The sequence below is a fragment of the Nyctereutes procyonoides genome, unplaced genomic scaffold (assembly GCF_905146905.1).
Source record: "Nyctereutes procyonoides isolate TBG_1078 unplaced genomic scaffold, NYPRO_anot_genome, whole genome shotgun sequence".
Classification (NCBI taxonomy): domain Eukaryota; kingdom Metazoa; phylum Chordata; class Mammalia; order Carnivora; family Canidae; genus Nyctereutes; species Nyctereutes procyonoides.
In genome coordinates, this window is record NW_026575160.1 from 29,275,115 (window position 1) to 29,336,062 (window position 60,948).

The window sequence follows — 60,948 nt, forward strand, 5'->3', positions numbered from 1 at the left end:
ACAGGCATGAGATTCAAGCGTGGGGCACCAACACTGCCATCCATTTAATGACTAGGAATATTGAGTTTTGGTTCCAAAATAGTTTTCCTATTCAGATCCTGCTCTTTGTGTATAATTCTTATTGTTTCAAAAACAGCTTTTTTTTTTTAATTAGAAGTGATTCTTCAAATCCAGTTCACACACCAGGATTTGATACATGCAGCAAGTTCCCAATGCACTGATTTTCAGCAATACTTAACTGCATTGCTACTTCGTCTTGCAAGCAGCCGGCAACCCCACAAGGCTAAGACCCTTTTGCTTTTGGCAAATTTTCACTAAGTACTTTCCTCCCCAAAGAAGGATCTAAGTCCACCAGACTTTTAACCCTTGGAAACCTGCAACGCCTCCTTTCTGAAAGCTTTTGGGGGGCCACTCGGCAGTCTGGCTCCTCTCTTGCAGCCTGGCAGGGGCTTGTTCACAGGTAGTTGTGAATGCGGCTGCATCTTGGAGAGAAATGACTTCTTTCAGCAGCGCTCGATTCAAAGGCAAATTAAGAAGGGGGGCAGAGAGGGAGAGAGAGAGAGGGACCTCCTCTCTGCTCTGAGAGTGCGACACCCCGGGGACGGGGAGCTCACCGGAGCATCTCGTTCCTCGCCTCGCCTCCAGCGGGCTCACACACCTGTGGGCCCTGGGAGCTCGGCAGCTGCGGTGCTGGCTGGATGCTCCAGCACCTGTGCGACTGCCTAGCAATCAGGTGTGTCCTAGCTGTGTGTTCAGAGACCGTGTAGGTGTTGCAGGAATTTCACTCTCGAGCGACAACCGTGAAGCAGGAACACTTGCTCCCATTTTTAAAAATATATTTATGTATTTATCTGAGCGAGGGAGAGCGCGCACCTGCAGGAGCCGGGGGCGGGGGGGGAGGGGGCGTGCGGAGAAGCAGGCTCTCTACGGAGCAGGAGCCCCACGAGGGGCTGATCCCAGAACTCGGGCATCCTGACCTGGGCCACCCAGGCGCCCCGCGCCCACTTGCTCCCATCTTACAAGGAGGCAGCTGGGTCTCGGGCACACGGTGGTGGGTAGAGCCGCGAGGTGGAGACAAACCGGGGCTCCAGACCCGCGCTCCTAAGCACCTGGGCGCTTCCCTGCAGGGAGCGCCTCCGCCCTGGGCGTCGCGCAGCTGCTAAGGATCGCGGTTCCAGGCATCAGCCGGGACCCAGGGGCTCTGCAGCCCCGCGCAGGCGGGGACCCGGGGTCCCCGGGGGCCCGAATGTGCCCGTTGGACGCTTCCCAGCCGGAGGCGGGCTGCGACCCGGCTAAAAAGTGGCGGCGGGACTTGGGGCGGGAGCCACCTCCCGGGCGGGGCGGGGTTCGAGCCCCGCCAGGAGCCGGCGGGCGCGGAGGGGGCGTGGCGTGGCGTGGCGGGGGCGTGGCCTTGGCCGCTCCAGGAGCCGGCGGGCGGGGCGGGGCGGGGCGGGGGCGGGGCGGGGGCGGGGCTAGAGTCCGTCCCCCGCAACCCCCCCCCCCGGGAGCCTCAGCAGCCGGGCGGGAGGAAGGCGAGGCGGGGCGCGCGGCGCGGGGCTCGGGTCCCCCACCCAGGAGCCGCGGGGGCCGAGGTGGGCAAGGCGGGGCTCGGGTCCGTCCCCCCCCAGGAGCCGGCGGGCCCGGAGGAAGGCGGGGCGGGGCTGGGGGCGGGGCTGGGGGCGGGGCTCGGGTCCGTCCGCTCCCTCCCTGTCCCCCCTCCCCCCCAGGTCTCCCCGCCCCTGGAGCGGCGGGGCCCGCGGAAGGCGGGGCGGGCCGGGGCGGGGCGGCGGGAAGGGGGGCCCGGGCCGGGCTGCAGCGGCCGCCGCGCCCCGAGCGCCGCGATGGGGCTGGAGACCGAGAAGGCCGACGTCCAGCTCTGCATGGACGACGACGCCTACAGCCGCCACAGCGCCGTGGACTTCGGCGACCTGGAGCAGCTGGCGGACTCGGGCTCCGACCGCGACCCCCGCCGCCTCAACTCGCACCTCCAGGTGAGCCCGGGGCGGCCTGGGGCGCGGGGCCTCGCACCTCGCGGGGGGGGGGCCGGGGGGGCGCGGGGGGGGCGCTGGCGGCCCCGATGTGCCCCGCCCGCCCCGGAGATGGGGGCGCCGCGGCCCCTCCTGCCCCCCCTCCCCCCCGGGGTGCCCCCCCGGGGGCACCGCGGCCCCTCCTGCCCCCCTCCCCTCCCCCCCCAGGGCGCGGCGGCAGAGGTTCGCGACCCCTGGTCTCGCCCCTGCAGGTGGGCTTCGAGGACGTGATTGCCGAGCCCGTGTCCACGCACTCCTTTGACAAAGTGTGGATTTGCAGCCATGCCCTGTTTGAGGTCAGCAAGTACGTGATCTACAAGTTCCTGACGTTGCTCCTGGCGATGCCCATGGCCTTCGCGGCAGGGGTTCTCTTCGCCACCCTCAGCTGCCTGCACATCTGGTGAGAAGGGGCACCCCGGGGCGCCGGCTTGCTGAACCGTGGGGTCGTGCCTTGCCCCTGCCCCCTGCCCCCTGCCCGCCCCCCCCCCTCCCCCCGTCCTCCCCAGGCCTGCTGCGAGAAGAGCGGGCGCTGGGCGGGAACGGGGGCCAGGTAGGGCCTTCCTTAGGGGCCTAGGTTGGCTGAGGAGCTTAAACAGAAGTGACCTTCCTTCGGGTGTTCCTAAGGCCCAGCTGCCGGTGCAGGTGGCGACCTGGGGGCCCTGCTCCCCGCCGCACAGGCTGCGGGTTAGGACTTGTGCCCGTGGTTCCGGGCAAGGCACTCAGGTCTTCCATCAGCTTCTATTCGGTCACCACCTGTGCTTGGGCGAAAACGAACGTGATCCCCTAGCAGAACGCCAGTGACAGGATAATTGAGCAGGGATGTCAGGCCTGGTTAGGCGTGCGATGGATGGAGGGGCAGCTCCAGCCCTGCCACTAGCAAGTGGCAAGGCTGACAGCAGAGGAGAGGTCCTGTGTGTGCCACTAAGGTGAGGAATCCCCCACAGAAACGAATGAACGCCCAAGCTGCAGGATAAGCAAATGAGAAGGGCTCCAAATTACTTTTTTTCACCCATGACACAACATGGGGAGTGGCCTCAACTTAAAGGGAAAACAAGTATAGAAACCTACTGGGCATTAATAGGATATTTTGAGTGACCTTACTTACACTCAAAATGCATCATAAAACTTTGGAGAACCTTTCAAGCATTAAAAATATTTTAAAGGAACATGTTACATCTACCAAGAAGTTGTGCTGCTATTGTTGTAAAAGGTATTCACTTGGTCCTGAGAGATGGAACATTCTGATCATCCCCCAGTATTGCAACAGTTGTCAAGCTTGTGCTTAGGGCAGTCCTGGCAAAATGTATAATCAATCCTAAATGCCTCCTTGTCTTTCCTAATCACTTTACATGGTATTGCCGCACCCTCACACCCTAACAGGTATTGTGTTCATTGCTAGAAGCTACAAAATTATTCTCAGTTCCCTTTACCTTGTAAATCGATTTGCTTTAGTTACTTAGCTGGCTAGTTAGGTCGACCAGATAAATGTACTGAGTGCTTAGTTTGTGCTGGGCGCTGGGCCAAGGATGAGTAAGATGTAGGGTCTGCTTCAGTTCCCTCAGCATACCAGGGCAGCTGGCTACGTAACAGAAGTAGATGCTGAGGAAAACTCTGTCAAACCCATTGAGGAAGATGGAGAGGGGCACTGGGAAGTCCTCATAGAGAAAAAGGAGTCTAAAAAGTCTTTTAAATTAAAAAAAAAAATTCTGGGCACTTGGGTGGCTCAGTTGGTTAAGCCACTGACTTGATTTCACCTCAGGTCATGATCTCAGGGTCAGGAAATGGAATCCTGATCAGGCTCAGCATGGTCAGCTTAAGGATTCTTTCTCTCCCTCTCCCTCTAGCCCTCCCCCTACTCACACACTGTCTCCCTCTCCCTCTCCCTCTCTCTCTCTCTCTCTCTCTCACACACACACACATAAATAAATAAATCTTTATAAAAAGTGGATAAATAAAAATTCACCAAATAAGGACAAAGAACATCAATTTAATTTGATCACTAAAGATGGAAAACAACTAAAATATGTTGAAAGTGCCAAAAGACTGCCAGAGGAATGAAAATCTTTGCCTTCATACACAAGCAAATTCACTAAGGCCAGATGTATGGTTAGCTCGTATTCTGACATTGGACACATGGATTTTTTTAAAAGACACCTAAGCCAGCACATAAAGTTTTGGATTCCTAATTAACCAAAACCAGTCATCTAACCTCTTTCAAAAATGTGAAAAACTGAGTGACCACATGGTATATTGTAAACTGTTGGCTATTAAGCTGTTTAGAAATACAGAGTGCGGGATCCCTGGGTGGCGCAGTGGTTTGGCGCCTGCCTTTGGCCCAGGGCGCGATCCTGGAGATCTGGGATCGAATCCCACATCGGGCTCCCGGTGCACGGAGCCTGCTTCTCCCTCTGCCTGCATCTCTGCCTCTCTCTCTCTCTCTCTCTGTGACTATCATAAATAAATTTAAAAAAAAAAAAGAAATACAGAGTGCCATGTGTATGATCAACAAAGCTGGGCGTTCCTAGAGTACCCATTGAGGAATTGAAAACAAATGGTTTTCGTGTTCTAAATAGTGGAAGGCCTAAGTAAAGCTACAATTACCAAATGATGCTTCTCTTCACCTGGCCCTCCTGAAAACGGAAGGTGTTTTTGTGTGCGCGGTGCTTCCAGTGGTGAATCATCAAACCATTTCTTTTTTCAGCTACATGAAATGTATTATTTAACCTCAGCTTGTTTTTCAAATTACATTCATGCGGGACATTAATATTTAACAATCATCCATTCATCATCAGGCCGCTGTGATTGTAAGTAGATAAGTAACTTCGAACAAAAAAAAATGCTTAAAAGTCAGTTTATATCTTGATAAAATAGATTTATCATTAATGGATTACATTCCCATGACATGATAAGACCAGATCAAGGAAAGAAAGGCCTTATAAAAGAACCAACCTATTTGAATAAGCCTTTCTCCTGCATTGTTTCACTCCCCTTCTTTCTTTTTTCTTTTGGCAGGGGGCAGGGGTTGTTTAGTACCAAGACGTTGGTAACGAAAGCTATGAAAGTATTCAGTAATAGGTATTCAAGCCACATGACATTATCCCAATGGATCTGACTTAAGATTGCTTCAACAAACAAATAACAACAACAACAAACACCCAGAACTCAATCTGGTGATGTTGGATCCTAGGTCAGAAGTACAGGCCATGAGGGACCAGTGGATCGGTTTGACACCAGACCACATTCAGAAGGAGATAGCCACCATTTGGCAACAGCAGATCATTGATCCGAAGGGAATCATATCAAAGAAATGTGGTTGGAGCTCCCTTAACCCTTTATTTTTGCTGGGATGCGATTCAAATAGATGGTCCAACTTGCAGAAATATGATAGTAGCAACTTCTCTTCAAGAAGAGATTTTTACTTTTTTAAAAAAAAGCTTATTTAAATTCAATTTGCCAACATAGAGTGTAACATCCAGTGCTTTTTAACATAGCAAATTGCTGTGACCATGCAACCTACGTGACACTATACTTAATGCAAAGCTAAGTAAAAGTCTCTGTTCCAAAGGCTTTGTTATCCAATGGAGGAGTGTGTCATTCTATAAATTAAAAGGTTTCTTTAAGAAGTGCTTGAAGAGCATCGGATCCTCTGACCCACAGTGAGAGAACAACAACTTAAAGAAAATAAAACTAAAATGAGTTTACCATATCCTATCAACTGAAGTCTCAGATGTAAGCAGCTGCACTTTGCTGAACTGGAAAGTCCGCTTTTGTCCTGTGCTTAAATTCCCTTTTAGAACATGGAGATCTAAGAAGCTAAGCGATAGAAAATGTCTTAGCCTAAGGAAGAGGAGAAAGTGTATTATATTCTTAATGAAGTAGATTTGGTTAGGAAGCCTTCTGATTTAAACTTTAGTTGTATAGTACATGCAATTTGAGATTATTTTCTTTTCACTATTTATTCTGATTTCACATTGTTCTACTTACGCGTGACGGCCTCATATGTACATTATAATGACAGCATCATATAGACGTTTCAGGGGTGCACAGAAAGTGTTAATCCTTATAGCCAATCTGTCAGAGCTCCTGTTCTGCCTTCATTTGTAGTGATACACCCAAGGCCATACATCAAGTGAGAAACAATGGGATAAGAAGTCAAAAGTTGTCATCATTCAGCATTCCATTCAACTGTTTAGCTCTGAAACACCCCGTAATTAATTTTCTTTAAAAATTTCTTTTAGTCTTTAGCACTTGGAACAAGATATGAGATAAATATAAATGTGTATACAGTCGATATGAATAATTCAGTATTCTAAAAATATCTCAATCAATCGGACAGATCTTCCCTTCCCTTTCGGCTAAGCACAGCAGACCTTAAGTCCCATTTTAATAGTAAACCAGGAAAATCAACCTTACCTCCTTGTGCCCATCCAGATAATAATAAAAATTCCATTGAGGCTACCAACAATTCCTGAGAATTCAAAGATACTTTTGTGCTCGAATATCACTTCCACAACAGAGAGCATTATTCAGAAGATTATAGAGAAAATTAATCAGCCTCAGGAATATGAACATTTGCAAATTATCCTGAGAAAAGACATAAGGAAAAAATAATTTCAGTATAGTCTAGGTTTTTTTGTTTTGTTTTGCCTAAGAGTTCTGACATAATTGCAGGGCTCTTTTAATCCTACCACACAGCTCTACCACACAGTATATATAATAACTATGAAAAATTAGTAATATTAAGCATGACGGAATGCTAAATTCGGTTCAGCTCAAATCTTTGATGAAGGTCAAGGGTGTCCTCACTCAAAGAGCCTCCATTCTAGTAGGAAAGACAGAAATGTAGCCCTCTATTTATGATCCCCTTTGGTAAATTTGAGGATTAGGAAATTTTGTACTTTAGAAGCCAAAGAAAAGGAGTATCCAAGCCAGCCTCGCCCAAGGGATAGGGTAGTGGAATGAGGCAACTGGAAGTAGAACCTCAGGAAAATATGAAGAATTAAGCAGGTTTAATGTTTAGGGGCAGATACATTTACTGTTTTATTTCTTGTTTGCTTTACTCTTTTAGGTAGCATGCCACCTACCGAGAGACTACTAGTGTTTAGCATCTACATGCTTGTTTATTTTTTTAAGCAACATGTCTCTGCACATCTCATCACTCGGAGGGTCACTGTTTATTTACTTGTTTCAAATGTACAGCCAAATTTAGGTAAATTCGGCCGTTATTATATCTTTCCATGCACGTGCAAGAGTCAGTGGCCTTATTTGGTAAAACCAATAATGCCTACACAAATCTCTTCCTCCATTCCAGGATTATAATGCCTTTCGTGAAGACCTGCCTCATGGTCCTGCCTTTGGTGCAGACCATCTGGAAGAGTGTAACAGATGCTGTCATTGCCCCGTTGTGTTCAAGTGTAGGACGCAGCTTCTCTTCCGTCAGCTTGCAAGTGAGTCACGACTGAACACTTGGACCCCAGGGCTGGAGAGCTGGATACTGTAATACTTCTTTGTTGTTATAATGCAAAAGCACTACTGTTCTGTTCTAAGCATTCCCAACTGTTCTAATTAAGAAAACATTTTTAAGATGGGCAACCGCATTTGGAAATGTTGATTGGCAGATCTTCTCAAATAATGCTCTTCTAATTAATAGTCAAGGATTTCGTATCTGACTTTAGAGCCAGAATAATACAGTAGGTTGGCAACACTTAATTTTAAAGGCAAGTCTTTACTTTAGTACAAAAGTACATATTTTATAACGATGAATTTATAAAGATCGAGGGACGTTTCCCAAACACTATAATAGTTTTGTGCACAACTGCTTGTAAAAAATATGGAATTTCTTATTTTTTTTTTTTACTCTGAAAGCAATGCTTTTTAAATTACCTTTGCAGATAAAGTCATGGGAATACTTACAGGAAAAATATACAAAGATCCTAGAAATTACAGTGACAAAAGCATGCAGTGGTAATAGGAGCTATCAAATATAGGACAAATAAATGTGAAAATAGAGTCATGAACATGTGTACCTTTAAGTAAGGTATTGTTAACCTACAGGTCTATTTAATAAGATGTTTCATTTTACTGTATATTTTGTACTTAATGTAAATGTTGCTCTAATCAGATTGCTTTTAAGTACTTTTATTATATTTGTTATCTTGTTGAACTAATATATAAAATGAGTAAATGTATCTTTCATGGGGAACTTCATTGGTGAGACTGCACTGTCTTGATTATGTAAGCATATATCTCTTCTTTGGGAATAGAATGTAAAAGAGCGATATACAGGGCTTTTCTCTAACTTTTCCAAGCAAAATCCTGAAATGTTTCATGAGTGATGCTTTCCTGGCTGTGACCTTAAAAATAATCCAAATCTAACTGGTATTTCATCTGGGAGATGCTTTCTCTCTTGTAGTTAGAAATTAAACTTGTATTCTGCGTTCCTGTTAATGTCTCACTTTACCTTCAAGTAATACTGGTGCTATTTAATAACATTTTACATAAAAGCTATTTCTGACACTTAAGCACTATTTCAACTGCAGTGATTCATGGAGAGAGACTTACAGGAAAGTTGTCAATTTGTTGGGCCCATGCTATTGAGCTATACACACAGACACACACACACACACACACACACACGTAAAAACTAACAGATATACTTCATTCAATGAAGATTAGTTTTACTTTTCCAAATTTCCAGGACTGGTAAATATAAAGGATGTCTGAACTGGAATACTATTGGGGGCCAAAGTAAATGAATGATTAAACTATGATACTCCTATCCTTTTGAAAATAGCTACAAAAGAGACTTCAAAAGTGCCTCTGTAGCATCCTTGAGAGTCCCATGATCATTACCTTAAAACATTACCACTCATTTGACTACGTAGATTTTATTATGTTAAAAAAGTCAATCAGTCTTGTGATTTTATAGTTATATGATAAACTGTACAACTATATAGTTGTATTTAAAGTTTTTTATAAAATATTTGGATATGTTGATTGGCCAAAAGTATTTGCTTACTAAAATATGCTTTTAAATAAATCATAAGCTTAAATCATATCTTTTCCAATAGCTATTGATAAGTTTTAAAGCAAAATATATACACACAGGCATATAACAAAACCCATTAAGTTTTAACAAGTAAGACATATGATTTCCTTATTTCTGAATAGCATTGATTATTGTCAAAATGAATTTTTATTGAGATTTGCCATTAACTATTTTATTTCAAAGATTGAAATTTTTTATCAAGTGGATCCAGGTTTCATGTGCAAATATGTTGGTTTTTTTATTGGGGGGTGGGGCAAATAGATGATAAGTATCAGTAATAAACTTTCTAAAAACTCATAAAATGTGTTCACTGTTTTTATTACATTAGATATAAAACTGATCAGTAAAGAACCTTTTTCTAAGCCATTAAAAACCCATAACAGGAAAAAAAATACATGAGTTGCTGCTTATTCAGGAATGTATTTGTGAAAAATTATGGAATTAGTAATTTAATTATTTGTTTTCCCACACTTAAACAGGTTCCCTATAAATTTTTCTATCACTTGATGAATAGTATACACAATGAATTGTTCACAAAGTCATCATACTTCATCTTCCTCATGAAATGGAAGTTTCTTGCTAATCCTAAATAAACTGATATTTCTGTTTTCAATTTTTTAAATAAGAAAGTAAAACAATATAAATCACATGTACTTGGATAGTGGTACCACGAAGCCAGACTAGAGTACAAGATTATTTTTGGAAAGTGAGTATGTTAAGAGTAGTTGCTGATATTGGCACGGATTTTCTCGTCAGTTAATCTGGAAAAATGACCAACCTCTAATAATAAAGCAGGTGTTTGGCTTTCTACAACGTTTTTTATATTTTTGAAGAACCTAAAAATCTCTTTTCAACAGTCATCCACTTCCCATTAATTTATTTAGATGCCTTTCTTGGGAAGCTATTAGAGTGAAAAGGGCCCACCCTCCAGATTAGGCATCCGGACTCCAGTCTCAGCACTGCCGTTACCGAGGTGTGTCACCTGCAAGGGGTTTAATCTCAGGGTCTCAGTTTTTTTATCTCTAATGAAAGAAACTAAAGGATCTCAGGAGCTTCCCTTCTCATTGCTTTCTGTGACTTTAGCAGGATGAAGACTTGTCTTTGTATATGCAAAAACAATCCAGCTGTTCAGACCAGGAATTTTTTAAAAATCACAAATTTGTATCAATTAGAAGGCTGATGTGCTATAAATACAATAATGAATACATTCACTTTTTTTTAAGATTTTATTTATTTACTTATGAGAGACACAGAGAGAGAGGCAGAGACACAGGCAGAGGAAGAGGCAGGCTCCCTGTGGGGAGCCCAATGTGGGACTCAATCCCGGGACCCCGGGGTCCCACCCTGAGCCAAGGGCAAACACTCAACCACTGAGCCACCCAGGCACCCCCACATTGACTTTTCAATCTTCAGTCAATTGCGAAGATGAGTATGTGGCTTTGATTCTCCATGACAGGGATTCCTAGATCTTTAACAATTCTGAGTCTTTATTGTTGTTACATTTTTCTCTGAAAATAATGCGGTATTTTCAGAGAAAATTAGCAAAATTATTTTGCTAATTTCTATTCTCTAATTAAAATGTATTTTATTTGGACATGTTTCTACCAAAATCACTGCTCTGTCACCATAATCATTGCCACCTTCATCTTTTGCCTAGCCCGTTGCCACAGCCTCCTAATGGGCCTCACTTCCAGCCTTCGATATGATCTTCTCCAATCCATCTTCCTTTTCGAAAAATAAAGTGATCTTATCAAAACTCCCATGACGCTCTCCTGCATAAAACTATCAAATGTATGTGATTGCTCTTAGACCAAAATCCAAGCTCTTACGCTATGTACACAAGGCCTTCACTATCACCCCACTGCTATCTTCGGCCCCGCCTACTGTAGCCCTTACTGAAGTGCCAAGCAGCTCTTGTGTGCCCGACTCTCTCCTCTGTCCCCGTGCCAACATCACTCCTCTCCTCAAGGCCTGTCCCACCCCCGCTTCTAAAACTCCTCCACATCAAGTGCCTCTTCTGTGTCTTCAGATAAAATCTTGTGCAGACCCTATTCTCACTTCCCACATGGAAAACTCACCCCATGAAGCCCCTCTAGACTGCTAGATAGATCTTTGAAAACCAAAAACATGACTTGGTCTCTGTTTCCTGAGGTGGCCCAGCACTTGGTGAGCTCAGTCAATATTTTCTGGATGAATGACTATGAGAATAAATAACTGAAGAAAACCAGGAATGATTGCAGAGCTGGGATGGGAATCCCATTTCAACTTCGTAATTTTCTTTATTTGCAAGAGAGGTTTGAAACATACTGATTCTAATAAGATTCCCTTTCTCGCCATTTTCTCACTCATGAACCATCAAGTTGGGAAAACAAAAATGTATATTAAAACATATTAGGTGTATTTCATCCTTTGGGGAAATGCTTTACTCTCAATTCTCTTATCTGAAATGTATTTTCACATCTCAGGGGTAGGAAATACTAGCACTTAGAAGCTCATTGAGAAACACAGTTTCTGGTATTTTAAAAATATTGCTATTTTGGGAGGCCTGGGTGGCTCAGCCGTTGAGCGTCTGCCTTTGGCTCAGGGCTTGATCCCCAGGGTACAGGATTGAGTCCCGCATCGGGCTCCTTGCCTATGTCTCCACCTCTCTCTGCGTCTCTTGTGAATAAATAAATTAGATCTTTAAAAAAAATAAAACAAAAATTGCTATTTATTTCACTATCCTATTCCCCATTTTGAAACGTATAATACAAAAAGATTCTTTAATGGGGTTTTACATTTTAGAAAACCCAGTCCTGTGCATCGTCTCATTTGAATCCCAGGACAAATTAAATAGCACAGTAGAGAAATCATATAAATAATGGCTCAGTTTATTTAGCTCGCAACATTGTCATTTTAGAATGTTTATTTAAGATAACAAGACCTTAAAGAATGTTAAGAAGGCTGCACATTAAGAAACTAAAAAAAAAAAAATGTAGGTAGTACTGCAGTGAAAAATTACCACCATTGACATAATTTATCATAAACCAGGATTTGATATATTTATTTCCTTCAAGGTATTTATATATATACATATGTGGGGGGGGAGGACAAAAGAAAAGTATTAAAGGAGGAAGGTGAGGATAAAGATATACTAAATATTCAGGCAACAATTTTTAGGAGTAAAAACAAGTCAGGCTTCCATAATTTAATCATCCCCGTTTCCTCTCCCTGTTCAACCCCAAATGGCAAAATGAACAAAAGGGACCCTTTGCTATATTTTTCAGACATTTTTTTTTAATTTTTTAAAAATTTTTATTTATTTATGATAGTCACAGAGAGAGAGAGAGAGAGAGAGAGAGAGAGAGAGGCAGAGACACAGGCAGAGGGAGAAGCAGGCTCCATGCACCAGGAGCCCGACGTGGGATTCTATCCCGGGTCTCCAGGATCGCGCCCTGGGCCAAAGGCAGGCGCCAAACCGCTGCGCCACCCAGGGATCCCTTTTTCAGACATTTTTGTATCTGCTCCTCAGCCTTTTGCTTTGCACTATGTCTGAACTGCCACCAACGGCACCTTACCCCCTGATGCTTGTGTTAAGTAAAAGATGCCCCTGCGTAGGGTAACGCTTCCATCTATCAGCTGAGCAGTCATCCGTTACTTTATGTGAATGAAGGATCTGAGAAGGGGATACTGGAAACTACATAAGGGACCTGCGAGAGGGCTTTGAGCTGAGCTCCACGTGAGAGTACCAAGGAGGAAGTTGGGACAGAAAAAGGGAAAATAGGAGGCTCCAAAGACACAATCCTCAGCCATCATGGCTTTGCTTTTGGACATTCCTGCCCCAAACCTCTAGTGAAGGGGACAATGGAAAATGAACGAGCATAGAGAAACTTGATGTCACCTAAAGACTTTTCTTTTTTCCATAAAGAAATGTTACTTATGTCTGATTGAATGTAAAGGACCCTGGAAGGGGACGTGAGGGCTCTGCTACTACCCTGTACCCTAAAGATAATGCTGAAAAGCAAAAGGTAAAGTAAAAACTGAATTACAACCTCTGACCATCGGTCTCTCTCTCACCTTGCCTCTCTGTGCTGTTGACTGTTGCCACATTATCTGTGGCAAAGAAAGAAGACCACAGAGCAGTCAGAGAAATCAGAGGACACCACTTCAACAATTATCCAAAAATAGGACAGAGACACCTATCTGCCTGCACTTGGACGTGTTAGGGCACTCAGCTTGGCTGCACGTTTGGAGAAGTGGTTTTTGCCATTATAGGAAAAGGTAGGGGTGGAAAATGATGAGAGAAAGGAAGAGACATGACTCAGAGTGGGAAACAGCACGTAAGCAAGGGCAAATATTTCTCCCAGACATAAACACATCAGGAAGAGATCAGAGCAAAAGGTCATCTTTGGAGCATTCTTTTCTTTCCCTGCCTCCAAGTAGCTTGTCATCAAGCACCTGCCAGTAACAAAAGGGGAGGGAAGGGCAGTAAGCAGGACCTGCTTCTCTAGCTGAATGGCATACCAGTTCCAGCCAACTGCTGGCTCAGCTAACTGGGACAAGTGAAACAAGAAGTCTTTTGGAAAGTTGAGGGATAAACACACAATTTCCCAGGGAGGCAAGTAGCAAGGATTAACGTGCTTCTTTAACGGAGGGGGAAACTGGTTGGAATCCTTCATGCCTTGTATCAGCAGGACAATTCTGATCTCTGGTACAGACACTAACATTTATATTTGTTAAGCATTTATTACCTGCCAGGCATTTATTTAATCTGCCCTTTAATCCCATGATATGGATTTTATCATCATCCCCATTTTTCAGAAGAGTAAATTGATGCCCTGCAGTTGAGGGATTTTCCCAAGATCACAGTGGGAGTGAGGATTTGAGCCAAGAGAATCTGACACCAGAGTCTAGGCTCTTAATCACTACAGAGATGATTTGCTATTTCTAGCATGTGTGCATAGCTGTTCTAATGATTTGCTCTCCCTTCTAGCCAAATTCTTCCTTTTCATTCATCACTTAGTCATGTCACCTTTCCTGCCCTGAGAAGCACCCGTTTTTTTTTTTCCCCTTTCTCTGATCAATGGAGTCAGTTCCAAGTCCTCAGTGATAAGAGTTCCCCCCAAGCTGGTAACTGAGTGCCCTGTACCCTCCTCACTCTGTCCCTTTCTGACCCCTGAGCCCTCCCCCAGCCTTATACCCTGCTCTCCTGAGCAGACTCTTTCTTTCCCTTTACGGTCTGTGCTCTAGGCTCTACACTCTAGCTTAAATGAGAAAGAATATTTTTCAAATATCAGTTATTATTCCTATCTTCTGTAAATTTCATAAAATTTCACTATCTCTAACAAGTCCTCACATGGATCAAAAGCACAACGGTGACATTTCTCCTCAATACTTGACAGCTTGACACGTAAAATATTAATAATTACAGTGATGATTTCTATATAGACTAAGCATGCTTTTTTCTAAACAGAAGCCACATTTTGTATCTTTTCTCACTTGGTTGGAAATTTCTTGTCAGTTTGTACATCTTTTAATATGTTATCCAGTCTTATTAGCAGGTGTTTAGTCTCGGAAATCCCAGGGAAAGCCATATATAAATGTTTTTCCTCTTATAAGGTAATTTGCTCATGATAAATTTTTGAAAGCAGAAAATACTAGATTGAAGTATACAATCATATTAATGGTAGGGTTGTATATTGTCATACTGCTTTTCAATAGGTTTGTACAACTTAAAAATTGCAATAGCAGTGTGTGATAGCGTTTGTATGTCTGTATGTATATTAGTAAAAAGTTATAAATATATTTGTAATTTTTACTACAGTATTAGATGCTATTGTAGAATGACATTATAGTATTCCATCGTACACACGTAAAAATATAATAAACATTTTTCTATAGTGATAACAAGTATCGTGATCCCCATGCTCATTTCTCCTCCAGATTCTTCACTCACATGTAAAAATAGTAATTGGGACGCCTGGGTAGCTCAGCAGTTGAGCGTCTGCCTTGGCCCAGGGCATGATCCCAGGGTCCTGGGATCGAATCCCACATCAGGGTCCCTGTAGGGAGCCTGCTTCTCCCTCTGCCTGTGTCTCTGCCTCTCTCTGTGTCTCTCATGAATAAATAATAAATCTTTAAAAAAATTAAAAAATAAAACTATTTTTTTTTTGGAGAGAAAGCCTAAGTGGAATTCTCTTATAATTAGCATAGATACACACCATAAGATTGTGATCATAAATATATTCAAACAAAGGGAAACAGTAAAGAGAAGGTTGTGAAATATTTTTCCTGGAAGAACTTTGGGAATGATGAACGTTCATCTATCTGGGACAGATTAAATGCAGACAGGTTCAATGCTAGGGATTCATTTTAAGATTTTCACGATTTTATGATGCTTAGAGTTGAAAAAATATTCAGAGTTTGAAGGGAATATTTCTCCAGCCTTAAAATCTGCAGTGAGGTCTGCCCAGCATGAAACACTTCATGGTGCAAGATGGGTTTGGGTGACTTTCAAGCAGTCCCTAAGAAACCCCTTTATTTTCTTATAAAGTTAACAGGAGAGTGGTGCTTCAACTCTTCCTACCCTCCAATACTACTTGGGTGTGGCTAATGGGGTAGTTTAATATAGCTCAGGACCTTTCATACCAAAAAAAAAAAAAAAAAAAAAATCTTGGCTGCTACCCATTTTGTAATTCTTGATTTCACATTCCAAGAAGACTTCAGTTTATAGAAATGAAAAGAACTGCCAGTTCCCTGCAAGCAACTTGGCCAACTTAGCCTGGAGGGTTCCCCCTTAAATGACGGTTCCTTCCATTTGTTTACAAATATTTCTTTAATAGTATGTTTGTTACTTCCTCTTGTGGAGTTGGGATTCCCTGTTAAGTCATCCAGGCTTCAGTTCCTACTGTTCTTCCCATCGTGTAAAGACTTTTGGCAAGTAATTGTGTGTGTGCGCGCAGGCGCGTGGGGGTGGGGAGGGACGGAGGGGGAGTTCTCATTTATAGTTCTTACATTGGAAAGTAGTATTTGATGGCATAACTCCTGCCCCTTAAAATGCTTTTAGAGAATGTGCATTTTCAAGGTTCTCCTAGGTCCCAGCTTCTCAAAGTGTAGATGTGCACGCGAATAACCTGGAGATCTTGTTAAAGTCCAGATTTGGGTTCAGTCAATCAGGAACTGGGCCTGAAATTCTGAATTCTAACAAGCTCTCAGGAGATGCTGATGCCGTGGCTCCCTGGACTGCACTTAGAGTAATAAGGCCCTAGTAGAGCTTGAGTAAGACATGGAAAGAAATGACAATGAAGCTGCTGCAGACAGAGAAAAGAAGTAACTGACAGAGGTATTTGGCCCTCTGGAAGGATTCTGTGACCTGTGTCACAGCTATAATCCCCCAGACCTACTTTTAAAACTTTCACATTTCCTCTGAAGTGAGCTGAATTGAAGGCACAACCAGTAGTGCTGAATGAAGCCCATCCTCTAGTGCGTACGAAAGCTAATGTTGCAATCACAGATTTTCTCCGAAATTAGTGAAAAAAAAACAAACTCATCATATGATTATAAGAAAGTAGAGTTCTCTGTAAAGACCAAACCACTGAATGAATGGTTAATATGAACTTAGATACACCTTTTAAAGAGTGAAATGCTCTAGGATTGAGCATCATCGCCTCAAAGGGAGTAGTTGTGGAGATAAATCTCCCCCAGGTAAAAGCAGCTCCTGGTAAATAGTTTATTTACTAGGGAAAGGGCCAAAAGGAAAGAGAGTTTCCGTTGTTATATAATGGAGCTCTGACTTAAAGCCAGGCGGGTTGGTTACAAAACAAAGAGCTTTTGTGGAGGGCTCCTCCCAAATATTTACATTAACTTAGGAAAAATATGGAAGTCTGTATCTCCTTATAACTTTTGCTGGTGTTCAGGGGATAATGTTATTTTATCCTTTATCATTCCATTATCATTGAAATGGAATTTGTAAATTATTTGTTAAAATAAAAGATGTGATGCTCTAATACACTGTTTATTTTTATTCTAATATGCTATTAAAACACTCCTAGTAAAAAAATCACTCTACTAGTATATTATAAAATGGTAAATATTGCAGATATGCTACATGACATTATATCATATCGTATTATATTTTGTCCTATTAGGTTTTCTAAGTTATACTTTGTTTTGTTTTGTTTTGTTTTCTAAGTTTTACTTTGAATGACTATGAAGTTTCCATACTTCTAAAGGGTGGCCATAATTTTGTTTTGCTTGAATAGGCGGAAATGTAGTCATTATCCGCATATCTAAACATTCTACTTCTCTCAATTAGATGAAATGTAGTAATCTGGTTCATCACTTGATCCCAATTTTTCTAAAAATTGCTATGCCCAATTCTCACATTTAATATTTTCAATGTTGGATTAGGTAAAACTGTGATTATTATTTTTATTATTGATATAAATCTATCTAGATGACAAGATGAGCCAAACATTTCTTTTTTTTTTTTTTTTTTTTTTTTTTTTTAGCCAAACATTTCTTTACCGTTCAGTTCGTGCTTTCTGAATGCGTTATCCCTAGGTTATGTTACTATTTGGCTCTAAGTTTGGACTAAGATTTTTCTCTTTTTAAAGAATGCTAGGCCAGGGGCACCTGGGTGATCCAGTCGGTTAAGCATCCAACTCTTGATTTCATCTCAGGGTCAGGAGATCATCAGATTAAGCCCCCCCAAATCCGTGTGGGATTTTCTCTCCCTCTGCCCCTCCCCTCCCCTATCTCTCTCAAATAAAGAAATCTTTGAAAGAAAGAATGCTACACCAAATCTTTAAATAAATAAATAATGCTGGATCAGTTATTTTGTTAAGGCTATTATAATCCAGTTATTAAAATAGTCAAAATAGGTAGATAACCTAATTTCATAGCAGATAGTTTGATTTCTTATGTCATTATAATGAGATGATAAATTGAACCTGGAAATCTTCGTGGATCCAAGCACAAATTAAAAAAGAACTCAATGTGATTTGTATTTGCTTATCATTTAGCATTTTCTCAATATTTAAATTTACTTTTAAGATGACAAACCAGACTGTTTTGTGATTTTGCTTTTATATATATTTTTTAAGATTTTATTTATTTATTCATGAGAGACACAGAGAGAGAGAGAGAGAGAGACAGAGACAGAGACACAGGCAGAGGGAGAAGCAGGCTCCATGCAGGGAGCCTGATGTGGGACTGGATCATGGGACTCCAGGATCACACCCTGGGCCGAAGGGGGCGCTAAACCGCTGAGCCACCCAGGCTGCCCTGCTTTTAATATTATTTATAAAAAAGTATCTCAAAGAAAATATTTTATAAGTAAAAGAAAATGTAAGGAAATAAGTTTTGAACACCTACTTTTAGAGACAATATTTTGCTACATTTTCAAAGAAAACCAAAAATTTAATCAGAACAACAATAAAATCCAAAACAATAATTCAAAATAATAATAATGGTGATGCCAATGATAACAAGATGATGGCCTAGTGTTTTGAAAGTAGGATAAATTGTTAACTGTCTGGAAAATCACATTCTGTGTTAAGGCAGGAGAGTGCATCTTATGACCTGTCTAGGCCCCTCTCACTGACGTCCTCTGTCAAGCATCATATGTAAGAATCATCATACAGGGCAGCCTGGGTGGCTCAGCGGTTTAACACCTGCCTTCGGCCCAGGGTATGATCCTGGAGACCCGGGATCGAGTCCCACGTCGGGCTCCCTGCATGGAGCCTGCTTCTCCCTCTGCCTGTGTCTGTGCCTCTCTCTCTCCCATGAATAAATAAATAAAATCTTTAAAAAAAAAAAAAAAAACTTCATACAGAAGTTGGCATTTAAGATTAAGAGATTTTTTTTTGTTATCAATTACTTATTGGGAAGATTTTTTAATAAACTATGTATAGCTTTATGGGAACTAAAAGACAGCAAAAGGGTATATCTCATAAACTAGATTAAAACATGGAAAACTGAAACCAAAACCCAGTCCCTAACGATGAATACACTGAATGGAGATTTGGGATCTTCACGCCTTCCTGTATTCACACCCTGCCCTGGCCTCATTGATGAAATTCACTTCCCAATCCTTGACTTTGGCCTAGGTCACGTGTCTCACCTTGCCCCACAGAATGGGGCAGTGTCATTTCCAGGTCTAGGCTTCCAGGAGCCTATGGCATATTTTTCCTCTTCCTTTTTTGTATCTGCTACTTCTTGGATCGTGAGAAGAATCTTCCCCAATAGCTTGCGGGTCTAAGGAGCACAGAGATATGGAACAGAGCCAGCACAGACTTACAGTGAAAAGCAGAGCTGCCCCAGTGGCCCTAGCCTACATCAACCGAGCCCCAGCCCACCCAACCCATAGGTCTGTGTCAACAAACGGTTGTTCTTGAGCTACTGAGTTTTGTAGTAGTTTATTTATGCCAAATGATTGTAGCACTAATTGATTGATACACCCTAAAATTCAGTTTTAAAATATGCACTGGATATATGATGACAAAAAAGTGTTGTTTCACATCATCTTTCACTTTTAATTAGCTATTGTGATATCACTCAGACATAGCCAGAAAGCCTCATCCACACTGATTCAGTGCGTACACCTATACCTTTACCAATTTTCGTTAGGACACCGAGAAGAATTGTACTTTTCTACACAGGATTTGCTATCCAAAAGCTTTCCCAAGAATTAATCTTATTTCAATCATATTAAATAACCAGTCAGATTGGTTTGGTCTTGGATAACAAAGCATTTGATGAGAAAATTGGAAAGTAAACTGACATGATAGCTAAAGGCCAAATATATTATTCCACTATCAATATTTTGAGTTAATTAGAAGGATAAAAGCCTTAACACAAGGCTATCAATGAAATATAAATAAATGTAAATAATGGCTATCAATGAAATATTAAATATTTAAAATTTGGATTTAAGGGTTTGTTATAATTCAGAAATACCAGATAGACCTTATCAGATGTTTCTGGCAAAATCTTGGCAGGATTTGGTTGAAGGAAAAAAAGAAAACTTAATGATGACACTTCTGATACGTTAACTTACGTTCTTTTCTAGAAGCCCCTGGAGCACTCCCCTACCCCACCCACCTCTAAGCCTAGGGAAGGATCCTTACAGCAGAAAAGCAGAGATAAGGCTTTTCTTGATTCCAAAACCCCTGGTGAATGCCTGGGGGAATTCAGGTCACAAAAAAATTGTTGGTTGATATGCAAGCATGGCTTCCTGTGCAAGAGGGAGGAAATTGGGAAAATAAGCAAAAAGATTTTTGACATATGTGTGTCTTTAGCCGAGGCTCAGATAAATTAAGAGGATATAATCACTAAGATAGTTGTGCCTCCTGTTTCTGAGTAGGGCCTGTGGAGATAGCAACCCCTAGAGTTTCTCTGTACCCCGGCAGGGCATTTCTTCTCTACAGCACCTTCATCATGGGTGGCTCCAGGTTGCTACATCAGGCCTGCCCATTCAAATTTATTAGATGTAAATAGAGCCCCAATTAAAAAAAAGCAAAAACAAAACAAAACAAAAAAACACAGAAGTAGCAAAAAGTGTCTCTGGGCCTAAAGAGCATTTTGAATGAACATGAAGGACAGAGTAGCAACACCCTGAATGGACCAATGATTGAAGATAGACAGGATGATGATGTACCTATCAGCAGATCCAAGATGCACAGGAAGGAAGAGACTCCTCCCCAGACCCACCCTGAGATTCCGTAGCAATTCAGAAGCTCCTGGGATGTAGGTGCAATCCCAGCAAAATGGCAGAGAAGTTTCTGCCACCTGAAGGTATGGGGGGGTGTGAAAGAAATTAAGCTCTGTTACAAAAAAAGAGAGAGTTACATCTCACAAGGGATTTCAGTAGTACCCATGTTTTCTACTTTTAAAAAATCTGAAGCAAATATGGCAAAATGATATTTGATTATACAATTTGCCATATCTTGGATGGTAAGCTAGGTTACAATAAAAATACTTTAAAATATATTTATTTCGATTCTGAACCTGTAGGCTGAAATTTGTCCCTACCCCTAGCATCTGTTAAGACTTACGCAGTATCTTCTGTGCTTTAAGTGCACCACCTCATTAAATGTTCATGGCACCGCTATTGGGTAGATGTCAATATGTGTTCCGTTTTACAAATAAGTGAAGTCAATTTTTTAAAAAAACTGGATGAAAAAAATATTTTCTCATCTTTTCAGGAAGATTTTTGAATGTACAGTTTATTCTTTTTTAAGAAAATAAATAGAAAAAAATATTTAAAATACTCAAAATGGAAAGGCCCACAACAAGGAAGAGTCCAGGGGACCACTTCAAGCCAGAAGAGGGATGGAAAGGGATCAGAGGATTAGCCAGATTTTCATCTAGAAAGCTAATTTTTTCCATATATAAATGGAAGGATGGAAGAAGGTAAAGCAGGTATGGGAAGAAGGCCTGAATGGAATTCAGTAGAAGGCGTGTGAGGCGGTGATGCTGAAAAACAGGATAAATGTTCAGCTGAACACAGAGTTTGTAAAAATGTTGATATTTATGCATGTAAATAGACACCCTCTGAAATGTTCCCTCTTCCCCTTCTGACTTTCTCCTTAAGGCCCCCAACCTCCCAATGAGCTAGCAACTCACTAGCCAGCGGGACTCCCAAGGCTCCAGAGCTGTGACCCAAGTTGGGAACGCCAGCTGGGTGGCTCTGCCACCCTGGTTGTTCTTCTTTCTATATCACACCTAGAGATAACTGTAATCTCTTATCTGAACTCACTGACAAAGTCATATTTGGGCAGTCTTGGGCTTCTCGGTGTTGAGAAACATTGGAAAGGTTCCTGCTTCTTAAAACCACCAGTATCATTGTAAGCAGTCAAACCTTGGACTTCTAATCCTAGAGTGGAAATCAGCTGAAGCCAGTTTAGCATAAGAGGACCTGGGGTGGTGGGGACCTGAGAGGTTGGGGGGAGCAGGGGCTGCAGAAGACAAGAGAACACAAAAGGCAACTAACTTCACAATTTTACCGTGAGTAGATCTCACCAGGTTACTTAAGAATCCTATGTCCCAGAAACTACTAACAGGTACTCTAGTTATTTATCAACTTTAAAATGCTCCTTACCAAAAAAAAATAAAATAAAAAAAATAAAATAAAATAAAATGCTCCTTACCCCCACAAAACTCTTTAAGAACAAATCATTTTTATGTATTTTTTTTCTTTTTTTTTCATTTTTATGTATTTAGACTTCAATCTCCACATCTCTAAGACAACTGATTTGGATGAATGGTGTCCCTTTTAGCTCTATATTTTTAGTAACCTATAAAGCGTGAGCTGCCCTTTAAGGTTGCTTCTTTAAAAAAATAAAGGGGGGGGGCACCTAAGTCGCCATGTGGTCATTTTTTAGTAAACGATTTGGAGAAATTTATTAACTTGCCTCCAAGCCTAAGGTTATCTTTAGGGGGTATCGAAGAAAAACTATTTTATTCATTATATCATCCATCCATTTCAGATCTTATACCTACGCTAACAACATTATTCATCTTTATTTCTCATGAAGGTGCAGCCAATTCTTCAATTCAGCTATTATAACCAGAATACAATCTGTTTCTTTTTGGGTCTAACTTCTTGTTGAGGCAGGTTAATGAAGAGTTTGTGGTTTTTCCTCTCATTAGGAATTCACTTTGGCATTGACAACGCTTCACTGATCATTATGATTCCGGGCGCTGCTGTTGATTTGGCTTCGCCATGGACCTGCCTGGGTTGAGCGCTCGTTAAGCATATTCACTCACAGGCCTCCCCGGAAAGTCCATTCCTTGCTGGAATGCAGGACACACTCTCTCCCTGTTCCTGTTGACTTTTTTCACAGTCAAGATTACTCATCACAGCTGAAGACCGAACAACAATAGATGGGAAACGGTTTCCACATTTTTCCATTGGCCATAACCACAACTGCTTTGTAACCAACGCTCATGAAGGAAGAGCTGGATGAATAGCAGTCCCCCAGCAACCGTCAGAGGTAAGCGGGGCACCGCACAACCCGGTGACCCTGACACCACTCTTTGCTAGCATGTCATGCTTCTTCACACACAATATGTTCAAAGAATCTACAAGTGGATTTTGGCAGAAATAAAAATTTTAAAGCCCAATTGTTAGAAGATCTTTAGAGTTCTAATAATGACTAGCCGGCATAATTAATGCCAACGTTTGTAACATTTCCCCTGCCATATAATTGAAACTGATCTTTAAAAAAAAAAAATTGAAAAAAATTAAAAAATTAAAAATTGGGGCAGCCCGGGTGGCTCAGCAGTTTAGCGCCGCCTTCAGTCCAGGGTCTGGTCCTGGAACCTCTGGACTGAGTCCCACGTGGGGCTTCCTGCATGGAGCCTGTTTCTCCCTCTGCCTGTGTCTCTGCCTCTCTCTCTCTCTCTCTCTCTCTGTGTGTGTCTATCATAAATAAATAAATCTTTAAAAAAAAGAATTTAAAAGTTGTATTGCTTTTTATTACCAACAATAGCCTGTCCTTTATAGTTCTTTTACATTTCCATATATTCTAACTAGATAATCAACTCCAAGGGTTCCATCCTCTATTACCCGTTCTCCTCCTCCTTTTGTGCCTCCGCCCGTATGGACAGCCCGCCAAAATGTTTCCTGTAACCTGTGCCCCTTCAGATAGACTGTCAGATTTTTTTTATTTCAAGTCCTAATTTTACTTTTTTTAAATTCTTAAAATTATTTTTCTAGTTTTACTTTTTTTAATTATTACTTTTTATTTTTTTTAAAGATTTTATTTATTTATGAGAGACAGAGAGAGAGAGAGAGAGAGAGAGAGAGGCAGAGATAGGCAGAGGGAGAAGCAGGCTCCATGCAGGGAACCTGATGTGGGACTTGATCCTGGGTCTCCAGGGTCAGGCCCTGGGCTGAAGGCAGGCGCCAAACCGCTGAGCCACCAGGGCCGCCCCTCTAATTTTACTTCTGATTGCATATGGAGCCACAGGCCAAAAGACAGTGAATTTCTTGACTTCTCCACAGCCCAGATGTAAAACTACTGCTTATTGTTCCATTCATCTTAGGCGCACGCTTTATAAAAAGATACCAGCCGCACGTTCAGCAATAGAGAAAACATTTGCAAATAATTGCTAACGATTTGTTAAACTTCACAGCGGTTCCTAGAAGAACCGGGTCTCCTCTAACGCACCGGCAAGTGCATTAGAAAAAAAAAAAAAATAGAAAAAAAAATCAGAAAAAGTGCAAAGAAAAAGTCCTCTATGACAAACTCGAAGCTCCCGCTAAATATTCCTACAACTGTAAGTATGTTCACGTCTTTTGGAAACGTGGCACAACGTGTGGGCGTGAATTTCCAGAAAGTTCCAGAAAGATGGGCGAAGCCTGCCATTCTCGTTTGCTTCAGAGGGTTGGGGGGCAGGGTAGGGGGGGCTTTCAGAAGCGGCGGGGAGACTTGAGTTCTGCGTGTCTGTCTGTCCGGGCCGCCAGGTGTGAGCCGGCGCGTCGCCACCTGCACCGCGCGCGCACGTGTGCTTGCTCGCCGTCGGGGGCGCATCGTGCCCAAAAGTTCTGGGCCCTTTTTGGTCCCTTTCCTCCCGGTGAAAGTCGGGGAGAGCTGGGCCGGGCGGGGATGCGGGCGGGAGGCGGCTTCTCCGCGGGGAGATGCGCGGGGAGGAGCGCGGGGAGGAGCGCGATGCCCCGCGCAAACCCCGCGCCCCCGCAGGACGCCGCCGCGAGCCCCCCGGGGACGTGCGCCCCAGGTCTAGGCCACCCCCCCGCGGGGCGCTCCCCGCGCGCTCCCCGCCCCGCGCCGCCGAACCCCGGGGATGTGCCCGGACCCGGCGCGCAGGTCCCGGCCGGGCGCTCGCAGCAAGCCCCGGGCCCGCGGCCAGCAGGCTCCCTCCCAGCCGCCGCCCCCCGCCTGCGCCTCCCCGCCCCCCCCCCCCCCCCCCCCGCACAATACAAGATCTTCCTTCCTCGGTTCCCTTGAATAACAGCCCAGGGAAGCCTCGGAGCCTTCACCCAGCCACCGGCCAGCATGTCTGGGGGCAAATACGTCGACTCCGAGGTAGGCTCGCGGGGTGCGCGCGGGGAGCCCCCGGGGCGCCCCCACCCCCACCCCACCCCACCCCACCCCACCCCCCGCGGTCGGCCGCCGGGCGCTCCCTCGGCGCGGGCACCTCCGAGGAATGGGCCTGGGCGGGGAGCTGAAGAGGGGGCAGGAATGTCGTCCAGGCTGCTCTTCGGAAAGGGGGGCCGGCGGGCCCTAAACCAGAGGGAGGCAGAAAGTGGGGGCGGGGGGCGCGCCCCGGGGTCCTGAGATGGGGACCGAGAGCCGGCTCCTGGGTCGTGGGCGGGCCCCGCTGGGAGGCTGCGATCGGGGACGCGGGGTGCGCCGCCATCCCCCCGCGATCCGGGGGGACCGTCCCCGAGCTCCGCCAGGCGCCTGGACCGGCTGGCACCGCCCGAGCCCTTGGGCCGCCTCAAGAACCCTTCCAGCATCCCGGCGCCCGGCGGGGGTGTCTGCAGGGGGGGGACCTCCCCTCCCCTCCTGTCCCCTCCTGTCCCCTCCTCTCCCCTCCTGTCCCTGCCCGCCCCCCCTCCAGTACCACCCCTCGTCCGCGCGGGGATCTCGCTCCCCAAACTCGCCCTCCGCCCCGCGCCCCGCGCCCCGCCGGCGGCCTAGGAGGGACCTGCGCGAGGGAGGGAGCGGGGGAGGTCGGGGGCGCCGGGCAGGTGCGAGGTCGCCCTTCGGGGCGGTTTGCAGGGGGGCGGGGGGCGCTGCTCCCGACACGGGCGCTTTCGGGACGCCGGGCCCCGCGGGGGCGGGGGGCGCGGAGAGTGCGGCGAGCCAGCAGGTGTCGGGGAGGTGCGCCCCGGAAGCGGGGCAGAAAAGGGGACCCTCCGGGGGGTCCCGGGGGTTCCGGCCGGACCCGAGGGGGAAGCCGGAGAGCTTATGGAGAGCAGAGTGGGGGAGGGGCGCCCCGCAGCCGGGGACGGGTCCCCGCGGTCGCTGGGGGGCGCGCGGGGCGGGCGCGGGCGGGCGCGGGCGGCGCCGGGTGCGCGCTGACCCCTGGCGGCGGGCGGCGGAGGCCGGGGCTCCCCGCGGGCACCGAGGGGTGTGGTGTCCTCGCCTCCATCCTCTTAAGCGCCGGCGGCGCCCGAGCGGCCAGTTGGCGGGCGACCTCCAGGGCCGCCGCACCGCTTGTTTTCCTTTTTGACGTTTCCTTTTTGACGTTTCCTTTTTTTGGCATTGCCGTTTTTGACTTTTTCTTCCCATCTCCGCCCCCACCCCCCCCCACCCCGCGCAGGGGCACCTCTACACCGTTCCCATCCGGGAGCAGGGCAACATCTACAAGCCCAACAACAAGGCCATGGCGGAGGAGATGAGCGAGAAGCAGGTGTACGACGCGCACACCAAGGAAATCGACCTGGTCAACCGCGACCCCAAGCATCTCAACGACGACGTGGTCAAGGTAGGGGAGGCGGCCCCGCCCGCCCCGGGGCGCTCCGAGCATCCTCCGCTACCTGGGCCCGCGCGCGCTGCCTCCTGGGCTTGAGGACGCGGGGGCCCCCGCAGTCCCCCCACCCTGCCCTCCCCCATCACCCCCGCCGGCTAGTTCGGCTGGAATCTCCCTAACTGCCCTCCTCCTAGAAGCCCACTTCTCCCCCGGCCAACACACCTCCAGATCTCCGCGACAGGTTGGCCCGCTCCTTGGGCGAGCGAGGTGCTTGGCCCTGCGGGGCACCCTCTTGCCTGTTCCCAGGCTTAGAGTCTAGCGAAGGGGGGCGCCCTATTGCACCTAGAATTAAAGCAAGTAAGGTCACTGTGTAAGGTCTTTGTGGCTCCATGACCTATGGGATACCCAGTGGGCAGGTTGTCCCAGCTCAAATCAAGGTAACCTAAAGTTATTTTCTTAACTATAATAAGGTGGGTAAAAATGCTTCAGATTGAGGACAACGGATATATATTATATGTCACATATATGGAGAGAGAGCATCTTAACTGGGGGGGGGGGGAGTGGTACTCGTGCACGACCAAGCTAATTTCCACAACCAAAAATAATGAGCGCCTCTGGATTTCTCCCATAGACACCCCTAGCTAGGTATATAAAGTGACTTCTTTAGTAACTGCCTGGGTCAGGCTTCCCTGAGTTAATGAGACACTCAGGCTGGAGTTCCTTTTTATATTTTCAGAATGTGTTCGGTGATTTAAAAAAAATAATAAGAAGAAGGCATCTGAATGAGCTGTTGGCCAAACTTAGATTTGAGTCAGTGATCAATTTTTGATTATCATTATATTATTCAACTTTGACCCTCTTAGCAAATCAAGTCAGGGAAATTTATTGTCCGAATCCATCTGGATTGGGAAATCATGGGCCTGAGCCATTCTTGGCAGAGGGTTTTCTTTGAGGAGTGGGGAGGGCCAAGGAAAATCCTGGCCTGGAAGATTATAGCGTGAAGACCCAGCTCTGCACAACTCCAGAACAGCCAATGGGGCAGATGAGCAATTTCCACCTACCCAGTCTCCTATCTGGGGGTGGGAAGAGCCATAGTTCAGAGACTATGCACATTTATGAATAATTTATTTCAAAAAGGGAAACAATTTAACCTGTAACTGGAAGGAAAATGTAACTGTCAGAATTGACTCTCTTGGCTTGCTGGTAGAGGAAAAAGGAAAATTGGAGCATTGGTAGGTTTTTCTACTAGCCAGATTATGAAATATTTAAAAGCAGCAGCAATAAAAAAAAAGTAGCTTATAAACTTGAAATTAGAATTGCTAAAAGCGATTTACTAAAAGCGTCACCTTAAAGAGAGGGAAAGACATTTTTGCTTTTTCTCCTTCTCATGTAGCTTTGGACAAGAAGAAGAGATGCCAGGAAAAGAGGCAGATTTCAGAAAGGGCTGGCTTCATTGGAGCCTCCCTGTTGTTCCACCGCAGTGTGAGTGGGGTTCCTGGAGCAAGCAAGCCTCCCGGGATGAGTCAGAGAGGCCAGCAGTGTGGATGTGGGTCTCCACACATAGCATGACTAAGCTGAGAAAGAAAGGCCCCACTGGGAAAAGAGACTTCAACGCAGATGGAAAAAAGGCATAACAGGCTTAGAGGAAATAGCAGTTAACAGAATAGCATTTCAAAGAGCAAGTGTGGGGATCCTCATATTAAAAAAAAAAAAAAAAAGAAAAATTAAAAGGAAGAGTTACAGCAAGCTCCTGCTGGCCTAGAGAAAGCAAACCCCTCCCATTTGCTCCTATGAGCAAAACAAGACACTCAGACAGAAAAATCCACCTTGGGAAGAATCTGGTAGGCCCATTTACTCAGAGGCCTAGTTGAGAAAGGACTTCGGGGGACTTCCTGCAGAGAGAGACCCAGGCTACAAGTCCAATTTCTGTCCAAAGAGTGCCATCTGCCAGTAGCCCAGGAAGGGTGGCCTATAACTTGCAGAGACTCCTGTTTTAGAAGTGCTTTTCTAAAAAAAAAAAAAAAAATGCTTTTCTAGGAGTCCCAGCACAAACATGATGACAGAAACAAGTATGACCCTCTCCATGTTACACGGCAGTAAATAAACTTTCCTAAATTTTACTTTTGACAACATAGACTTCTTAAAATAACAAAAACATCCAAAGTTTTACTGTTAATGGATGGTAGCTTAAAATGTCGGGTGATAATAAAGAAACAGTGATCAAGGTACCAAATCAGGTATGGAAAGTTCTGTTTAAAGGCAAGCAGCTCTGTAAGAGCTGCCTTTGCCAATTCTATAATCACTAGCCAGTTGTGGCTCTTTCCATTTAAATTTCAAGTAGTTAACATTATTATAATTAAAATTCAGTTCTTTAGGCACACTAGCCACATCCTGAGTTCTCAACACACGAGGTTACTGGCTCCCAAATTGGACAGCACAGGCTTATAACATTTCCATCATCCTGGAAATTGCTTTTGGACAGCGCCAGACTAGTTCTTTACATTTTAAAAAGGCTCTTATACCAACTTTAGAAAAAGAACTCTGGATGGAGAAGAAATGAAACCCTGGTGTACAGTGTGAGGCGCAGCATGGTGTATCTGCGCAGTATCCTTTCAGTCTCATAAAACAGCTACTTAGGGAGAGAAAGAGAAGTCAGCAGATTAGTCTATACAATTTAATTCCAATAAGTTCGGTCTCCTACCTTACCTAAAGGTCTGCTGTACTATATTACATCTCTATAGACATTTATCCCAAAATAGTAGGCTATGAATGCTTTTTAAAATTTCCTGATTAAAGCGATGACAACTTCAGACCCTTCATTCTCCCTCTGAAATTTCTATGTCTTCTTTTTATGTTCACATTTTCATTTGTATGTTTACTATGTACTTAACTGGAATTTCCATATAAATAAAACATCATATTTATGATTCTGACATCGTATTAGCCACCAATAAATTAATTTGTTAAACTCACCATATGCTAGACTATACACTGCACGACATACTACAAAGGATAATTCCTAAAATAAGTTGTAGCAATCACAAGGGTTAGAGTTAGAGAGACAAGATGCATATGGATAAAAAGTTTTAAAAATACACTATAACACGATACTAAGTCACTGCCAAATGGTAACTATGGATCCTTTTTTGCTTTGACTACTAGGAAACTTATAGCTAGATTTTAAGTTTCATTAATATGCATTACTACCCTCTCCCACTCTTGGTTTTGTATTTTCACTTTCTTTTTTAATTGACATGCTGTTTTATGTGGTCTCTACTGTGAACCTTCTCATTATCATTTTGGTAATAGATCAAACCTAAAATAAATCAAAAGTAAGCAGTATTTAGGGGGAGTGGGGGGGAAATAAAAAAAAGAAAAAAAGTAAGCAGTATTGAATATTGAATAATAAAAAGGTTTTTAAAAGTGAATGATACTATGTTGATCTTGTTAATCAAACAATGTAGGTGTACATCAGATCATCACATTGTACACTTCGGGGTTTTTTGGTTTTGTTTTCGTTTTAAGATTTTATTTATTCATGAGAGACACACAGAGAGAGGCCGAGACACAGGCAGAGGGACAAGCAGGCTCCCTGCAGGGATCGATAGAGGAGTCGATCCCAGGACCCCGGGGCCACGACCTGAGCTGAAGGCAGACACTCATCCACTGAGCCACCCAGGCGTCCAACATTGTACACCCTGAATACATACAGTTATATTTGTCAATTATTCTTCAATAAAGTTTGGGGTTTTTTTTAAGTGAGTGGTATTGGTAGTGTTAGGGAGATCCTACTGTGGATAGGACAATGGGGTCAGGGAAGGAAGATGGATTCTAGATAGTTTAATAGAGAAGGGCATGAAGGAGTACAGTCTGAGTTGGATCATGAAGGACAAACAGAATGCAAACAGCTGAGAAAAGCACAGGAGGGCTTCAAAATAAGCAAGGCACGGAGATGGGAATGTCTCAAACCGGGCATGATGGAAGGTTTCGTAGCCCATTTTGATTGAAAGCAGAGAATTCACGTGGCAGAGTGGTAGGTCATAAAGGTGAACAGACTGATCATGGCCACTTGGCAGAGGCCTTTATCCAGCGCTCATGATAAGTTTGGACTTTATCCTCTCAACAGTGAGAAGGCAAGACTTCAGGCTTGAGTATGACAAGATGAGGGTGGGCTTTCTCAAAGACGACTGGCTAAGCTACAGGATGTAATGAAAGGTAGCCAGTCTGGTTGAGCAGAGGACAGTGAAGACGTAATTGCACTGTGGTCTAGACATGAAAAAGAAGGACAGTGTGCAGTGGCACTGGGGACAAAATCAGAGAAGCATGAAATGACAGAATTTTAGAATTGGAAGAGAACATAATGGCTCCCAGCCCAACTTCCAATCCCTTGAAAGAAATTTAAGGGCCATAGAAGTTTAAAATTTTATCCATGTTTTCAGACGGTCACTGTGCAAAACAGATATTTTGAAATGTATGATAAAGAGAAGAATGGACAAGATTATGTGATTCATGTAGACTATTGCTATGAGGGGAGAAATGAATTGAGATGATTCTGAGATTAGTCCTGAGAAGAATCAGAACATCTGAGAGAAGACTTTTGTCTGAAAATAAAAATATACATTTGTAACTTTCCATCATAAAACTTGAATATAATCATTCTTAAATATGCTCAAACATAAAATTTTCTTTGGCAGCCAAAAAAAAAAAAAAAAGGTCATACACATGGTAATCAGATCGGTTCTGATTTCAAAATGACATCCCAACGTCTTCTTAATCTTTTTCACCTGGAAGGCATCCTAACGTGATTGATTGATCTCAATATAATGGCAATTACAAATTCCATATTTATTTGATATACATATAATCAAAGCCTAAGATTTAAAAGATCAGATTGTCTCAAAGCCCTCAGCACCCTGTTAATACTCTCTTCCGTTGGAATTGGTATTGGTTTCGTTTGTCTGTTTGTTTAGGAGACAGCTCCACACGATGGTGAGGGGTGACGGATATTTTGCCACAAATGAGATCATGAACGGATTTCAGAATCCTCTGCTTGTAAAGGAGCAGGATGGTGGTCATTTTTGGCGGGAAATTTTCTCACATCACCGAGCAAAAAACAATACTAAAATGAGGGATATTATTTATTCTTAAGCATCCGAAAACACTTTCAACAATGATATACATTTTAAGTGATTCTTAAAACAAAGTCTCTTCTTTCTTCTCCATCTCCTGTCATCAAAAAATAATTTGAATTATGAAAAATATCTTTGAATTATGAAAAAGCTCACGATGTGGCTTATTCTTCCAATTAATAGCAGTGTTGGCTCCATTTTAAAAGGGCTTACAGTGAGAACAGCTGCAATAGTAAGCAGCATCTGGAAAGTCCAGTAATTTGAAAAACCACCTGCTTATGGTCCTGCCCACTCAAGTCCATAAAATAACAGACTTTTTCATATTCTGAGTGACACTGCTTTTCAGTTTGCCCTACTTTTCAACATAAGTTCTCTATGAGGAAATACCCACAGAGAATTCGCCCTTACAAGAATGGGGCTGTGTGCACTGACCTGTAGGGTTCTGGGCCCTTTCATGATCCTTCTGGCTTGGTTTGTGTGGGGAATGGGAAAGACTGCTGTTTTCATACAAAGATTTTTTTTTAAGATTTTATTTATTCATGAGAAATACAGAGAGAGGGGGGTGGGTGGGCAGAGACACAGGCAGAGGGAAAGCAGGCTCCATGCAAGGAGCCTGATGTGGGACTCGATCCCAAGACCCCAGGATCACACCCTGGGCCCAAGGCAGGCGCTAAACTGCTAAGCAACCCAGGGATCCCCACAAAGATGGTTTATGCCAAGAAGCACGCGCTGTCTCTTCTTCTACACTCTGGACCTTGTATATTATGTCCTTTACAGTACCCTAAGGCCATGGAGAAAGAGATTTGCATAGTATACTTCTTTTAAAAGAAGTTCCAAAAAAAAAGAAATCCTCAGCCCCTAGACAAATGCTTGACATATACCCTGATAGAGTGGGAAAGTATTGCACCAAGATAAGAAAAAATATTTTTGTGAATTTTGTAACTTTCTCCTCCAAAACTTGAATGTAATCATTCTTAAACATGCACAGACACAAAATTCCTCTTCTTTAATAGTCAAAGGCATGCACATAGTAATCGGGTCAGTTTGGGTTTCAACATAATGGCCTATTGCTTTCATGATCTCTTTCAACTAGAAAGCATCTAGTCCCATTAGTGTGGGACTGGACCCCAAGGAAGGAGTAAAGAATGTCAAGGGCAACAGGTTTCTTTCCCTCGGTAGTCCCTAAGAATTAGGCTTATAAATAGGAATCAAACTTCTTTAGCTCATAAAAGCTAATAAACACCAGCCCTAAAAATATTTTGGGCAAGCTATTTTGTTTCTATGCTTCAATTTATCTAACTATAAAGAAAAGAATGAGAGTCATTCTCATATGATAGCACTCCCTCTGAAAGTCGTCCACCTTTCAATAAATAATTCTTATGCACCGTGCTGGTGGCTACCGTATGTAACTAGATATGAGCACCACTCACGCGGAGTTTATAGCTATTTCCTTGCTTCTCTTTATACAGTTTCCTTTGCAAACTTTTGTTGGAATTCTTTTACCAAATTCCCCTGTCTGTTAAAACTTTATAACCATCAGGGCTTAGTTCAAAAAATGACTCATCTATAATGTCTCTAATTGTTCCTGAGCCAGTAATCAAGGCATGGGCAAAATAAGAAACATATATATTTTTAAACAATTTGCCTCTGTTCTGGTCCTACACGATATATGATTAAATTGTGGGAAGTATTTCTGTTCTTCTTTCATATTCTCTCTTCCTGTATTGGCTCTCAACTTCCAACATTTGTATTGAAAATTTGAAATTTGCAGCTCTTTAAAAACCCCACAGACTCTTTACAAACCCAAGAGGGCTTTCAAATGTGGCTAGGCATCTGAATCACCAAGGAATTTTTGAAAACACAGGTGCTTGAGCTTACTACACAGATCTATTAAATTAGGATATGTAGGGCTGGAGCCTAAGGATCTATATTTTTCAAAGTTCCCTATATAATTACATTGTGAAGTCAGATTTAGAAAGGGTGGCTTACAGACATACACTCTGGGTAGTTCTATCCCAAGAAAATAGAGGACTGTAGAGTAAGACTACATAACTCTAGACATTCTCCTTGCCAGAAGAATATTTGAGGGTCAGGCCAGTTTGAACTCAGTCAGAGAGTTTCGAAACACCATGAAGAGCTCCCAAACCAACTTTGTTCAATAGTTCTCCACCCTGTGAGGCCACTTGGGCTTAGAGCCAACCATAAGCTTAGCATTGCCGGGTCACCGGGAGTAGGTTGTCCCATACAGACAAGGTAATACTGATCAGCCCTGAGTAACTATTAGGGGCACTATCGATAGTGCCCTTTCCACATTCAGAAGTGTCCTAGCATGGAAGAAAAATTATATGGTCACAGATGGATTGGCAATGGCCTATAACTGATTCCTATAACCTGGAAATACATCAGAAATCCCTACACACACTAATTTTTAGCAGAATGGGCATAATTTCCACGCGCCAGTCATGGCATGCCTTTGTTTCCTCGCTACTCTCCAGCATGACCCCTCTCTTGCCCTTCATCACAGCCATCAAGCCGCACTATAACTTGAAGGAGGCGCTCTTACAGGCCAACCTACTCTACCCTCAAACCTTGGTTTCTTTCCTTGCAACATAGGGTTAATGAACGTGACATCCTTCCATCACATATGTTGTCAGCTCCTCCATCAAAGATTAAAATGTTTAAAATAGTTTTAACTATTTTTCAGTTAGTCCAGGAAACATAAAATGGCATGCTTTCACACGAACCATTGTTTAGGGTGGGGGAAGTGTTTTTAATTTTGTCTTAAAGGAAATCTGCATGATCTATGTACTGTGCAACTACCAGGGGAATTAATTGGTGGAACAGATTTACACCTGCAAGGAATACATATTTCCTGCCTCTCATGGGAACTATGTTGATGTTTCAGATATAAAATACATCTTGTTTTCTTTATTGAACCTTGAGAAGATATCTTCTTGTCATTATTTCATGGCAGGGGAAATACATATTCCTAAAGGCATAACCAAGCTTCCCCTTTAGTCATTGTCAGCTGTGTAGGTAATTAAGAGCCAGACATTTTTAATTTGGAGGAGGCTTAAATTTTGATGCTATGTGTATGTGCTTAATAGCACTTAGAGCAGTTTAAAAGTGAATTTTTTAAGAATTGCATTTCAATTTTCAATTCCTGAGCCCAGCAAAGACACTATAGTTCAAAAGGGCATTGATAAGAGTCTACATAAAAAGACAAATTGTGTTTAGAGACTGCACTGGATCATGTCCTTTTTCTTGCGGGTTTCAAACACAATTACATTTTCTTACTTACAATGAGTAACCAGAAAAGATGCTGATATCTAGACCCAAGTAGTGAGAAAGTGGAAGTCTGGGAGAAAAAAGAAACACAAAGAAAGAAAAAAACCACAAGGCCCCTTCTCCCTAACCTGCCACCCACTCTGGGCTGGACTGAGCATTTTGCACATGCCAACTTCGGAATCCCCACGTCTATTTCTTTGCACAATGCTACCATGTCTGAGGACAGTGTGGCCAGAGCAAGGGACACAAGCAGGACCCAGATCAGCAGAGCCTTTGGTGCCCCGCCAAGGCATTTGTCCCCTTATAGGCCACAGCAATGCACTGAGGCATTATTAGGCCAGGAAGCCAACTCATGAGGCCATTGCTAATAGAGAGGGCTAACTGTAAGCAATGGGGCCAACCAAAGAATGCCAGGTGGGCAGGAGAGAGTGAAACAGAAGATGGGATGCTTCCTCCAACACTCCTACAGGCTCACTCGGAGGCACAGAGTCCTCCTCCGTTGACCCTTTGAGGTGAAAACTATTATTATCACCATCACATTCACTTTGTAGATAAGGAAACTCAGGCTTAGCCATTTACTCGGAACTACAGAGGTAAAAAATAGCTAAGTCAGTTTGAATCTAGACAGTGAGACCCTAGAGCCCAGGTTTTTAACCACTGCACTCCAGCGCCTCTCTCTCTCTTCAGCAGTAGATCATAATCCAAGTAGACAGTGGTGTCACCATCGTGCAGAAAGAGATGGCTGTGTCCTTAGAGTGGGTGGGCAGCATTTAGCAAGGGGGATTCCAGACGTCCCCTGAGTTGGGAATGACAGGCTTATAGCTCTAAGGACAGACTCTAGATCCTGGCAGGTAGGCTGGGGAGGGAGAGGGAAGGACCAATGTGAAGACTAATGTAAAATCTCAGACCTCAAGAGATTTGGATGCTGGCTGAGTTCCCAATAAACCAGGGAGGATCAAATCTCAAAGACCAGAATTGGGGTACAAAGTGGGGGACTGGTCTCAGTGATTAGAAGTCCAGCGCATGCGCAGAACCAGACAAACTGCAACGCTGGCTTGTGCTGAGTCACATGAGTCTTTAAAGCACTCTGATGGTCCAGGGAAGAGTCTAGGGTGTGGCGAACCCTGCCTGGGTATGTGGGGAGGAGCAAGTGTGAGAGAAGGAAGCAGGTCCTGACAGGCACTTTGAATTTAACAGCTTCATTTAAGGCTTTCCGTTTACCTGTTAGATTTCCAGACATTTGTGTCATTACCGTAAATCATTGTGAAAACAGAAAACAATTGAGAAAAACCTTGGTTTTGTGCTAGTGGGAGAAATGCCTCTTTAATCCTGCAAGTAGTTTCTCTGAGACTTCCTCCCCAGTAATTATGTATTTGTTCTCAAAAACAAATGCCAGAAGTAAGGAACAGACTTAATAGGGCATTTTACAAGGCACCATTAATCTCTCAGAAGAACAATAGAAATGTTCCATCAATCATGACTCACTGTTGGCCTTTTCTATATGATTAGCAGTAATAATATATAGCTGGAAATGAGTTTACCAAAATATGTCAAGGAAATGGAATGGCATCCATTGGCTTTCACCACCAATTATTTTGGTTAGGCCCACAGATCTATCCCTCACTTGATCCTGAGCATCATGCTTTTTAGTAAGGAGAGAATTTTTTTTTGTTTAAAATAGTTAATAACCACCAATTCCCCAAACTATTTTGAGCAAACCCCTACATTACTCTTGTTATAGAGGTGAGAATGAGAATCATTCTCTAATAATGTGCTCCCTTAGGAAGGCCATTCAACACATACTTAGGAAGCACCTGCCCCATACCAGGCCCAGAGCAAGTCATGAGTCCTACTGCCTGCCTATCAGAACTGCAGCCATCCGCCAGGGCTCACCTGAGACATGGGGGCTTCTGTTAGCCCTTGCTGACCACCCTCACAGGAACTGGCCGTCTCTTCTTTTCACTCCCACCGCATTTTTTAATCTCTATTTTAGCATATATCACAGCCATCTAAGTCTTCCACTTCTCTGTCCCCAGGCCCCTCCCCACTTTTCCTTCCCATTGCATGCCTGAGTCCTTCAGAGTAGGACAGTGGCACCCTGATGGCCCCAGAACCATGATTGCCCAGTACCTATCTCAGGGTGCCACACTAAGTCTGCCATTAGAAATTGATGTCAAAAAGAAAGAAAAGAAAGAAAAGAAAAGAAAAGAAAAGAAAAGAAAAAGAAAAGAAAAGAAAAGAAAAGAAAGAAAGAAAAGAAATGGATGTCAAATTGAATCTGCTGAAAAATCTGAAATTCTTCTTTAAGTAACTGAATGTCTCCTGTGAATGAAAAGACAATAGGATTACATTATTGAATGTCTTTCTTTGCCCATTTTCCTTATGGCAGCCACATTTTTTTAAAGATTTTGTTTATTTATTCAAGAGACACACAGAGAGAGAAAGGCAGAGACTTAGGCAGAGGGAGAAGCAGGCTTCCCATGAAGAGCCTGATGTAGATTCGATCCCAGGACGCCCTGAGCCAAAGGCAGATGCTCAACCACTGAGCCACCCAGGTGTCCCTAGCAACCACATTTTAAACCTTCTAAGAAAAAGCATATCCAAATAAAAAGAAATCCAGAAATACTCTATTTACCAAGGTAAAGAGAAAACATGTTCTGTGCATCTTTTTACTATGAAGAGTTTTATATTTATCTCTTGTTTGAGGAGAACATAGATGCTTCTCCTCTGAGCCTTCAGTAAGCAGGCTATGGCACCTGGATGGCCATCTGGGGCCTGGAGGATAAGGCTAATCTCCTAAGTATCTGGCAGGCAGGGCAAGCAAATTCCCAGAATGCCAAGAGATGCCATCACTGCTGCTTGGCATTGCCCACTGGGGCAGAAATGTGAAGACTGACAGGTGGATCTCAGGCCACATGAGAAATTCCTTGCAAAGAGAGGGGTGGAAGGACTCCCTGTCAGACTACCTATATGCATCTGGACAATGGCAAACATCAGAGGTATGACTAGGTCAGGAGACAGCCTTGAAGAAAAATCCAAACTTTGCACACCTGAAGGAGACAACAGCTTTGAGAAACCCAAGCTTCTTTTTCCTTCTCTTTGGCTTTATTATTTCTAGATGTTAAGTACCCAGAGCTTTGACATGTTACTAGCTGGGAAATGGTGACCATTAATATCTACTATCCCAACAGCATAGAAGTTTCTTTGTACCTCAGAAGTGGTCTTTCATAGATCTCAGATCGCTTCCCAGAAGAAAAAAAAAAAAAAACCAGACAAAAGACATAGATGTCTCTAGAAAAAAAATAGACATCATTCATTTCATTGTTGATGTCTGTACCAAGTGAAACAAATGTTAGCTTCTTCTCCAGATATGATTCTCTCTCTCAACTCTTGTGGATTTACTGTAACATGTATATAAGTAAGACTTCTCAATTTGACCCCAAATAGTTTCCCTATCAACAAGCTAAGTATAGGAGATCAGGATCATTATTCAGTTAAAGACTAGGAAATAACCACTAAAAAAGGATGATGATGTGTAATGAGAATTTTAGATGTGACTAGTATCTACCATACAGCCAGGACCACAGGCCTAGCACATTTAATATTTTACCAGTGACAGGAATGAACAAGTTAAAAGGACCCACAACCTATAAATGACACCAATTACAATGACTTTGTTAACAACTGTGAAAAATATAACATCAAAGTGACTTTGACAATACCAATAACCCATAAAAATAAAATAAAGACCTATATACAAAGTGAGATAATGTTAAATGACTAGAAATAACAAACATAGATATCAAGAAGAAAACAAATGGGTAAGTTTATGAAAAATAAGAAAATATCAGGAAAGGGTTGTCATTTCTGGGAGCTTGGGGTGTGGAAAACCAAGACGCTTGGTGAGTATAACGGATATGCTCGTAATTCCACAGTTCCCAAGGGACCAAGATCTCCACAGTGATAATCACTATTATAAGTGTGCCCTTAAATGAATCCACCGTGCTCCATTTCCCTCGAGCAATAGGGGATGCAAACTAAGTCTACCAGTTGTTCATAAATAATAACCACCCCAATAAGTTAACGATAGTTTAAAGGAAGTATAATGGATGGAATCAAAAGGACAGTGCAATCAGAAGAAATGTCACCTACAAGATTCTCTACCTCATTTGCTCTTTGTCACACTTATTAAGAATGGCCTCCTATGTTGACCTTATGAGGGAAGTAGAGATGCTAGAAAGATCCTAAGGAAGAGCAAAAGTAAGGAGATAAGGGATGAAGAGAAGCCCCCAGGTATGGCTGAGGAGGGACTGCTTTGTCTGGACAGTTGGGTTAGAAGAGCTGGAAGGAAACCTGGGATGATAGTTGCCTTCAGGTATGCCAGGTTATTAAGAGACTTACAGGAAAAATCCTGCTCAAACACAATCACCATTTGGGAAAAGAAAAAAGAAGGAAGGGTTTTACACTTTTTTTTTTTTTAATGTATCCTAGGAGAAGAAAATCCAAGTAATAAGAGTGGTTAACCCCAGGAATGTGTCTACAATAATTGTGTGCGAAATTCCTTACCTATGTTAATTCTCAAATCCCTCTACCTCTACGATTACAGTTAGGTGTATAACAACATTGGCACATAGTCTCACAATTAAGCACTGGCATACATACGAACACTCTGCTCTATTGCAGCAGGATACCTGGTTTGTTTGGGGGCAAAGAGGAGTTAGGACCGCATGGTTTTATTTTTTTTTTTTTTAATTATTTATTTATTTATTTATTTATTTTTTTGACGGCGTGGTTTTAAACAGTGGTTGAGAATGCAAGTGGTAAACAGCTGAAAGTAGAACACTGCAAAATGCATGCATTGTATGTACCAAAAGGTCAGTATGAAACATTATCTTTATGGCAAGCCTGCCCATCCACTCCCTCCTACACATTGCATATTCATACAGTTTCTCAGCTTGTATAAACCCCTATTGTGATTTAAACTCATGAAAGAGTATGGCTCCTGCAAAGGGTGGCTGTTTTGTGACTTTATTTTTTTGTTGCTGTTGTTGTTGTTTTGTGTGTGTGTGTGTGTGTTTTGTGACTTTAGACCCTTACCAAGCTATAGATCACCCGGGGAACATTTTTAAAATACTGTTGTGTCTCTCCCGTCCCTAGAAATTCTAGTTAACTGATCTATGATGGGGCCCAGGCCTACGTACTATGTTTTGTTTTGTTTTTGAAAGTTCCCCAGGTGAGGCTAATATTGAGCTGGAACTGAATCTGTCTCAGACTCTCAGTTAGAATTTCTTAAAAACATGTGCCAAGAGAAAACTTTCAGGACCATAGGACCACAGTGGGGGAAATTATTACTTCTTTAGGTCCTCATTTTTGGGGAGTCCTTCGCATCGTTATTGGAATATGATATTGTCTCTCAAATTACAAAAAAAAATACCTTTTGGAACTCTACTGTAGCAATTGCAAAAGACAGACATTGTATGTGGAATAAATCTCATGGCACTTACATAATCCAGGCCTGTCCTTTCCCCTTTCTTTTGCTTGGTTTTTCTATTCTCCTCAAGAGGAAGATCATCTGGTTAGAGTGTCATCCCTATGTCCCTTTTTCTACCTGGGTTCATGGCTCAGGCATACTAACAATGGAGCTAACAACATGCACTGGGTTTTCTCCTAATGGTGCAGAGGCCACAGGAGGCTTCAGTGGACCTAGGGACAGGCAGGTCTCCTTCATTTCTCCAGTGCCTGACACAGAGAAGAGATTTCAAGTCACTAAGAAGTGCTTTACTGATGCCAATCACTCTTCAGAGCAAATGGGGAAACTGAGCCTCAGAAGAAATCTGAATTCTAGCCCTCTCTTGGACCCTGACCACAAGTGTTACCTTGGGCCTTGGAAATGTCACTTGGACCCTATGGACAGCAGTTTCTTCACCTATAGCAATGAAGAGGAGGCTAGATGGTCCCTAAATTGCTTTCATTTCTAAAATCCTGTGATCTAGTTGACCAGTATTCACAAAAGAGTGGGAGCCTGTAAGGTGCCTGAAGTCCGTTCAGAGAGAATTGGAGGAAGACTTCTCATCCATACTACTTTCATTACCTTTGTAGATTTGACCAACTGTCATCCTCAGTCTTAATATTCAGGCTGTGGGGTTTAGCTAAATCATCTTTGAAATACTGAGCTATCAAAAAACAAAAAAAAACAAAAAAAAAAAAGAAAAAGAAATACTGAGCTATCGACAGAGGGCATGTTGAATGCAAATATACCACAAATAAATATTTGAGAATAAAGAGACCAAGAGCTGGAGTTCATTTCCCCTTCTCATTTGTGCTCAGAACTCTGTGGTCTTCCCTTTTATTGCCCTTGCCTCAAAATTGGGCTGTTACTGTTCTTAGATCAGAAAATGGGTTCCACTGGAGGGTATTATGCTGAGTGAAGTAAGTCAATCGGAGAAGGACAAACAGTGTATGTTCTCATTCATTTGGGGAATATGAATAATAGTGAAAGGGAATAGAAGGGAAGGGAGAAGAAATGTGTGGGAAATATCAGAAAGGGAGACAGAACATAAAGACTCCTAACTCTGGGAAATGAACTAGGGGTGGGGGAGGGGGTGGAGGGGGAGGAGGGTGGGGGTGAATGGGTGACGGGCACGGAGGGGGACACTTGACGGGATGAGCACTGGGTGTTATTCTGTATGTTGGTAAATTGAACACCAATAAAAATTATTAAAAAAAAAAGAAAAGAAAAAAGAAAATGGGTTCCAAAGTAGGTTACAAACTGTCAGTAATCTTTTTTTTTTTTTTTTTTTTGTAACCAGCTCATTCCTCTTAGTTCACACAACAGAGTGCATCATTCCTTGCAACTTCAGTTAGAGTAATGGTCTTTAAAAAGGTCTAGCTAAATAAAAATTGCTCAGACTTTCTGAGTGCTGACAGTTGTCAAATTCACCAAGTTCGTGTGGCCACATTTCTGAAGCTCCTTTAACAGCCCATCTGTGAGCAATAAGATCAGATGACTAAGAACTACAGAGCAGAAGCACTGTTACTTTGAGTCAGATTTTCCCATTAGCCAAGCTACAGTTTATTTCTCTCTGACCCATAAAAAGTTTCAAATTTAGGGCCTCGTATGATTTTAATCCCATCACTTAGCACCCAGGCTGTATGATTCTGCAGGTAAACATGAAGTTGTTTGTATTCCAGACTACCTGAACGTTCTTCAGGAACTCCTCAGCAACCTAAGCAGAGCTATGTCTACATCTGTCGGTCTGAACCTAAATTTCATGAGAAGCAAAAACTGAATTGATCTGACTTCTCTGTCATTTAGTCACCGTTGATCACTAATTTACCAAAATTACCGTGGCTGGGTTAGAAGAAATTAATGCAATCAATGAATGCAATTAATAACCCTTGGACAGGATAATAAGACATTCAGAACTTCTTTCCTAAAGGAGATTTTATCAGGTTGGCGCTCTTGTAAATACAAGAAAGAGAGAAATATAACGTAGCAAATGGCAGCATTCATCAATTCGTTCATTAATTCAGCAAGTATTAACTTAGTATACTTCAGGGAGCTTAGAGTCTAGTAGCAGAAATATCTCTCTCTGTGTGTGTCTCTCTCTTTCTCTCTCTCACAAACACTCACTCACTAGCTCAAACCATTAAATAAATGTCGGAGAGGCTGATAAAAACATCAAGGTGAGAAAAGACTTCAAAGACCAGAAGTCTTTGAAGAAGAACATTTAGGTTAACACATGACCAATAATGCCAATATAGCCAGGTGAACAGTGATGGAAAGAGTGTCCCAAGCAAAACCAAGAACAGGCGGGAAGGCCCTAAAGACAGGAAGGGCTTGGGCCATTGTCCTGCACGAAATTACTCATAATTCCAGTGTCCATTCAAATGATTATTGATTTGAGGAAGAGCAAGAAAATGAATTCCTTTTCCTTAAAAGTTAAGGTAGTGGACCACAGAGGGACGTCACCTCTCCTTGGTAAGGATTCCTGAGTGAGCTTGAACAGCCAGAGACCATCTCTATTTCATTTGCACCACTCCCTTTTCAATGACCCATAAGCAGCTCATCAACTCCATTCTGGCTCTATTTCCTTGTTTGGCTTCCTCCATCCTCAAAAAGTATGTGCTTCATACATATTGAATGAATAAGTGAATGAATGAGCTCACGAGGCCACAGTACTATAAACCAAAAGTTCCCGGAATAAATATACAAGCATTCTAGGCTATAAATATTTCTAAAGTTCAGGTCCTATCTCATCACATCAAAATTCTGATTTTCTGGTGCAGTGGTTTTCAATCAGGGATAATTAGGCCCCCTTTCCCCCACCCCAGGGGACATTTGGCAACGTCTGCAGTTATTTTCAGTTGTCACAGTTTGGGGGGTACTACTGGCATCTAACGGGTAGAGGACAGGGATACTGCTAATTGCTTTACAGTGCACAGGACAGCACCCTTATCTTCACCCCAAAAGCAAAGTGTTATCCAGCCCCAAACGCCAATGGTGCTCAGATAGAGAAACCCCATGGTAGAGGCTGGGGGCTGTGTCTTGGGAGCCACATAATGGGCTGTGATTATCCTTGCTTAGACCTGACAAGAACTCTAGTTTAGATCCTTTTCCTCGCCGGCCTAGCAATGTTCAGACCTGCAGAGATTTATTTCGTTCACTTTCTATGTGTTTAATAAACAGACTCCCAGCACTGGAGGGAAAAATATTCCAGCAGTGAGGTAAGACGAAAGCTATTCGTAACCCTAGTTTGACTTGACTGAATGGTAGGAAACAACCTCTGCCATCAGGAAGTGAAGTGTAGAAGCTGAAAAGCAGTTAAGACCGTTTAAAAAGCTCTGGTTCAGACAAATGTCTTTGCAGACCAATGGGTACTTTGAAAACGGTGAAGACATTTCCGCTTCTTGTGTCTCTGTTAGAATGGAAAGAGCTTTTATTTTCTTTACTGTGGTAATCATTCATATTTGTCCCGTGACACACCCAGAAGTTTAAAAGAATAACAAACTCCCAAGTGTAAACACAGAATTTTGTGAGCAAGTGAGGCCTCCGGATGAATCCTTATAATTGCCTATTTGGATGGAATAAGATTCCCTTGCATTAAACAAGGCAGGACTTCTCTATTAAGAAAGAGAACTTCCAACACTTCCAAGGGCTGGAGTTATTTCTCCTCAAGGATGGCACACTTAAGTGCCCCCAAGGTATCACTCCATCCTGTTCAAGTTCAATGCTTCAGTCTCGGGGCTCCTATCATGAGCCCTTGCATGGCCTATTTTTTACCACTGTTCACTGTTCCATGTCATTCATTTGGTGACACTCAACATTAACAAGTGCCACCAAATCGATAGATACCAGAAGCCGGAAGATTTAAATAAGGAATCAAAAGATAGGCAGCTTGCTTTGTACTGAGCCATCTGCAACTAGACACTGTGTGATCATAAAAATGTGAGGCCGTGTGAACTGAAGAGATGGTCCTGGGTTCCTGAAGAAGGTTCAGAACCAGCAGGTTGCAGGTACACCAAATACGGTTATAGATTTCCACCTGGGATCCCCCCGAAAGAAAGGGCGGACAGCCTACTTGAGGAAATATGGAAACGCTCTGGAACCCGGAAGTCGTCTCATCATGGAGAACAGTTTTTAGCTATTTTTCCAAGAGACGTGTAGTCATTTCCTAGGGCTACCTCAACAAGTATCCCAAACTGGGTGGCTTCAAGCAATACAACTTTATAGTCTCATGGTTCTGGAGCCTAGATGCTCAGAATCAAGATGTCTCCAGGGCCACACTCCCTCTGAAACCTGTGTGGGAACCCTTCTGGTCTCTTCTTGGTTTCTGGTGCTTTGCTGGCAACCTTAGGCATTCCTTGACTGGCAGCTGCATAACCCCAGTCAATCACACGGCCTTCTCCCTGTGTGTCTTCTCATTACCATCTCCTCACAAGGATGCCAGCCATATTGGGTGAAGGACATATTGGGTGAAGGACCCAGCCTACTCCAGTATGACCTCATCCTCATTACAGCTGCAAGACACCTGTCTCCAAATATGGTCACATTCGGAAGGACTGGGAATTTGGATTTTAACCCATCTTTTTGAGGCAGACACAATTCAATGCATAACAGGAGGTAAGCTAGGAATGTGTATCTTTGTCATCAAAACAGGGAAATTTAAATTTTCAAAATGTAATACAAACCCCAGGGTAATTCCTACTCTTTCCTAAGAAGAGGAAAAGATGGAGAAACCTGCCGGTTACTTTCAAATGAATGAAAAAGAAAAAGAAGGCAAAAAGGGATTCATCTGAAGCAAAGAGAGTGCCACTACTTCATGTGGGTGCCACTTGCTGACAAATCCAGGAGCCCAGTCAGCTGTGGCAGCTTCTTCTCCAGGGCATATTTTGTTGGGCTGTGTGCCTCAGGTTTATAATAAACTCCAGAAGGCTGATGTACTTGGTAGAAATGACATAATCCTTCTTGTTTGCACAATGGTAGCGTGCAAAATAGGCATTCACCTGCCTGAAACATTTCAGGAATGCCAAGAGGTTCTCCTTTTCCAGGGTCCGCCCTCCAATCTCCCAACGCTGTTCCTGAAATCCCTGATAGTTCCCCTCTTCTCCTGGTTGGGGTGCCTGGGCCAGAGGCTCCTCACGTAGCAGTGGCCTGACATTTTGCATGATTTAGGTCATTTAGTCCACAGAATGATCCTACGCCTAAGTACTATTTTACCACCAATTTACAGATGAGAAAGTAAGACAGAGAAGCTTAGTAGCTGATGTAAGGTAACATAGTGGGGTTGACATTCAAATCCAGCCCTTGTGCTATCAACCGGGGGACAACACAGCCTCTCGAAAGTAGTAACGAACACAGTAACTAACCTACTATCATGCCCACTTAGAAATAAGCATCAGACTTTTCAATCTCTTCCCCAGCAGAGAATGAAGCCTAAGGCTGCTTTTGTTTCCAGACCACTTGCATCAAAATGTGGGGGAGGGCTACAGCCACCTGGACCCTACCCTCAAACCATGGTCCTAGAATCCCAGGGTCCAGGAATGTGCATTTTAACAAATATTCCCCAGAAACTTCTTGAGTGTACTGATGTTGGATAACCACTGGCCCTCCAGGAATGGAATGAGATATAAAGTTATGGTAAATCTGGAAAAACCAGAGTGAGATGACGAGGTAATGGGGACCATGGTAACCGATGGTCAGTCAAATGACCCAGGGGTCCTGGCTATAGAGGAGCTTGGTTGCTGGGGAGTGAGGATAATGCTAAGCATGAAGGTTTGATAGCAGGGGGACAGCCACATCCTGTGGCTTGGATCACATGCTTGACCTGGTGAAGATCATTATTTGCTGAGTCAGGGAGGCATTTTCCGTCGGTTCGGATGGGAAGCATCGGTGCAGGCAAGGGAGAGCAACCAGAGCATGTGGATTCAGAAATACCCATGTGACTCCATTTGAATGAGCAGGGTTGCATAAACAGAACGAGAATTTTGATGTGGAGTTAAAGAGAATGGTATGATAGAGGGGGAGCTCCATGAGGATCTGAGAGACTAAGTCCTGCATTTGGTCAGTCAGTGGTTACAACCTCCCCGAGGCCCTCCTGGCCTGTAAAACAGGGAAGATAACCCCTGCCTTGCAGCTCCTCAAATATAGGCTGTGATGGGAACCCAGCGAGGCCCACAGTGCTCCATAACGTAAATTATTGCGTTCCAAGGCCTCTGTAAAAGTCTGCTGCCTCGGAATATACGGTTGACCCTTGAACTAATGGCCCCAACCTCCCGCGCAGTCAAACATCCATGTCTAACTGTGACTTCCCCAAAACTTAACTGCTAATAAGCTGACCAGAAGCTTTCCTGACAACGTGAATAGTTGATTAACACACATTTTGATTGTTATATGTATTAACCACTATAGTCTCAAAGCAAGCTATAGAGAAAAGACAATGTTATTAAGAAAATCATGAGGGATCCCTGGGTGGCACAGCGGTTTGGCGCCTGCCTTTGGCCCAGGGCGCGATCCTGGAGACCCGGGATCGAATCCCACGTCGGGCTCCCGGTGCATGGAGCCTGCTTCTCCCTCTGCCTGTGTCTCTGCCTCTCTCTCTCTCTCTCTCTCTCTCTGTGTGTGTGACTATCATGAATAAATAAAGAAAAAAAATATTAAAAAAAAGTTCCTTTATTAAAAAAAAAAAAGAAAATCATGAGGAACAGAAAACACATTTACAGTACTGTACTGTATTTATATATTAAAAAAATCCGTGTATAATTGAACCCACACAGTTCAAAGCCATGTTGCTCAGGGCCAACTGTATCCACTACCCTAACACTCTGCCATTCTCTGTACATCTCCCTACACTCCTGCCAAGGAAGTCAATACAGTCCCCTAAATGCATTCGAAAGTACAAATTGCTCGTAGGCCCCCTTTCCTGCACCGAGGAAACACACACACACACACACACACACACACACACACAGAACAGGAACACAGGGGGGGCAAAAAACCAAGGTCACTCCCTCACCCTATCCATTCTGCACTGCTGACCCCCTGCAGGGCTGCTCCCAGCTGTTACCACTTCTGTTTCTACCCCCGCTTCCTTTCTGAGACCCCACCTCACCATGCATGCCCACTGTTTTCAGGCCAGGTTTACAACAATGGTAGTTATACAGATCACTGGGGCAAAACCCCACCAAGCAAAAACACCTTTTAATTAATATTTTCTAAACCATCTTTCCTTAAAGGTAAAGGCTTCTGAGCTTGAACTGTCCCTTTCTATGGTGCCCAAGTCACCTAAATGATAATCAACCTTCCACTTTCTTTTGATCAGAATGGTCATGGCATTATAGGGCTAGGGTGAATAAGAACATCATTTTGAATATAATGGGACACACCAAAAAAAAAAAAAAAAAAAAAAGGCCTGACAAATAAAAGTGCACTTAGGATAGCAGGCAATGAATTCATAGGAAATAATGTGATGGTTAGTGAAATGTTATATATATGCCTACATCCTTTCGATGGACATTTATAGCTCCTTTAAAAGAGTATATTTATTGAAGAATTATTTATTTGCTAATTAATGTGTGCATAGTACTACTAAGTATTATGGAAGATACCAAGATGGGTGCTACAGACCCAGATTTCTGTTAAGTCCTGGTTTGGTCCAGTCATTTATTAGTTAAGTAACCTGTTTTTAGTGGGAAAATAAGACTATTTTCCATTCTTATTATGAAAATAGCCTATAATTTCACAAGTTTGTAAAGAGAAGCAGATGAGTGAAGTAGGACACTCTTAGTGTGAAGTATTATTCTGAGGCTTCTGTGAAGTCTGGAAAGCAACAAGAGCAATGTTAGTCCAAAGAAAGAGATTCAAGGGTCCCAGCTACAGGCCCAGATCAAGGACTGCAGATTTCCTACGAATTCCTCCCCCTGCCCCCCAACTCTCTCCTCTCAGAGACGTACTGAAATACCCCCATTTTACCCTCTTTCAGCTTGAAACTCTGATTAGTAATGCAGCCATCTCCCTTCCTCTCCAGGAGGCAACCCTAGGTTCTTGTGCAAGGTGAGATTGCCGTGTCCCTACCACCCCAAGGCAGCCCAAATCACATCAGTGTTTTACATTTTTCTTAGGGCTGTGTATTGAAATACATTATTTGGAAATCCAAGTAATTCCAGGCATTAACACAACCCAGGCCTCCTGTTTTTAGTTGGGGCTGCAAGAACACTGCAGCCCTTTCCCTCGGTGGTGCCACTTTGGCCCAGTAAACACATGAGTATTTGCCTTGCCCCTGAAAAATCTCGTGGGCATTAAGGCAAAGTTCCTGTGTTCCGGTAACATTTAATTGCACTGGCTCTCAACCCTCTCTATGCCCACACATTCATGCACATGTATTCTGTTGACTTCAAAGGCTGCTCATCATGCTGGAAATATATGTAAGAATAGTGGAGGGAGCTTGCAATTAGTCTAAATCTTCTTTCTGGATGATTGAGTTTGATACATACATTAGGATTTCAGAAGTATATATTTGGTATTTTTAAATATACTTCTGTTTCTACTGGGTTTAGAATGATGAAAATAAATCAGGATTTCTACGGCCAGTTAGTGTGCTTTTCACAATAAATAAGTCATTCATCCTTGTCCAATAATACATATTTATAGGTTTAAATTAGGAAAAGCATTTCAAAGAGAATTTCCATTCATTATCTACCAACTTCCAGATTCCATCCAGCATATGGGGAGCTTCCAGAGAGAAGAAAGAGGCAAACAAGAGCTTCAAGGCATGGAGGGGAAAGAGTAGCCTGGACAAAAAGGAACTGTTACTAGATCCAAAGAAGTGGACAGAACTCTGGGTTAGTCTTTTGTAGGAGAAAAGAGAAGAAATCTTGTTAAAAATACAGATCCCCCAGGCTCTGCCCCAAAGAATCTGATCTGAGAATGAAATGGGATCTGAGTATTTGCATTTCAACAAGCAGCCTCCCCGTGGATTCCTTTGCCACGTGGACCCTGCTGAGAACCCCTAGGAATTGGGGCCCCTGTGCTAGTTTACTCACAAGTATTAAGTGTAAGAGTTCAGATTTGGTGATGGGCCTTCCATATGGAGCTGGCTCTTAATCTTTGGTTCATATCTGGTTATAAATCCAAGCCACTTTAAGTAAATGAATGATAGCACCGTAAATAGCCTAACTTTTTAAACATTCTGTTTGGTGTAAATTGAAGAAAGTTGAAAATACTCTTTCCTCTTCATACATTTCTGAATTTTGCCCCAAAGGCCAAATTCCAGGATATTTATGTATATTCACTGTGTATCATTTTCTATAAGCATTAGAATGAAGCATTTTCTATAAGCATTAGAATTCTAATTGCAATTAGAAATTGCAATTTCTATTAGCATTTAATAGAAAAGAGAAATGAAATGGAAAGTAAGAAATGAAAAAAAAAAGGAATGATAATCAAAATAAAGGTGGTCTGTTTTGGAATTGTTTTAATTACCCATGGTGGCATAACAAATTACCCCAAAATTCAGTGGCCTAAAACAACAAACATTTATTATCTTGGATCATGTCAGGAATCCAACTGTGGCTTAGCTTAGTGGTTCTGGCCCAAGGCCCTCAAGGCTGCAAGCCTGGTATCAGGTCTGGAGTCACTTCAAGGCTCAACTGTGAAAGGACCTCCTTCCAAGCTCATTGACACATCTGATAGCAGGATTCGGTTCCTCCTGGGCTGTTGAACTATAGACCTCAGTTTCTCACTGATTATTGGCCAGAGTCTTCCCTCAGTTCCTTCCACACAGACCTCTCCATAGGGCAACTCACAACATGGCATCATCTGGCTTCTAGCAGGGCAGGCAATTAAGAGAGTCAGAAATGAAGCAAGACAGATGCCACACTCTTTTGTAACCTAATCTTGGAAGTGACACCCCATCACTCTTGCCAGGTTTTATTATTTACAACCAAATCTCTAACTCCAGCCCACACTCAAGGGGAGGGTATTACCTTGGGGCATGAACACCAGAAAGTAGGAGAGAAGGAATCATTGGGAGCCATCTTCGATGATATTTATCACAAAATAGCATGTTAATTTGTCTCTTTCATGGTTAATTTATCATCCTATTTATGCTTTACTAAAACTAAAAGTTAGTGTAAAGCAAACATTTTCTGATACAGGTTAGGAACATATTCTGGGAATAGAGTCTAGTAGTGCTAGAAAGATACATTGAGGTAGAAATTGAACTCACTGGGACGTCTGGGTGGCTCAGTGGTCGAGCGCCTGTCTTTGGCCCAGGGCGTGATCCTGTAGTCCCAGGATCGAGTCCCACATTGAGTCCCTGCAGGGAGCCTGCTTCTTCCTCTGCCTATGTCTCTGCCTCCCTCTCTCTGTGTCTCTCATAAATAAATAAATAAAATCTTAAAAAAAAAAAAGAAATCGAACTCAGATCTCTAAATGTGTAGATACACATTTGACTCTACTATGTCAACGACAGAAAAAGCTATTAGTAACTATATCACTTAGGAATGCTTTCTGCTATAGGTAACTGAAAATCTGAATAGCTGTGGCTTAAAAATAAGTGTATATATGTGTTACATAAGAAGTCTAGAGATGGACAGCTACTGCCATTGTTTTTATAGGTTGATAATGGCAAAAGCAGCATCTTTTATACCCTTGATCTTTAAAACATATATGTCACCTCATGGTCACCAGATGACTTCCCTACATCAAGGCAACGCATCATATTCTAAGCAGGATAAAAGGGCAAAGGGCCACATCAAGCACCTCTGTCTCTTTTCACAAGGAAGATAAAGGTTTCCTAGAAGTCTCGCCCAGCAGACTTTCATTTATCCAGAACTGGGCCACAATGTCTCCCTTAAACCAATCGCTCACCAAGGAGACTAACCCTACCACAGCAGGTCTAAACTACCCTAACTTATCTGTGCAATCAAAGGATTATTGCTATTACTTGAATAAATTAGGATTCTGTGGATGTTGGGCAGACAACATACAAGTCTCCAGTAAACATCTTGTGCATTGTTAATTATGTATTCTGTATACCCAATACATTCACAATTTCCGCTAGCAGTCTATAAAGATATCTCTGCACAGAAACAGAACATGCAAGCTTCAGTGCTTATAAAATCCTAAATGTACTTAAAGTTTCCTTCTTGAAAATTCCTTACTCGGAAATAAAATGCCCAGATTTTAGGACAAAAAATGACCCTGTATTTTATGAATCCTGTGTACAGAAAAAGAAATTTTAAATATTGCTGTGACATACTTTTAACAAGATGAAACCTTCTTAGATTTATTACATTAGCAAAGTATTATCGAAACACAAGATAGATTGCTCTTCTTGACATCCGCTGCTAGATTTCTGTTGACTTCTTTTTCCAAAATTATAGCATCATTAGTCAATGCTGCACAAAGGAATTTAATGTCATTTATAAAAATCTAGTAATATAAACTGTTGGTTCCTTATAAAGCATCTATTAAGACATAGAAATATCACCGAAACACATTTATGCCTTTGATCTTGAGGTCTGCACAATGATTCTTGCCAGAAGGGCAACTTATTCCATAGATTACAGAACAGAAAATCAGTTCTTGGAGGTGCGGGTCAGCCTCATCTGAGGCATCTCATTTTAAGAAAATAAATGGCACCTGCATCTCTTGGTTTTCGTTTTTTGTCTTTGTTTTAAAGCAAATCTCTAATTCCTCTTCTGATCCAAATTTAAGTGAGCAGATGAAGTTCCAGTCTGGCAAGATCCACCCTCATGTAAGGAGTAAGAGGAGTAAGTCCCTGAAGAAACAGGATGCAGAGTGATAGTTTTAATGAGGGATCAATCAACCAATGATGGATGGGAACAATGAGCACCTTGGGAGTCATCAGAGAGAGGCACCATCATTCATTCAACAGTGGACCTGTGGGACCTCTTGAGAGCAAGATGATGTTCAAGTCCTGATGCAAGCCTCTCTGTCTTTTGCACTGGCTATGGGAATGGAGCAGCTAGACTGACAGGGGAGGTGTAGCACACAGTAGCAGAAGAGCCCAGGAGAGTTCCTAAACCTGAATTCCAATCCAGTGTCTGCCATTAGGTGGGAAGCTCTCCCTAATCTAGCATTTGACAGCTTTGGCCATTGATTTCTCAAATGGGACTCCATTTCTTCAAGGATTCTTTTCGCTTTAAATATCTCTGAAAATTTGGAAGCACCTCTGCACCCAAAGTGCACTTTGGGTGATGGGGAATTCTGAACTCTTTTTGGAATGACTGATAATCTACCAGAACTTTATTGGGTCTAGTGCTTTATGAATACATGCCAAAATGTGCACTGAAGTTTTTTTTTTTTATAATATTCCCTCCTGTTTTCTTCACCCTAAGTAGATGTACAGAAATGTTCATGTTCATGCTGCAAAAAGGACATGTCTTCTAACTTCACACAGAGATAGTTTTCAAGTCAACACCTGAGGAGGTAATGAGAGACTTATAGGAAACCTACAGATATGAATGGAGTAGATAGAAAAGGATATGGTGAGAAAGATGTCAGTTCTAGAGATACAGTGTGGAGCACAGGGCTAGGGCTAGGCCTGGGAATCAGGAAGTTAGAGTTCTAATTTCAGCTTTTCCACTGATTCACTTGGGACCTTGAGAATGTCTGGCCCATTTTAATCCTTCTGTGCCTCAGTTTCCTTAACTGCCAGTTAGAATGAGAGTTCTTGGCTGGGTGCCCAGGATTGTAAGAACATACTGTACAGGGCCAAGAAAATACAATCGGTACCAAAAATGCGAAACATCCTAGTTACTAGATGTCCTAACTTAAAATGGAAACACTTTCAACAGTAACTCCTTTAATAATCAAAAAGTGAATGTTTTAGGAAGCATATCTATCTGGGTCAGAACTAAGCAAGTAAGACTATTATAGGGGCTTATAATCCCAGGTATACAAAGCAAAAAAGAGCTCGCACTTGAAACTGAACAAGTTTCAGCCTTGCCCCTTAACATTTATGTGACCTTGAGCAATTTCTTAACCTCCCACACCACCCTCATCTAATAATTGGAAATAATGGCATGTGTCTAAGAGAGCTGTGGTGAAGATCATTATAGATGGAAAATTAGTTCTTTTGAGCCATTGGGGCTTTGTGGTTGATAGTTTCTATTATGATGGTCAATTAAAAAGCTTAGTCACCAACAGCAAAGAATTTTTAATGCTATTTATTGAGCATTTGCTATATTGTAATGCTCTATACCCATGTTAAGCACTTTACATGAAATATCTCATGTACTCCTCTCAATAACCTATTAGTATTACTGTTGCAGAAATGGAAGGAGAGAGAAACTAAGCTTTATTTCTGATTCCAATCTGTTTCCTTAACCTGCCTTACTTTCTTTTTCTCAGCTGTATCTAGTTGGCTTGGCTATACTTCTAGTAATCTTTAGCCATCCTTAATTTTCAGGACTAAAATAGCAACTAATGAACTAAATATATTTACATAACATGTTAATTTTGTCATGTTGCTGTCCGCCCCTGGAGACCTACTCTAAATCTACCTGAAGATAAATCACGCTCACTGGCAGTTAAGAATTTCCAAAAATTTCCCCCAAAAAAATGCATTTATAGTTACGCTGAGGGGAAAAAAAAAGTCATTATCAAGAAATCTTACCCACATTCATATGTCTATAGATCTTCACTAAGGACTAATTGTATGTACAATGTGTATAACCTCATCACAATATTGTCCTCAGAGACCATGTGAGAATTCTTGCAGAGTAAAATTCTGCAAACTCTTTTTTGTTAATGTGCTTTTTACCTATGATATAGTATCTTGAAGAAAATAGGAAAAATATTTTTCTAAAGTGATGTAGGATTGAAGAAAGAGTATCTTTCAGATCAGATTCAAACTTCAAATCCACCTCTTATCTATCTAGATTTTTTTTTATTACTCATGAAAGACACACACACACAGAGGCAAAGACACAGGCAGAGGGAGAAGCAGGCTCCATGCTAGAAGCCCAACATGGGGCTCGATCCCGGGTCTCCAGGATCACGCCCTGGGCCGAAGGCAGGCGCCAAACCGCTAAGCCACCCAGGGATCCCCCTAAATAGGTTAATACCTATTTATTAACATTTCTGAACCTTGCATTTTCCCCTACAAATTGGGAATAATATGTTAAGAGTTGATGTGAGTTAAAGGAGAACAGTGTCTGATCCTAATAGCCAGTCAACAAATGTTAGTAACTATCCGTTCCCTAAGAAAAGAATCTCAAGGCACACAGGCAAATACCCTACTCCAATAAGGTGCTCTCTGCTCTCCTTTGAGAGTAGACTATCTTTCCTTTTTTTAGTAAATACATTGTACACTCCAAACATGTTCCCATTTCAGGGCATTCATGGGCCACAACTGCTCATCTTTTGATTCCATATTAAGGATGTCTGTTCTAGTGTATTAAATTTGGCTTCACCAAATCTTTTTACAAAATTAATTTTGACCTCACCAAATCTTTGGAAAAAATAAAACTACTGGGGATCTTGCAATTGGATGAAGAAAAACCACAGGCTTTTATTCTTAATCGCTTTGGGAAAATATAGTGTCAGAACAAAACGCCGTAGTAGACAATTAAGTAAAGTGCACAGAAATGTCATTAAAGGATTGATCTGACTTGCCACATATTTCACGCAACCTTTTAAAATACACAAGTAAATGTTTACCTCTGAGTCTAGATCTAAACAGGCAAAAAAAAAAATGGAATGACAATAAATCTGTTTAACTTCATTTACATAATTGCAGACATACCATTTTTCACATATTGCATTATTAAGGCATTGAACAGCAGATCAAGAAACAGAATGTTCTAGGAAATAAACTTTAACTATTGATAAGCATCATGTACTTTTTCCAAAAGAAGTTGTATTGTGTTGAATCAAAGGTGGCATCTTGGAACTGAGAAGCTCCACGGTGTCCCCCAAGTCCTCATTCCCTAATCCTGAGCTCGCCTGGTTTGCTAATGGTCCTGGCAGTCATCAACTTGTTTGGATTTCAAACTATATTAGATCCCCTCATATAGCTGCCTTTGCCAAGCAGTCGAGCTGGCTCTGTCCTACCGTTCCAGCAGTAATTTCTTTAACCCTGTGCTTCAGTTGAGTTCATATAAATCCTTCCAGAGAGATAAAAGCGCCTAGGAATTCATGGTTTGGGTAACAGGTACCGTGGGAGAGAATGCTACTGGGAAAGGTGTCACGTCTGCATTCTGGTCCCACCATTGCTGTTTGCCTCACACTAGCAAGTCCCCTTCACCTCCCTGAACCTCTGTATCTTCTTTTGTAAAGGGATAACACCTCACCTTCTAGGCTGGTTTGAAACCCCAGACCACAGGGAGATGATGCATGTAGAAGCACTTGGCTACTGTCAAGTGCTAGGTGATTCCAAACTCATCTGATTACTTCCCGGTGCCCGCCAAAAGGGCCTGCTACAGGATTCACTGGCGTGGACCACCGATATCTGCATCTGTCTTTATTCAAGACTTTGCTCCGTTTAATTCAAAAGTGAAGCTCTCCCTTAACATGTTCTTAACCGGCTTCCCTTCTAACCTTTCTTCTTGCCCGTAAGGTCACCGTGGTTTTCCTTAGCTGGCAAATCAGAATCCCCAAGCTCATCTGAGGTTTTCCCTCTCTCTAACCTTGAAGTAACCAGATCCTGAGGAGTCCTCCTTAACATCCCTGAAATTCATTCTTTTATTGTTCATTTCCTGGCCACAATTCCAGTTTGGGCCCTACCATTTTAAACATGGGACACAGGAACAGTCTCTCTGCCTCGAGTCTTCTCCCTGGCCCATACGCTGCTGTCGAATTCATCTTGATAAATGACTGCCTTGCCTGTGGCTGCATTCCCCCACTCCAATATCTTCAGTAGACCCTCCACTGTATGTAAAATAAAATTGAGACCGGCCTCCGCCCATCTTTCCAGCTGTGCCCGCACAGGTCTGTCGGCCTGTGACACTCATTGCATCAATGAGTGTCATTGTTTCTGGGAGCTTCCCAAGGGCCCTTCTCCCTTCCCCTCCAAATCATACCCCAAGCTCCACCGAAGTCCCACAACCCCACGACGACTTCTTGAGTCCTCTCGGCTCATAGTTATCTAATTTGCAAGAGAGATTCTACCAATTGAGTGTTCGGCAATCAACTACACACTAACTACCCCTCAGCACTGTGTGTGTCGTTGTACTGGAGTACAATTAGCTTAGCACAGGTCATTTACATTTGACTGAGCACCTTGTATACTTCTCCATGTCGCCAGGTTTTACTTCAAGGCAGGAACTTTAAAGAAACATCTGGAGAACATGCTAAAAATCCTCCTGGATTCCACTCCCAGAGATCCAATAAGGTCCAAGTGGGGCCCAGATAACCTGTTTCCAACAAGTTCCAATGATGCCGGTGCTGCTGGGTACCTTTGAGCAGCCCACACAGAATGTCTACATGATAGATAATATATATTTATGAATACTTGGTAGTGCTTTTTTCCTCTTTTCTTCGATTGTAAGCTCACATTCTGTCATTTCTTCCTTGCAGATTGATTTTGAAGATGTGATTGCAGAACCAGAAGGAACACACAGTTTCGATGGCATCTGGAAGGCCAGCTTCACCACCTTCACTGTGACAAAATACTGGTTTTACCGCTTGCTGTCTGCCCTCTTTGGCATCCCAATGGCACTCATATGGGGCATTTACTTTGCCATTCTCTCTTTCCTGCACATCTGGGCAGTTGTGCCGTGCATTAAGAGTTTCCTGATTGAGATTCAGTGCATCAGCCGTGTCTATTCCATCTACGTCCACACCTTCTGTGACCCGTTCTTTGAGGCTGTTGGCAAAATATTCAGCAATATCCGCATCAACATGCAGAAAGAAACATAAATGACATTTTAAGGATAGCAGTATACCTGATTCTTTTTTTTTTTCTTTTAATTTTCCTGGTGCCAATTTCAAGTTTCAAGTTGCTGGTACAGCAACAGTATATGAATGAATTTTCATGGTTCAGAACAAAGAAATCACACAGTTTTCATAACTATCATTTGTCTCTTCTGAGCTATTTCACCTATTTTTCATCTATTTAAACCCATTTAAGAATTTTTCCCTACATTCTTATTTGCATGTGGACCACTGTCTTATTGGCTGAGATATAGACCTAATGTTGAAAGGTAATTTGAGAGAAATATGAAGAACTGAGGAGGAAAAAAAAAAAAGGAACAAACAACCTGAAGTGCCTTTTCTAAAACATTGATCATTTTATGGTAAGGGAAGAACTCCGGGCCATGGCCATTAAGTGTGGAGGTATGTGGGCAGATTTTGAGCAAACTCTTCCCCCCAACCGTCTAAAGCGTTAGTAGATTGTTGTCGTTCACTTTAACGATCCAATTGGATCTAATGATGTTTATCAAGTTCGAAAATGTAATCTGCATTCACATGTTCCAACTTAACTAATGCCTTACACTTCTTGAAACTTTAACCTGTGATTCTTTCCGTGCCTGAATTATTTGTTATATAGATAATGAGCCCTAAGTGCCTTCCTGTTCTTCACATTTTCCTTTTCAAATAGGGTCCAACTCATCAACTCTCATTAGGTCAGCAGCCTCCATGATGACCAAAATTAGAACATCCATTCCCCACGCTTGTTTCTGACTCTCAGAAACAGAGTTGGATGAAGTTCATGTCTGCACTTGGCCACGCAGCATCTTTATCCATATCGAGTATGGTCTGCATCAACCCCATGAAACGAATTAAGGTGGACGAATGAGACCGAGCCCTCTGTGGGCTGGCAGGAGTGGAAGCCAACTTTCCCTGCCTCTCATCAGCTGAATGAGGTCAGCATGTCTATTCAGCTTCGTTTATTTTCAAGAATAATCACGCTTTCCTGACTCCAAACTAATCCATCACTGGGGTGGTTTAGTGGCTGAACATTGTGTTCCCTTTTCAGCTGATCAGTGGGCCTCCGGGGAAGGGCTCAGAAAACGGAGGCCATTGTGTGAGACTGTCAGAGTTGTTGCAAATGTGACCCCCTTCAAAGTAAAGCACTTGTAACCGTCTGTTATGCTGTGACACACAGCCCCTCCCCCTGCCAGGAGCTTTGGGCCTAATCCAAGCATCACTTTGCTCAGAAAGAAGATGGGGGAGGAGGCAGTAATAAGAGATTGAGGTAATTTTGCTGGAATAAATTCAAATTCTTCTGAACTCAAGCTGAGGAATTTCACCTGTAAACCTGAGTCATACAGAAAGCTGCCTGGTACATCTAAAAGCGTTTCATTCCTCTTGCTCATATTAAGAGTCTGACCTTGGGGATATTATTTTTAACCTTCAGTTATACGCTTTTATTTTTATTTTCATACACCTATTGGAATTCTGCTTCATTTCATTTTTCATCTCTTCTAGTTTTCTGACACTTTAATTATCAACCTGTTACCTATGTTTAAGTTTGCATTTAAAAACAGACACTGGCATGGACATAGTTTTACTTTTAAACAGTGTACATAACTGAAAATATAGTATATTGCATACTTTTTAAGTGTAAAGATATTTTTTATCTTTATATGAGGAAAATCACTTGGGAAATTGCTTTGTGATTCAATCTGTAAACTGTGTATCCCAAGACATGTCTGTTCTAGTCCCTCATGCGAATCAATTGTTGGTCCAAAAGATTGCTGAAATTTTATATGCTTACTGATATATTTTACACTTTTTTTATCTTGCATGTCCTGTAAAGGTTACAAGCCTGCACAATAAAAATGTTTAACAGTTCAACAGTCAGCTTTATGGTTTTCCCCCAAACCGGTTATGTATGTGTTAGTGTCTGTGTCTATGTGTGGTGAGCATGTACGTAGTGTGTGTACATGTTCATAGTATGTGTGTGGGAGGTAATGTCAATTACTGCAAAGTCACTTAGGTGGGATCTTTATTCTAAGTCCATCATCATGCATGAGTTACTTCAGATAAAAGTTATAATTAGGGTGACGGGTATTAAAGGAGGGCACCTGAGGAGATGAGCACTGGGTGTTCTACTATGTGTTGGCAAACTGAATTTAAATAAAATTTTAAAAAGATAATTAGTAAGAATGATTCGTTTAGCAGTTTACCAAATGCTTTATTTTTGTAAAATTTTTATTTGAATTCCAGTTAGTTAATATACAGTATAATACTAGTTTCAGGTGTATGATACAGTGATTCAACACTTCCATACAACACACAGTGCTCATCACAAGGGCACTCCTCATCATCTATTTAACCCATATCCTCAATCACCCAGTATGTCATCTAATTTGAGCCCCAATGACTTTGTGTGATAGATATTAATATTCTCATTTGGTAAATGACAAATTGAGGGGCTGGTGCCTTGAAATTTGCCATGCCTTAACTGGCATTTTTTTTTTTTAAGAGGCGTATTTCAGTCACAATTTATTTTTGGCCTTGACTAAGTTTACATTCAGAGCTTCTGTATTAGAGCTCTTCAGAGAAGCAAAACCAATCAGAAATAAATTGATTCTCCATATTCACAAACATATTGGTATATATAAAAAATAATATACGTAGATGTATAAAGACATATGCATATAGATAAAGAGATTTATTTTAAGAAAGTGAAAAAAAAAGTGGTTCACATGATTTATGGAGTCTAACAAGTCTCAAGATATGCAAGGTGAGTCAACAAAATGGAGACCCAAGAGAGACAATGGCGTAAATCCTGCCTGAAAGCTGGCAAGCTCAAGACCCAGGAAAAGCTGACGTTTTAGTTCCAGTCCAAAGGTACTAAAAAAACAAAACAAAACAAAACAACAACAACAACAAAAAACAATGTCTCAGTTTGAAGGCAAACAGGAGGAATTCTCTCTTATGCAAAGAAGGATCAGTTCATTCAGCCTCTTCAACTGATTGGATTAGGCACACCTACATTCGAGAGCGCAGTCTGCTTTACTTGGTCTACCAATATAAGTGAGATTCATCAAAAAACACCCGCATAAGAATGCCCAAAATAATATTTGACCAAATATCTGGGCACCTCGTAGCCTAATTAAGTGGACACAAAAGACTATCACAGCTTCCAAACGAAATTTTGTAAAGGGGATCCTCTTCTAATATCTCTCTGAAATTTCTTTCACGAAGTTTACAGAGTCTCTCTCTCTCTCTCTCTCTCTCTCTCTCTCTCTCTCTTTCTCTGTTGGGCTCTCAAGAAAGCACTGAGACAACATATTTAGTAACCCAACCTGACATTTGTATTTGCCCAATAAAGCCATTTCCAGGACATGGAGTAGAAACACGTCTTAACTATGGCAGCATATGAAATCCTGGCCAAAGTTACACACCCAATTCAAACAAAACTCATGAAGTGACTTTAAAGAAGGATTATCTTTCTTTTGATTTTATTATTTGAATTTCTAAATGAATAGATATTAACAAAATCAAGACTTCACTTATATATATTTTGGTTCAGCCACACACGTGAAACAGTTCCATTTCTGAACATACAAATAACTACATGGCTTCAGACAACTTTTATTCCATATTGGTAAT

The 60,948-nt window shown here is 42.4% G+C and overlaps 2 protein-coding genes across 3 annotated transcripts; both read left to right on the plus strand.

The window, feature by feature from the left end:
- Positions 1-1,784: 1,784 nt before the first annotated feature.
- On the plus strand, positions 1,785-9,371 carry CAV2 (caveolin 2). 2 transcript variants are annotated; one of them, XM_055314866.1, is made up of 3 exons: positions 1,785-1,991; positions 2,240-2,427; positions 7,339-9,371. In XM_055314866.1, the coding sequence occupies exons 1-3, from the start codon at positions 1,842-1,844 to the stop codon at positions 7,487-7,489; spliced, it is 489 nt and encodes a 162-aa protein (XP_055170841.1). In that variant the 5' UTR covers positions 1,785-1,841; the 3' UTR covers positions 7,490-9,371. The 2 variants fall into 2 exon arrangements, with proteins under 2 accessions (XP_055170841.1, XP_055170842.1); XM_055314867.1 differs by lacking the exon at positions 2,240-2,427.
- A 15,634-nt stretch (positions 9,372-25,005) lies between these two features.
- Positions 25,006-59,180, plus strand: CAV1 (caveolin 1). The gene is made up of 3 exons (XM_055314599.1): positions 25,006-25,106; positions 26,350-26,514; positions 56,962-59,180. Exons 1-3 carry the CDS (start codon positions 25,077-25,079, stop codon positions 57,301-57,303), a joined length of 537 nt encoding a protein of 178 aa, XP_055170574.1. The 5' UTR covers positions 25,006-25,076; the 3' UTR covers positions 57,304-59,180.
- Positions 59,181-60,948: the final 1,768 nt, after the last annotated feature.

Excerpts from the sequence above, each read along its gene's own strand:
- CAV2 (XM_055314866.1), top strand. The coding sequence starts at position 1,842 with ATGGGGCTGGAGACCGAGAAGGCCGACGTCCAGCTCTGCATGGACGAC. Across the intron at positions 1,992-2,239 it reads GCCTCAACTCGCACCTCCAG|GTGGGCTTCGAGGACGTGAT; the intron begins GTGAGCCCGGGG and ends TCGCCCCTGCAG. Across the intron at positions 2,428-7,338 it reads CTCAGCTGCCTGCACATCTG|GATTATAATGCCTTTCGTGA; the intron begins GTGAGAAGGGGC and ends CCTCCATTCCAG.
- CAV1 (XM_055314599.1), top strand. The coding sequence starts at position 25,077 with ATGTCTGGGGGCAAATACGTCGACTCCGAG. Across the intron at positions 25,107-26,349 it reads GCAAATACGTCGACTCCGAG|GGGCACCTCTACACCGTTCC; the intron begins GTAGGCTCGCGG and ends CACCCCGCGCAG. Across the intron at positions 26,515-56,961 it reads TCAACGACGACGTGGTCAAG|ATTGATTTTGAAGATGTGAT; the intron begins GTAGGGGAGGCG and ends TCTTCCTTGCAG.